Source organism: Primulina tabacum, chromosome 18 (genome assembly GCF_025594145.1).
Source record: "Primulina tabacum isolate GXHZ01 chromosome 18, ASM2559414v2, whole genome shotgun sequence".
NCBI lineage: Eukaryota > Viridiplantae > Streptophyta > Magnoliopsida > Lamiales > Gesneriaceae > Primulina > Primulina tabacum.
Window position 1 is genome coordinate 8079318 of NC_134567.1, and position 72089 is coordinate 8151406.

General features: G+C 38.7%; 3 protein-coding genes across 3 annotated transcripts; all 3 read left to right on the forward strand.

The window, feature by feature from the left end:
* The first annotated feature begins 8876 nt into the window (after positions 1 to 8876).
* LOC142532276 (uncharacterized) lies at positions 8877 to 39025 on the forward strand. The gene is made up of 3 exons (XM_075638597.1): positions 8877 to 9132; positions 14013 to 14093; positions 38922 to 39025. The coding sequence occupies exons 1-3, from the start codon at positions 8877 to 8879 to the stop codon at positions 39023 to 39025; spliced, it is 441 nt and encodes a 146-aa protein (XP_075494712.1).
* A 259-nt stretch (positions 39026 to 39284) lies between these two features.
* On the forward strand, positions 39285 to 40835 carry LOC142532277 (uncharacterized). Its single transcript, XM_075638598.1, has 4 exons — positions 39285 to 39510; positions 39640 to 39803; positions 40196 to 40450; positions 40554 to 40835. Exons 1-4 carry the CDS (start codon positions 39285 to 39287, stop codon positions 40833 to 40835), a joined length of 927 nt encoding a protein of 308 aa, XP_075494713.1.
* Positions 40836 to 42691: 1856 nt separating this feature from the next.
* Positions 42692 to 43192, forward strand: LOC142532278 (uncharacterized). The gene has a single exon (XM_075638599.1). It carries the CDS (start codon positions 42692 to 42694, stop codon positions 43190 to 43192), a length of 501 nt encoding a protein of 166 aa, XP_075494714.1.
* Positions 43193 to 72089: the final 28897 nt, after the last annotated feature.

The window sequence follows — 72089 nt, forward strand, 5'->3', positions numbered from 1 at the left end:
ATAATTAAAAGAATGTTTAATAATTCCTTGCCTTCCATCAACGGTGGTTGCATGATGAACGCTACCCGCGGTCAGCGTCTTGCTCATATTATTGGGAGGTTTGGACGCCGGAAAGCTGTGACTTCCACTGATATATTTGATGTGAACTACGTGAAACTCCCATGACTTTGGCTCATATTATTGTAGGATCTCAAGGCGACCGTCCACTAAGGTTCAACATTGATGGACCGGGCTCGACACGTGAAAAGAAAGGGGATCATATTATTGGACCCTCCTCAAAAATGAGGAAAAATTATGTAAGGGTTGCAAGGAGCTGCAATTGGGCTCTATCTTTTAAAAGTTATGATTGGTTGATATTATTCGGGATCATAATTTGCAATTAGGCCTTGCCTACTCACTAAGAAAATTGGATTTACTATTTGTCATTAGAGGGTGGTGAAAATGTCAAAATAGTGGGAGGCGATTCGTAAAAACAAAATTCCATATTTTACGTCTTACCAATATTTTAAAATAGTCGGTAACGTTTATTCTGTTTCCATATCAGTATATTTATGATTTCATCAAGTAATTCATTTCTTTTATTAAAACAAGCTAACCGAACACTAATTTTCAAGATTGGTTGGGAAAATTGTTCTAAATTCGGATAAAATAGCATGCACACTAATGTCAGTCTTGTTGAACTGACAAAGCATGCAAGATGGTAGGACCATAGGATGCAAGCTTAAGTGTAATATGCTCGCTTCTATGTCAAATGAACTGTAGAGACGGTTTGAGGAAATGTTGAATGATGTTGACATTCGAATACACATGTAAGAGTTGCATAGTGCATGAAACTCGCACAATGATTCATACCACTTTCAAGGAGCTCATGACCACACGTATGCAAGATAGGGCTTTGGCCCATGAGCTTGGTGTACGTATGATTGGGTCTATTGAAAAGCTGGTGGGCCTGAAATTTGACAAAGCTCGATAAGTCAAAACATGTTTGCTTCACTGCAAGAAGTCTGGACAAAAGAAATTATCTAGCCCAGAAATGTTTTGGCAATGATGAGTGAATGTCCAAGTAAAAACGATTTCAACAACAAACAAAACAAAATAAGATAGTCTAAACCAAGCAAAATTGTGGCACGTTAGGCTACGAAATATTTTCCGAAGAAGGATGCACAAGCTAGTGGGAGAGGGCATGTTTGACTCGTAAGACATAAACTCTCTAGAGACATGTGAGTCCTGTATGGAAGGAAAAATTACCACGGCCCCCTTTCCTAGGGAAAGTGGAACATGCACATGATATGTTGGATTTGATCCATACAGATGTGTGGCCCACTAAGTGTTAGCACAAGATTTGGCCATTCCTACTTCATTACCTTTTTCGATGACCACTTGAGGTTTGGGTATGTGTATTTAATGAAATACAAATCCGAAGCCTTTGAAAAGTTCAAAGAATTCAGAGCAGAAGTAGAGAAACATTTAGGAAAGTGTATTAAAAACTACGTTCAGATCGAGGTGGAGAATACTTGAGTACTGAGTTCCAAGACTACCTTAGAGAGAATGAGATTCTCTCATAGTGGACTTCTCTTGCCACATGCAAATTGAATGGTGTGTCAGAACGTCATAATCGAACACTGATAGACATGGTTCGATCTATGATGGATTCACTGAGTTGCAGCCATCCCTTTGGGGATATGCGATTGAAACAGCGGCAAGGTTGTTGAATAAAGTCCATACAAAGGCAGTGGATAAAACTTCATATGAGATATGAATGAGAAAGTCGCCCAAATATTCTAATCTAAGAATATGGGATCCCTTGCTTACGTTAAGTACACAGTGGAAGACAAATTAGATAGTAGAACCAATTTGGGCTACTGTCTGGGATATCTAAATAACTCTGTTGGATACTACTTCTATTTATCCTAATGAAACAAAGGGGTTTGTTTCAAGGAATACCACCTTCCTAGAGGAGTTTCTATTAGATAGAAAAGGCATGATGATAGAACTCGATGAGATTCGAGAACCACCCACTACACAAGTAGTAGAATCCACATCCCAACAGCCAATCAAAGAAACACAAGATCCTAGTAAATCCGAATGGATCCCAAGACCACCTAACAGGTTGAGCCTGCTTCTTGAAGAGGATCAAGATGAGACCATTCCTACATGTGATCCAAGAAATTTCAAGGAAGCATTGTCTGATGCCGATTCATCTAAATGACTTGAAGTCATGTAGTTCGAGATGGACTCGATGTATTCGAACCAAGTATGGTCATTAGTAGATCCACCTAATGGAATTGTTCCCATAGGATGCAAATGGATTTACAAAAGGAAACTTGGAGCGGATGAAAAGGTGGTGACCTTCAAAGCTAGATTGGTATCAAAAGGATATACTCAAAGACAATGTGTTGACTATGAGGAACCTTTTCTCCAGTCGCTATGTTCAGGTAAATTAGGATACTGCTAGCCATAGTAGCATGGTATGACTATGAAATATGGCAGATGGATGTGAAAACAGCTTTCCTTAATGAGGATATTAAGGAATAGATTTACATGGCTCAACCTGAAGGATTCACATCAGTAAGAAGTGAGCATAAAGTATACAGACTTCGGAGATCCATTTATGGACTCAAAAAGGCATCAAGGAGCTGGAACCTCATATTTGACAACACTATCAAAGAGTTTGATTTTGCCAAAAATCCTGAGGAACCTTGTGTATACAAAAAGCTTAGTGGGAGTGCAATGACATTCCTAATACTTTATATTGATGACATACTACTCATTGGGAATGATGTAGGGATGTTGCAATCAAATAAAATATGGTTAGCTGGTAAGTTCTCCATGAAAGATATGGGTGAAGCATCATATGTATTATGAATAAGATCTATAGAGATAGATCAAAGAGGATGTTAGAGCTCACCCATCCACATATATCGATACCCTACTGAGGAGATTCTTTATGGAGGAGTCTAAGAGAGAATATCTCCCAATATCTCACGATGTGAATCTATCCAAGTCTATGTGCCCTAAGACTGATGAGGAGATAGAAACCATGAGCCGCATTCCATATGCATATGCTATAGGCAGTGTTATGTATGGTATGATATCTACTCGACCTGATGTTGCATATGCACTGAGTGTTGCAAGCAGATATCAGTTGAATCCCAGTCCACTGCAATGGAAAGCAGTGAAGGACATTCTTAAGTACTTGAGAAGAACTAAGAATTTGTTCTTTGTATACGGGAGTGGAGAACTAAAATGAGAAGGTTACACTGATTCTAGCTTCTAATAAGATGTGGATGATTCGAAATCAACCTCTGGATTTGTATTCAAGCTCAATGGTGGTGCTGTCTCCTGGAAGAGTTCCAAGCAAGACACCACATCGGATTCAACCACCGAGGCCGAATACATAGTTGCACCGGCTGCAACAAAGGAGGATGTTTGGATGAGGGATTTCATCCAAAATTTGGGTGTCATTCCTCAAACAGTTGATCAAGTCCTGGTCTACTGTTAATGAAATATCCACTACTCGTTTTGCTTAAGAAGTATTAGAATTTTTTTATTTTTTTTACCTTCCATTAATTCGGCCGAATTACTCATATTTATTTATAAAATATTTTGCACCATTTTAAAATTAAATCAACCAACTAAATTTGAAAATCAAAAGAAATAGTTTAAAACATAAAACCATCAACCATTTTATCAATCCTAAAAGCAATATTTAAAAATAAATCCAATACTAACAACCTCTCAAAAACCTCTCAAAAGCATAAATAAAAAGTCGTGAAAATCTTTAATCATAAAGATAAACATAAATGCGGAAAAGATAAGCGCTGGTCCTCGGGTTATGTGCACCTTCAGTCAAGTCAGATAAACCATCAAGACCTCCACTACCATCAACATCAAATTCACCTGCATCGATCACACCTAGTGAGTCTAAAGACTCAATACACCATAATCTTGATAACAACATAATATGTACACAGATCACATGCAACAGTGAAAATACTTGTACTTAAAATAAAATTTTCATAATCATGCTTAACTTAAACATATTTATATCATCATTAACATATTCATATCCATCATAAACATATACATATTCCTTCCGTTGAATTCAGATCGTTGCGATGGATCCATCTACATGTGACCACAGTACTGGAAGGCGGGGACATCAGCAACACTCTCACCCGTCAACTGAGCCTTGGCCTTACGTATTAACATATCATCGTATTCGTATTAGTTACAATCTCTTCACATCCTTCAACATTTCTTATTTCCATCACTTTATAAAATCATGCAAATAAATATCGTTTTTCTTTTAAACTAAGTATGCAACATATCTTTTAATGTCCTTATTAAATCATAAAAGTCCATAAACATTTAAAATAAACATTTTAACATATAAAATATCATTCAGAGCACTGCCATGACGTTTAATATTTTGTAGGTGTAAAATTGTCGTTTTACCCCTAGACGTAAAATTCCTCGAATTTGACTGTTTCTTAATTTCATTGACTCTAGAACATCCCAAATAATTATTTATGCTCAAATTAAATTTACCATAATTTTATTTAACTTAAATTCTAGGCTTTTTAGTTATTCATTAATTATTAATTTTTAATGTGTTTTAATCCAGAATTAAATCAAACTTTAATATAAAATTTTCAAATTTAAAATGTAGGCTTTTTATTACTAATTCATACTCGTGAACCATGACTCGACCCCTATGAGCCACGTTAGAACCCTTTTTGCCCTTAAAATCTAGTGACCGAACCCTAACTCTTTCACATGAGCCATCTTCTGTTTCCCTCGAGCTGCACCCATGCCAGCCCCTTTCTAGACCCTCAATGGACCCTACTGGACCCCTTGGACCGAACCCAACTCGTTGCAGCCCACTGTACAAAGACCACGAGCCGCGCGATCACCCTACAAGCATCGGACTCCTCTCCCTTGACTAGGACTCCTCGCCCAGGCCACCACCCAAGCCCTCACTATTTGGACCAACCCTGGATCCCTCTGTGACCTAGCCTAGGCCAGCTTGCCCTCATCTGAGCCCTCCGTTAAGCCGCCCCATCGCGACCCCACCAAAACGCACGGCAAGAGTCCTAGCGATCAGAGACTCTTCCCTGCGGCCAGCCACTAGGACCCTTCCAGCCCTTCACCCTGGTCCTCACCAAGCCCCAGCCCAGCCATGGCAAAGTCCTCGGTGTAGAGCCCCTTGACCGAACTCTTGTGATCAACAAAACAATAATTTGTTCCATCTTATTCGTTTACGTGTGCTGCGATTTAATTGCATCCTAGAATCCTTTAAAACGTGTAAAAACCACACAAGTTCAACCCCTAATCATGGCAGCCCCTTTATGCATCAATATATCAACCTTTGGAACATAAAACCATGAGTTTAGCACATGTATATGCATAATTACGAAAAAATTAATGAAGAAATCATGTTTTCCATACAAATGTAATTCAAAACAATAATACGATGTGATAAACGAGAAAAAGGAGATGTATGGCGTGCCTTTGCGTAATTACGAACGAAACATTGTAGCGATTCGAGGGACGATGACGTAGAAGATCCTAGGCTCTTTTTCCTTCAAAGACCGTGCCTTTCCTACATGCATACGTGCGTGTGTGTGTGTGTCTTTGAAGGGAGGGGATAGTCCTTGTGTTAGAGGGGAGAGGGGTATGGGTTTTGGTTAGGTTATGGGAGTGTTTAGGCTTATTTATTTGTTAATTAAACATGTAAACAAGCCTAGGCCCATTAACAAGGTTAGTTAGGCCCATTAGCCAATTAGTGCATTAATAAAATTATTTTGCTTAGAAAAGTTTGTGAAATTATTAGCTGGATTGTCAAAACGTTCGTATTTTTGTTGAAAATCATATACCGATGAAAATTACTTCCCGGCATATAAAATCACCTCAAAACTCCTTATTTTCAAAAATAAAAAGCATCACCCTTATTTAAATAATTAAAAACAATTATTTAATAAAATTATTTTCCATTTTTCAGCCCTCGGTCTTCGTTCCTCGATCGCAACTCGAATAACTCTTAAAAATACATTTTAATGCATTCAAGTAGAAAGCTACTAAAACATCATATACACATATCAGCATAATCAATTTAGCAATTAAAATCAATAAATTAACTATTTTCCATATTCCATAGATTTGCATGCAGTTGGATTACGTCGTCTTAATTTTGGACCTTACAGTTACAACATCAGTGCCGTAGCGCAAGTGAAGGAGCCGATGTCTCATCAGCGATCCAAACATATACTGAGGAAGTTTCACATAATTCGGGAGATTGTGGGAAGAGGAGACATTTCGGTAGAGAGAGTCTCCTCCGCAGATAACGTCCCTGATCAACTAACGAATCCCCTGCCAGGACCATTATTTAAAAAGCATCGCGAAGCATGGGTCTGAGATCTATGGGTAGTTGGTTGTAGGGCAAGTGGGAGATTATAGAGTAGGTGACCGGCAAGCCAACTTGTGGCTCAGGCTTTATTGACTCTAATGTAAAACAATCTTTATTTTAATTGTATTTTACGATTTTATTTGATTATGAAATTATACTTTATCTGTATACCAATGCAAGCTGCATAGATAAAGTCCTAGAATATACAATAGGTACCATGAGGTCTGCGTCGCAATGTAAGATCATGGAACTCATTAGGAAGTGTACCATATATTCCAAACATGTTCCTAGTCGAATCAGCCGCCTAAAACAAGAATAAAGGTCGCTTGAGCTCGAGACTAGTATCTGTGATGTAAACACCATGTTTCATTGGCAAGGGCATGGAGATTGTCCATTCACACAGATGGGTGATCATATGATGATGCACTGAACAACCCTCCTTCGGACTATGCAAGTGGTTCCCACTTATCGAGTGGAATAGTCTGCAGTTATGGTCGTACACCATTAGTCCTTTGACCCGGGACAATGTAGGGGCTATACGTACTAGCATGCACTTTGATCCGTTTACCGACTCCATCGAGGGTCATCAGGTGGCGAGGTTGGGTGTAGTTTCGAAGTACGTAGGAACAAATGCATTGTAGTCAAGGATTCACCGTTCGCCTACGGGTGAAGATATCCTATGTGATCTGATGAGTTAATAGTGTAAGGAGTCTCTGGCTAGAGCAAGAAATGTGCTTTAGGGAAAGGTATTTTCTTAGCTGCACATGTCATGCCACTGTAAGCACTCAAAGATAAATTGCATTGTTATCGAATTCATATGCAACTCTTGATATACCAATGTTTGCGTATTCGATCGAGATATATGTGTTGAAGAGACTGTACTATACGCTAACGATGACTAAAGGTTATTGCATGCACTATAAGTGATATATAGGGGATCATGGGACGATGCTACTAGACGCTCATACCATGATCCGATGTGTGCAATCAGAAATGATTTCTGAAATTCTTGATCAAGGAGTTGATGAAAAGAATGGGGTTAACTATGGTAAACCCGAATAAGAATAAATGTTATTCTGAATCACATGAAGATGTAAACCCACAGCTAGCTGTATCCCTGAACCATTAAGGGTCGCACAAGTATCAGATTCAGTGTTCCCGTTGAGATAGTCAAATTTAAAGGAGTTGGAATTTGGCGACTATAGTTTGGATGGAGATCAAACATGAAGCTTATAAATGAGTTTATGAGCTGATTCTATAGGATGGAAGAAATGGAAGTTAGCATGGTTGCTAAATAAAGAAGGAAAGTGAAAACCCTTGTTTTGTGAAGGAGTTCACTAAAACTAGCAGCTGCCAAATATGGTAACTACCATATATGATAAGTTCTAAATTTTGCAAATGAAAATTTTAATCTTCGAACTTTTCAATTTTTCATTATATGAACAAGACATGTATCCTTGATACATCGGCGCTCTCGGATAATCGATCGGGGTTATAATGAGTTCGGAGTCATTTATTTAGTGAATTGAAAATTTACTAATTAATTGATTGTGCTAGTAGTGTGACTACTAACATGCACAAGTTCCCATAAATATTCTAGAGGATTCTAGAATTAAATTAACTAAGGAGTTAGTTTATAAATTAAATAATGGTTATTTAATTTAATATATATACATGTATATATTTTATATGGTGATATAAAATATGTGTATATGATATCATTATATCATATATTATTAAATGTTAATAAATACATTATATATTAATTAAATGAGAGTTTAAATATAACGAAATTATTAGAGTCTTTGTGGGAGAGGGAATCCTAATTAGATTAGGAGTCCGCTCAATATATACAAGATTAGGGCTTATTCTTTAAGGATGAAAGAAAAAAAACCTCTCACTTTTGAAAATAAAAGGCACGGCCATCACCAAAATTTGGGAAGAAAATTTTGCCCAAATAAGCAAATTGGAATTTTCTTAAATTATTTATTAAGAATAAAAAATTATGGGGCGAATTATGGATTAAGGATCAATAATATTTATTTAAAAATCCTCTCCAATTTCTCATTGAAATTCTCGACCACCATGAGTTTCTTGTGAAGAAATTTCAGGCCACCTTGTGTCCTTCCACCGCTATGCCGTCGGACGCTATACCGTCACCGGATTTTGGAAATTCGGAGTGCGCAATCTCAACGCACAAATCCATTGCGATTTATAGTGCAATCCAAGCGAGGAAAACAGTCTTCGATCGTAGGACCTAATTAGGCGATCAAAAGAGAAGAGCCGTTCCTAGGGATATACAAGAAGAGCTATATCCGCCTAAAAACCTTTATAGTTAGGAGTACAGCGTTGGGAACACAAAGGTATAATTCTGTATACCCTATGAAGTTTTTAAACACACGACGCCCAAGAACAAATTTTTTAAACTTCCGCTGCGTCTTGGGTGCGAGAATACGATGTCCCAACAATGAAGACTGCTCAGAGCCGTCAGAAAAGTTATGTGGATAAGCGACACAAAGATCTAGAGTTTGCATTGGGTGACCATGTATTTGTGAAAGTTGAAGCTATGAAGGCCGTAATGAGATTTGGCAAGAAGGGCAAACTCAGTCCTAGGTTCACAGGACAATTTGAGATTCTCGATAGAGTTGGAACACTAGCTTACAAAGTTGCACTTCCACCAAATCTGGCTGGAGTACATAATGTGTTTCATATCTCGATGATGCGTAAGTACGTGTCGAAATCTTCACATGTGCTGAATTATGATCCTTAGCAGTTGACACCGAATATGTCATACGAAGACAAGACTACTCAAATTCAGGATAGACAGGAAAGGAGACTCCGGAACAAAGAAATTTAGATGGTCAAAGTCAATTGGTTAAATCATTCGGAGGAGGAAGCTACTTGGGAGACTGAGACTGAGATGAAGAGTCGCTACCTGGAGTTATTTGGTGAGTTTTAAATTTCGAGGACAAAATTCTAATCAGTGAAGGAGGAATTGTAAGGTTCAAAAATGTTATGACGTAATCTAACTGTATGCAAAGGCAAAATGCCTAATTAAATTATTTTAATTACAATAATGTATGTCTAAAATCATGATTATATGTTTAAGTAGAAAAGTTTAACCTGATTGCTTATTATTGGGCTTTTAGCATTTTTCAATACTCGATCGAGAAACGAAGACCGGGGACTGGTTAAGGAAAATATTTTATTAAATAATTATTTTTAATTATTTAATATATTTATTATGTAATTTTCGAAATTGAGGTGTTTTAGGATATTTTTACGCGTCGAATTATAGTTTAAACCGATAATCGATTTTTGGCAAAATTAAAAACCTTTTGAGGGATCGAGATATTTTTGAAAACTTATCAAAACGAAATATTTTACTACACGTTATCGGACTTGATGGACCTGTTATATTATGATTTTGGGCCAAGGTCACTACCTTTTTTATTTAAAAGTTTAGGCTCAATATCCCATCATATTTTTTTATTATTTTCACTCAAAAACCCTAGTCCCTCCCCCACCCCTCTCAGAGATTCACACACTCACTCACACAATAGGTTTTGTGGCCGATTTTTTCAAGGGAATTCATAAGAAACATCGTCTCGTCCCTCTATTGTTCGTCTCTCGTATCGTTTGCGCAAATATTTGAGCGTTTAGACGCAAAGGCACGCCCTATACCCTCGTTTTCATCATCATTCACATCAATATACGTGTACTTGTGTGTTTGTACATGATTAATGGCCGATCTACTTATCTATGCACATATCGATCGAAATACATGGAAAACCCCTCATTTTTCTTCATTTTATCTCACGTTTTTGGCATGGTTTTTAAGGGCTGCCAGGTCTCGATGGTTAAGGGTTGTTTTACAGTAGGATGAAGGTGTTTAAGATGCAAGGATCGGGTCTGGAACAGGTGGTGTAGGAGGCCGATCGCGATTTCATGGTTTGGGGCGTGATTTTGTCTTGTTCGAGTAAGGGAGAGAGACGCATGTGTACGGGTCAAACCAGTCCATGGTACAGACCCTGGTGGGTCTGAGTCATGGTCCAGGACGGCTCAAGCATGGCTGGTCAAAGCCTAGGGGCCGATCGTGAAGCTATGAGCAAAGGGGGTGTTCGATTGTTGCATGTTTGGTCTAATCTTGCACATACTCGTGCATGGGGCTGTAGCCATGAGCTAGGTCAGTCCAGGATGGTTCAGTCAAGTCTTAGAAGGGTCTGGTTTGGGTCTGGTCTCGACAATTTTGGGATAGGGTCGAAATTTTGAAGCTAAAGTAAGCTAGGGTTTCCAGCCTTAAGTGCAGAATTTTTCCAGCAGAATTTCAGAGGGTTTTTAAAGGTCTTAATTGTTCTGGTCTTGGTTGTTTAATGTATGGTTAGGTGCTATTAAGCCATGGTTAAAATTTAGGAAATTTTGGTTGAGTTTCGGGTTAAAATCGAGACCTCGGTCCGAGTTTTAAAACGAATTATGAAACTTATCCAATGAGCATGGGTTTATGAATAAGAAAAGATTTAGAGTGTGTTTTTAGGTGTTTGGTAAGTGTGGATGGATTCGGGTCGAAGTTCTAAGGTCCAGGGGAAAATTTGTCAAATTAGGGTTTCATGAGCAAAATAGTCATTTTGACCTGAAGTTAAGTTAGCAGTCCTGACAATGTCCTGATAACTGAAAGTTTATGTTTAAAAATGTTTACTTTGACTTAATATGGATTTTTATGTAAAATTTTAATGAATACGTTGTATGCTTGGTTTCACGAAATTGTTTTATGCATGAATTTATAAGTGATGGACATGATAAAATGTTTTGAAGGTGGTGATTTGATTGTGAGGTGTAGAGCACAAAAATCAGTACACGTAAACCCTTGCATTTATTAAATGGTTAAAATTATTTATTTAATTTTAAAATAATTTTTAACCATGCATGATTTACTGATTCGCATTATTTTAAATTGTTACATGTTTATTTGATGCACGTTAAAAATGTTTTCTTGAGTTTTGTGTTTCAGGCGAATATTCGATGCGGGATCGCGAAAAGAGACCGGTGACGATGTAGGCGATTTATGAAAATGTGGTATTTTATTTCAAGTCAAGAAAATTGTTATTTTAAATGATTTTTTGAATTTAAGCACTTTAAAACCTAATTTAATTTATTAGGTGATTTTGAGATTTTTAAGCTTTTCCAAAAAAATTGCTAAGTTGAGTTGTGAGGATTTCAAACCTTTTAAATTAGTTTATAAATCTTTTAGTGGGGTTAAGTAATTAGATTAGTATTATTTTTATTACTAATTATTTACCTAAGTATGTTTAGCCCCTAATTATTTTCCTACACATACACACACTCACGCAAACACACGTTTCAAAAATTTTGGAGGAGAGCTAGGGTTCTAAATTCTCAGCAGCAGCAGCCCCTTTCCCCTTGCAAAATTTCTGAAGATTTCTTTGATTTTTTTAGTAGCAAAATCGGGCCTCAAGTCGCCCGAATCACTTCTCGCACCGCCTCGTTCGGTATTCGCCGTATCGTGAGTTTTAAAGATTAAAGTCATGTATATTCTTTTATTTTTGTATCGATCATGTCGTAGTAAGTATTTCGATGCGTATTGTATGCAAAATCCATGTATATTGTGCAAAAGTTTGTGCAAAAATGATTTGAAACAATTTTGGATCAAAATTTTAGATCTCAAAAACGAGTCTGCTGTCACTTCGAGTACTGTGAATTTTTGGTCGACTTTCTGGAAAAAACTTTCAACATACAAAACGTAGTACTTTTTGATACATTCGATTTGACAGTAAAATCGTAATTTTTGGACAAGATACGAGTGAGTTATGATCATTCTCGTGTGACTGCTCAAACTATGATGTTTAAAAATATGTTATTCATGTTCCTTGAGTTATCTGGTTGCAGGCTTCGTTGGAAATCACCGAGTGGTCATTGCTACGTAGGTTGTGTCATGTGTTGGGATCAGTCATCTTTCGATGTTTCGTTTCGAGTTAGGATGGGTTTGGTTGCATTAGAAGGCATAGGGAAGTAAATGGTAGAAAATGACATTTTGAGGTTTGGTTCGTGCAGCAGCATTGTACTAGGAGTGCTGCAGCTTCGCGTTGTGGCACAGCAGGGTTGCACCTAGGCGCTTGACAGGCGCTGCAGCGCTACTCCTCAGCGCCTAGGCGTTGGTTCAGGGGCTTTTGAGCTTTAAGTTTAGGTGCTATTTCTTCATTTAGGTATTAATACGTCGTTATGTCCAAGATCTATGAGAGTTAGACTAGTTGTTAAGAGTCTTGAATGGGAATCTTTGAGTCATGGTACAAACGCGGTTTGAGTTTTCCATTGTTTGGGAAATTTTTATACTTCACATTAGGATTTGGTTCTGGGTTCGATGTCATGGTTTAGTATGTTGAGTAAACGTGGTCAAGTCCCGAGTGATCTAGAAGGTCATAAGTTATTTAATTACCTTGGTGGTGAGTTTGATTGGTACGATTATGTTATGTAATTTTTAGTTGTTGGAATAATTTATTAGTATGTACGTGCAGCAGTAGCCCAAGCGGAGGTCCAACGAATCCCTCAACGCTAAGCAAGTATGTTTGACGTGGAAAAGAAAATATTTTATGTTTTTGAGGTATTCTAATTGTCTTGTGACCAAATATGAACGGGTTTGAAATTCGGAGAACATGTCCAGGGACCTTTCCACCTCGGTAAAGTATGACCGGGTTTGATCAGGATTGGAAAGTGGAAAAGTATGACCATGGACCAATCCACCCGGTACAGTATGACCATGGATCTTATGTATGTGATAGTGGACATCTCTGTTAGCCCAGTACTGTAGTTTAATCTAATCAGGCGCACTATGTTATGGGTAACATATCTATACGCAAAATGATGATGATGATGCATGTTTAAGTATGTATGATGCAAGTACGTTTATGAAAATGTTTATGAAATGATGGCACGTCTATGCTATGCCAGTATGTTCAAAGTTAAGTTGAGGACGTGTTTGAGGAGGTGAGAGGCGGGGACCAGTGAGTTAGCTCGGACAGTGCGGAGGCCTAACCCGAGGACCGCTGTGGTTTTCAAGGATTTTATTTTATGCATGATAAAATTGTTTACTCGGATTTTAAATAATTACTTTATGTTATTTTAAAACAAGTACTTTTGCAAGCTCGTTACATTCCAAATATTTTGACAACCATTTTATTTGTATTGCATTTTGAAAGATGATTACTTATTTAAGAACATTTTTAATTTTTCGTAAATTTTAATTATGTTTAAAAAGTATTGTACGTTACATGAGGAATACGAATAAGAATACAACGACATGTAAGGCCAAGCTTCAGTTGAGTGGTGAGAGTATTGCTGATGTCTCCTGCCACCTGGTACCATGGTAATACGTAAGATTGATCAATCGACAAACAGCTGATACGAAAGTCACAATTAATGATCTGAAATCGTTTAAGGGGAAAACATATATGTATTTGTGGACAGGAATTGAATATGTTTATGCTTATGAAAGATCTTGAAAATTGTGTTAATTACTGTACTTTCCACTGTTGAATGTTGTGTATATGTATATTTTTTTAATAATGGTTAAGGTTTGTTGACTCTTTAGACTCACTAGGTATGATTGATGCAAGTGAGCAAGAGTTTAAGGAGACAGGAGGTGCAAATGACTTATCTGGCGGAGCTGGAGGTATACGAGAACCCGAGGACCTTGTGTTATTTTCCGCAAATATGATCTTTGAGGATATTTTTAAACTGCATTTTTTAAACGGTTCATGATTTCAATGTGGTTATGATTTTACAGATTGTAGCATCTTACTTGATGCTTTTGTTTTTGCACAGTAGATGCGTAGAGGTGGTTCATTTTTATGATTTTAACCGCAATAATTTATTCGGTAGCTAAATTTATTTTAATAGCATGTTTCAAATTTTCATACGTATGGGCGTATGTATATGCTTCGGCCGTTGGCTAAATTATTTAAAAAAATAATTCAGTAGATGTTTAGGGTTGTTTCACTATCTCCGCTTAAATTCTGAAATAATTTGGTGTCCATCATCTTAGAACGTAAAGGTAGCAACTCTATATGTCATATGCATGAATTTGGATCCACCCAATAATATTTTGAATGTCAAAACTAAAATGTATTCGAAAATTTTAAAATTGTTTGGAGGAACTGGGATAATATCTGAAATATTGATTATGGATGAACTGATGTTATAATTGTACATAACAATACGATTAATGATAAAATAAATTATACTTCATATAATATTTGGAACAATGCATACCGATCTCGCAGAGATAAAGTTAAAAGAAAACAAAACATCTAAAACATGTAATGTGTTACAATTTTCTTAAAATATATTCATTCCCTCTTACAATGCTCCGAGGTTCACTATAGATAATTGTTTCCCGGGATACAACGGTGATACTTGAAACAACTTAGCACAAAGTTTGATATAGGCGAACTGAACAATACTTGAAATTTAAAACGATTTAGAAACAATAGCAGTGACATAATTAAAGAGAAGAAGAAAGTTCAGAGAGAAAGCTCTGAAAGTTCTTTCAAGTTATTCATTTGAAAATGAGGAAGATGTGTGTAAATTGATAAGTGGAAGAATTTCATTTAATTTATATGTTAATCCATTTGAATTATGTTAGTTCCGGACATAATTATGCTTGGTATTTTTGTTTTTGTGTCGTGCAGGAGATAAACCACTTATGGACAAATGATGGCGATTAGGAGCATGTTTTTATTGTGAACTGCGATGGATTAGAGCGACAGAGCCAAGGAACTAGTGCCACAGTGCTAATATCCCACACCAAAGAACAAGCACCTAGGCGCTGTGCCTAGCGCCGCGGCTCAAGAATCACCACAGAGCTAGTGCAACGTACCGTACTTTTAAACATACTTAAAATTTGCGGAAAATAAAAAACAAATTCTTAACTAAGTAATTCTCCTTCAAAATGCCATAAAAATAAATGCTTGAACAAATATTTGAAATGTAAACGAACTTGCAACGAGTATTTGTTTAAGACAACATAAGGTAATTTCATTAAAAATCAGAGTAAACAATTTTATCATGCATAAAACTCTTGAAACTAAAGCGGTCCTTGGGTTAGGCCTCCGCACAGTCCGAGCCAACTCACTGATCTCCGCCTCTCGTCTCCTCATACTCGTCCTCACCTGTATCGATCAAGTCTAGTGAGTCTAAATACTCAACATGTATAAACTGAGAATAACGAGTAATACGTAATAACTCCACATGCATTTTAAAGTAGTTCATACATACTTAAAACCTGAACCTACTTACATAACCATAGACGTGCCAATATTTCATAAACGTGCTTGCAACATACATAATTTAACATACATAGTCATCATCATTTTGCGTAGAGATATGTTTCAAAGAAAGTGACTCATAACATAATACGCCTGATCAGACTAAACCACAGTACTGGGCTGGCAGGGATGTCCACTGCCATATACATAAGATCTCCGGTCATGCTTTACCGGGTGGATTGGTTCCTGGTCATGCTTTACCGCTTCCCAATCCTGATCATAACCCGATCATGCTTTACAGGGGTAGAGATGTCCCCGGATACGTTCTCCAGCTTCCAAACCCGTTCATAATTGGTCACAAGACAAATCGTATACCTCAAAAACATAAAACATTTTCTCTTTGCACGTCGAACATACTTACAAAGCGTTGAGGGCTTCGTTGGATCTCGCTTGGGCTACTGCTGCACATACATACTAATAGATTATTCCAACAACTTAAAATTCCATAACTTAAACGTACCAATCAAAATCACCGCCGAAGTAATTAAATAACTTATGACTTTCTAGACCACTCGGGACTTGACCACGTTTAATCAACATACTAAACCATGACCTCGAACCCCGAAACAATCTTGACATGGAGTATGAACATTTTCCAGGCAATGGAAGACACGGACCTCTTAAACCATAGTTCAACGTTCCCTATTCAAACTTCGTAACGCCTAATCTAACCCTCACTAAGCTTGAACATAACTATGTATTAATACCCAAATAAAGCAATAGCACCTAAACTTGAAGCTCGAAGACCTTTGAACCAGCACCTAGGCACTGAGGTGTAGCGTTGCAGCGCTTGGTCAAGCGCCTAGGCGCTACCAACTAGCCCCTCGGCGCTACACTGAACGAAGCTGCGGCACTGCAATTGCAAGGCTGTGGCGCTAACCCTACGCACACCAAACTCCAAAGATGTCATGTTCTACCCATTCGCTTCCCTACGACTTCTAATGTAACCGAACCCGTACCAACTCGAAACAAAACACCGATTAGTGTTTGACCACAACCAATGACATACCTAAACGCAGCAATGATCACCCGGTGATTCACAAAAAATCATGCAACCAATAAAACTAAAGAAACATGAAGAACATATTTTATAACATCATAGTTTGAGCAGTCACACGAGAATGATCATAACTCACCCGTTCTTGTCCAAAAATTACGAATTTACTATCAAATAAAAGGTACCAAAAAGTACTATGTTTTACATGTTGAAAGGTTTTTCAGAAAACCGACCAAAAATTAGCAGAGAGATCTAAACACTTGTTCAAAATCGTTTCAACCATTTTTACTCAAACTTTACATAACATAAACAAAATTTTACACACAATAAGCATCAAAATACTTACTACGACAAGATCAATGTAGAAAATAAAATAATATACATGCCTTTGCGTTAAAACGCACGAAGATAACGAATATAAACGCGGTGGATTATGAGAGATGACCGGGAGACGCTTGCTACACGATTTCTTGTTAGAAAATGAACGTAAATCCCCAGAAATTTGCAAGGGGAAGGGGTGGCTGCTGCTGAATATTAAGAACCCTAGTTTCCTCTCAAAAAAAAAAAAGAAGAAATAAATCAATGTGTGAGTGTGTGTGCCGATTGTGTATGAAAAACGAGTATCAAATTTATTAAACATAAAACTCAAGAAAACATTTTAACGTGCATCAAATAAACATGTAATAACTTAAAATAATGCAAATCATAAATCATACATCATAAAAAATTTATTTTAAAAATTAAATAAGTAATTTAACAATTAAATAAATGCATGATTTTGGGCTTTGCAATTCCTCCTCCACTTAAATAAATTTCATCATCGAAATTAAATCTTACCAAATAACTCTGGGTAGCGACTTCTCATATCTGCTTCGGCCTTCCATGTGGCCTCTTCCAATGATTGGTCCAGCCACTGGACTTTGACCCACTTGGTCACTTTGTTCCGGAGTCTCCGCTCCTGTCTGTCTAGAATTCGGACAGGTCTTTCTTCATCTGATAGATCTGGAGCAAGCTGCAACAGTTCATAACTCAAAACATGCGAAGGATTTGTCATATACTTCCTCAGCATTGAAACGTGAAACACATTGTGTGCTCCAGCCAGATTCGGCGGTAGAGCTACACGATAAGCAAGTGTCCCAACTCTGTCAAGAATTTCGAATGGCCCAATGAATCTCGGACTCAGCTTGCCTCTCTTCCCAAACCTCATAACCCCCTTCATAGGTGCTATCTTCATGAATACATGATCTCCTACGACAAATTCGAGAGGGAGCCATACCTATAGATGATTGGAAACTGTTGTTGTAGGTGAACTCCACTCGAGGTACCTTCGATTTCCAATTCCCTTGGAAATCGATCACACATGCTCGTAACAAATCTTCCAAAATCGGAATCACTCGCTCAGACTGGCCCTCTGTCTGAGGGTGGAATGCCGTACTAAATAGCAACTTTGTCCCCATGGTTGCGTGTAAACTCTTCCAAAAGGATGATGTGAATCTCAGGTCCCTGTCAGACACAATAGAAACTGGGATCCCGTGCAATCGGACTATCTCTGATGTAGAGCTCTGCATACTGTGTCATGGAGAAAGTCGTCTTCACCGGTAAGAAGTGTGCCGAATTAGTAAGTCGATCCACTATAACCCAAATGGCATTAGATCCCCTGACTGACCTCGGCAAACCGACAACGAAATCCATGGTGATATTCTCTCATTTTCACTCGGGAATAGGGAGCGGCTTAAGCATCCCTGGTGACATCTGATGTTCTGCTTTCACTTGCTGACAAGTGAGGCATTCAGATACAAATCGACAGATATCCCACTTCATTCCTGGCCACCAATACAGCATCTGTAAGTCCTTGTACATCTTGGTACCCCCTGGATGGATAGAATATGGAGATGTATGTGCCTCTGTCAAAATATCCTCTCTGATCGAATCAATGCTAGGCACCTACATCCTTCCTTTGTATCTAACAATCTCATCGGACACTGAGTAGAGTACACTGTCCTTGGCTTCATCCTTTAGTCTCCATTTCTGTAACTGTTCATCTGCAGCCTGGCCTCTACGGATTCGGTCTAGAAAAGAAGACTGGACTGTCAGATTAGACAACTTGGGAGCTCTGCCCTTAGGGTAAACTTCTAGGCCAAAACTCTAAATCTCTAACTGAATAAATCTCTGAGCTGACAGCTGTGCTATGACTGCTACTTTCCTGCTCAAAGCATCTGCCACAACATTAGCTTTCCCGGATGGTAGCTGATTTCGCAATCATAGTCTTTAACTAACTCCAACCACCGTCTTTGTCTCATGTTCAGCTCTTTCTGTGTAAAGAAGTACTTTAGACTCTTGTGATCAGTGAATATATGACATTTCTTGCCATACAAATAGTGTCTCCATATCTTCAATGCAAAGACAACGGCAGCTAACTCGAGGTCATGAGTCGGGTAGTTCTTCTAACGTACTTTCAACTGTCTGGAGGCATATGTCATGTTGCATCGATAATGCGCCTAAACCGAGCTTATAAGCATCTCTGAATAAACTAAATTGCCTTGCCCTGATGGCATGGCTAAAACTCGCGTTGTGATAAGAGCTTGCTTCAAAGTATCGAAGCTCTTCTGACATTCTTCACTCCATACAAATTTAGCATTATTTTTAGTCAATGAAGTGAGTGGCACTGCAATCGAGTAAAACCTCTTAATAAATTTCATGTAGTAGCTTGCCAAGCCTAGGAAACTATGGATCTCTGACGCGCTCTTCGGCTCAACCCATTCTTTTACTGCTGCCACTTTAGCTGGATCCACCTCAATGCCACTGCTAGATATGACATGTCACAAAAATGTTACTTTCTCCAACAAGAATTCACACTTACTGAATTTTGCAAACAACTTGCGACTCTGCAAGACTTGCAAAACTGTACCCAAATACTGACTGTGTTCCTCATGGCTCTTCGAGTAAATAAGAATGTCGTCAGTGAATACTATGACGAACTGATTTAAGTAGAACTGAAATACTCGATTCATTAGGTCCATAAAAATTGCTGGAGCATTCGTCAGTCCAAATGACATCACTAGGAACTCATAGTGTCCATATATAATTCTGAAGGCTGTCTTATGAACATCTGCATCATTTACCTTCAGTTGATGATACTCAACACGTAGATCTATCTTAAAGAACAATGTAGCTCCCTGCAACTGATCAAATAAGTCCTCGATCCTTGGTAATGGGTATTTGTTCTTGATCATTACCTTGTTCAAGTCTCGGTAATCAATACACAACCTCATGCTTACATCTTTCTTCTTTACGAAGAGCATTTGTGGGCCCCAAGGTGAGAAAGTAGAGCGGATGAATTCTGTGTCTAGGAGCTCCTGAATTTGCTGTTTGATCTCTAACATATCTGCTGGAGCCAAATGGTACGATGCCTTAGAGATTGGCACAGTGCCTGGCACAAGGTCAATGGCGAACTCCACCTCTCTCTCTGGTGGAAGGCCTGTGTCGTCGTCTAGGGAAAACATCAGGAAAATCTCTGACAATTGGTACATAAGATATTGACAGGGTGGGTGCATCAAATGTTGATATAATACTGGCCAAAAATGCCTGACACCCCTTATCAATAAGTCTTTGTGCTTGCATGCAAGAGATCATGCGAGGGAAACTTCTCCACCGGTCTAGCTAAAAAAAAAATTGCTCCATGCCCAACAGTCTTACCAACACTGACCTTTTCTGAAAGTCAATTAGAACTATGTTCTTCATCAGCCAGTCCATCACTAAGATAACATAAAACTCTGGCATTGGCAACACAATCAGATTGGCGTAAATTAGGTGGCCCTGTAGTTCAAGATCGATATATCTAAAAACTCTAGTAGCTGATAACTCCTCCCCTGATGGGACTGTCACGGAGTACCTCACGTCGACTCCAATTGACATGACATTCAAATAATTAGCGAACATCTCCGAGATAAAAGAGTGAGTAGCCCCGGAATCTAACAAGGCCTTCGTGGCTACTCTCTTTATGAAGATATTTCCTCAGGGACGTTAACACAAAACATAAACTTATACCCCGAAATACTAATCTTAGCCTCATGCATAGTTGGAAAACTCTATCCAAGGTCTCCAAAATACGAAACAACATGCTAATATCCCCAAGTAAAATTTGAAGCATGCATGACCAAAAATAAATACTGTGCTGAATTAAATAGGCTACCAGTCAGTAGAGTCGTGTCTGGGTTCGCCTCCTCAGCATGCATGACGAACACTCTCCCCTGGGTTGGTTGCCTCCACAGCGGGCAGTCCTTCAGCATATGATCACTGGCACCACACTTGAATAATTTTCCCAAACGCCATAAACATTGCCCAATATGTTGACGGTTTCATTTCAGGCACGGTGGGTACTCACCAGGCTTCTGAGGAGCCTTCTTTTGCGGCGTAGGACCCTTGCCTTTCGGCGGTCCTTGAAACGACCTCTTTCCATACTGTCCCTGAAAAGGCCTCTTGAATTGTTGTTGTTGCTGCTGTGAGTGATGCTGCTGGGGCGCCTGATAGGGCCTCTTGTCCTGCCTGTCATTCTCAATGTCTTTCTAGCCTTGTTCTACCGCCAAGGCTCTTGACATGACAATAGCATAAGTAGTAGGACCAGCCACATGAACATAACGGCGCAAGATCGGCCGTAAACCATCAATGAAATGCCTCAGCTTCTCCCGGACATCATTCGCAATTAGGGGCACGAAGTGACACCCCCTCTCAAACTTCCTTACAAATTCTGCCAAGTTGCTGTCTCCCTGTCTCAAAGTCATAAACTTCCTGGTCAGGCGAGAGTGTACTTCCTCTGTGAAGTACTTGGATTAAAACACTTCCTTGAAACCCTTCCAAGTAAGGGTCTGCAAATTCACTGTCACATACGCGCTCTACCACCACAATCTAGCGTCTCCTGTCAATAGAAAAGTGGCTCACCTAACTCTGTCTGAATCCTGTAGTTCCATAAATGTCAATAACACCTCGATGGACTTGATCCATCCCTCAGCTATCATCGGGCCGGTAGTCCTTTGGGTCCATCCGCTTGAACCTCTCATACACTGCCTCTGGCCTGGGCCTCACCCCCGTATCTACTTCAGCATTGTTCCTGGCAAACTGTGCGAAGAACTGAGTCATCCATGCAAGCATTTTTGCCTGAATATCTGGCGGTGGGCAAGGGGGACTCGCCCTCTCCCCATCCTGAGCCTCTCCATCCACTTCACCAACTCCACGTGTGTGGGGATCCGGACGCTAATTAATTTCTTAATCATCTTTGGGAATGATTAGATCAATTGGATAAACAGGGTCTAATTTTTTTTTTAAAATACCAAATGCGGAAACGTAATGTAATTGATCTGATATACATATCAAAGTAAAGTACATGTCTTGTACTCAATACATTAAAATAAAACTAGGGTTCAACTACTATATATCAAGTGCTTAAGCCTATCTACTTCTGATCCGGATCTCCCCGCTAACTTGTCCTCTCATTCTCTTCGTGACCCTGATCATGTCCCACCTGTTGTCATGCAGACATACAAACAAGACAACAGCCGGATAACTCCGGTGAGAATATAATCCCAGTATAAACAATGAATACATGCAATCATATAACAAATATAAAAGCATGGAACAGATATCAATAGCATGTATCAAATCAGAAAGACATGTATCGATATAAAGCTGTAAATAAACTCCAGACTCATCATCTCCGACTCGACTCATTTCTAATCTAGGGATCCCGGTTTATGGACATTGTCTCATCGAATATCAACGATAGAAGCCGATCTGCTCCTAAGCAAACATCGATATAAACCAAACATCCAGTGTCTTGGCATATCCGCCAAGGACTTGGCATATCCGCCAATGACTAGGCATCTACGCCTATGACTCGGTACACGCTTTGCTATAACTCAATAGACTAAGCATATCAATATCAGGAATTGCAAACATCAATGCAATAAATAAAGTATGTGATTTTTGGGAAACTCGAGTCCAATCTGACTCAAGTCGATCTCCCGATTAACATTGATTTATACTTTTCTCTCTGTCAGGTTTCTGACTCTGTTGAAATCTCGAATTCGAAGCTGTCAATATCAAATCTGAAATGACATATTTGATAGGTACAATATCAATATACCCCTCAATAATTACTAGATACAATCAGAACTCAATCAAATTCTGTTTCAACAGCATAACTGCACAATCTCAATATACCCAGTGATACAAACCAACATATATCAATTCCCACAACTCAGAATCAATAACAATACAAATCTGATATCAAATATCAATCAAATCTATTCAAAAATCATAACAATCCCATACGGTATCTGTTCTTCAATCCAGTTTCGATTATACGATGTCTAACATATCAAGAACACCATATATGAATACGATGTCTAACATATCAAGAACACCATATATGAATCATGTCCGATTCTTTCAATATCATATTTTCAAATCATAAAGAAAATCAATAAAACTTACGATCGGGTGAAGCCGCTAACACGAGGATCACAGAAATATATTCAGATCAAAATTCAGACGGACGGATTTTGCGTAACCTTCAAATTCCTAACATAAAAGGCGTAAGGATTTCTGGAGGATTTTCTCGAGCTTCTTTTTGTTCTTCTCATTTCTTTTACTGAAGGAAATGAATGATTATACATATATATACATCCACTTGCATGCTGAAGAAATGTGTCTCATTCTTCTTTCATTTCAGTCGGTGCTCAGGCGGTCAAAAACTACCGCTCGGGTGCCAAACCTTCTGTCCAAGTACTCGGCTTATCATCCACTGGCGCTCGGGCGGTCAAAAACTACTGCTCGGGCGCCAGACGTTCTGTCCGAATGGTAAACTTATGGTGCACTGGTGCTCGGGCGGTCTTTTCCTACCGCTCGGGCGCCAGATGTTCTGTCCAACATCTTGGCTTATAATGCACCGACGCCCGGCTTCTTCACTTGAATTCCTACAACCTCAATTATGTCAATTAATCAATGTCTGATTACAGTGATTAAATCTCGGGCATTACATTTCTCCCCCCCTAAGATACAATTTCGTCCTCGAAATTACAGGCAGTCAAATCATATCAGAAAGAAATGTATAACAGAAGCTGAATATAAAACTCACATCAATGAAACAACTCTGGAAATCTCTGTCTCATGTCTGATTCAGTTTCCCAGGTAGCTTCTTCAATGCCATGATGACTCCACTGAACTTTCACAAGCGGAATAGTCTTCATCCTGGCTATTTTTCTTTACGATCGAGAATCTGAATCAGCTTTTCAAAGTAACTCAGTGTCTCATCCAGTTCGGCCTCGTCTGGCTGAATAACATGTGAACCATCAGAGATATATTTCCTCAATAATGATACATGAAAGACATAATGTATTCCAGATAAAGAAGGCGGTAAGGCGAGTCGATAGGCACGATCTCCTATCTTCTCGAGAATCTCGTACGGCCCAATATAACGAGGAGACAGCTTCCTTTTCTTGCCAAATCCGACAACTCCTCTGAAAGGTGAAATCTTCAAGAATACTCGGTCTCCCGCCTCAAATACCAACGGTCTACGTCGAACATTGGCATGTTTGGCTTGTCTATCTTGAGCTGCCTTCATCTTTTTCTGAATTAGCTTCACTTTTTCCGTCATATATCTGATCATATCAGGTCCAATCTCAGGAACCTCAGAGATATCATCCCAATACAGAGGGGATCTGCATTTCTTACCATACAACGCTTCAAACGTTGCCATCTCAATACTCATCTGATAGCTGTTGTTGTACGAAAACTCAAAAATGTAGCAATAAATCCTGCCAACTAGTGCTAAAATCAAGCACTACAGCTCTAAGCATATCCTCCAGTGTCTGGATAGTCCGCTCTGACTGTCCGTCGGTCTGAGGATGATATGCAGTACTCAGATGTAACTTCGTACCTAGAGCCTGCTGTAAACTCTGCCAGAAATGCGAAGTAAACTGAGGATCACGGTCTGAAACAATCGATTTCGGCACTCCGTGCAATCTGACCACTTCCCTGAGATAAATCTCTGCCATATGGTCATGTCGGTACGTCATCTTGTACGGAATAAAACATGCTGATTTGGTCAATCTGTCAATCACGACCCAAATCGCATCACAGCCTCGGGAGGATCTCGGTAGCTTCGTTACAAAATCCATGGAAATGTGATCTCATTTCCATTCAGGAATGGACAAACTCTGTAATAATCCTCTTGGTTTATTTCTCTCGGCTTTCACCTATTGGCAATTCAGACAATTTGATACAATCTCAGAAATATCAGCTTTCATCTGTTTCCACCAAAACTGTCTTTTCAAATCATTATATTTCTGCCACCAGGATGAATACTGAATCGACTGTTGTGTACTTCTGACAATATCTGTCGTTTCAAATCCAAAACATCTGGCACAACAAGACGATTATTCACATACAGTACACTGTCACGTACCTGATATTCAGATCGATGTCCTGTTCTGACCATCGATATCGAGTTTTGAACATTCTGATCAACTTTCTGAGCCGCTTTAATTCTAAAAATCAGCTCTGGTTCGACTTGAACAGCATAAAGTCTCAACGGTTTACAATCTGTCTAAAAGACCAATCCAGACAAACAGCAATCTTCAATCAAATTCGAAACACCAATCGTCGATAAGGATAAAGAACATACCTTTCAACTCAGTGCATCAGCTACTGCATTAGATTTCCCTGGATAGTACTTGATTTCACAATCAAAATCTTTAAGCAAATCAAGCCATCTTCGCTGCCTCATATTCAGCTCTGACTGTGAAAACAGATATTTTAAACTTTTATGATCAGAATAGATTTCAAACTTCTCACCGTATAGGTAATGTTGCCATATCTTCAACGCAAAGATGATGATTGTCAATTCAAGATCATGAATTGGGTAACGAGATTCATGTGGCTTCAACTGTCTCGAAGCATAAGCGATAACATGTCCTCGCTGCATCAAAACACAACCCAATCCTCTGTGAGAAGCATCGCAATAAACAACGAAATCACCAGTACCGGATGGAATAGTCAAGATCGGAGCACTGGTCAGTCTCTTCTTTAACTCAAGAAAACTGGACTCACAGTCTTCTGACCAAATAAATTGTCATTCTTCTGAGTCAGCTGAGTAATCGGTTTCGCAATACTCGAGAAATCTTTAATGAATCGTCGGTAATATCCTGCCAAACCCATGAAACTGCGTATCTCTGGTACAGATGTCGGTCTCGGCCAAGTGATCACAGCCTCAACCTTGCTAGGATTAACAGAAATCCCATCTCCAGATATAATGTGACCCAGAAATACAACCTGTCTCAGCCAAAATTCACATTTCGACAGTTTAACATATAATTTCTCAGCCCTCAGAGTTCTCAATACAATCCTCAAATGCTCAGCATGATCAATCATATTCTACGAATATATCAGAATGTCATCAATGAATATAATAACAAAATCATCAAGATATCTCTGGAATACTCGGTTCATCAGACCCATAAATACAGCTGGAGCATTAGTCAACCCAAACGACATGACAATAAACTCATAATGTCCATACCTGGTTCTGAACGCTGTCTTTGAGATATCAGAATCTCTGACTCTAAGCTGATGATATCCAGATCTCAGATCGATCTTGGAATATACAGAAGAACCCTGCAACTGATCAAATAAATCATCAATACGAGGCAAGGGATATTTATTCTTTACCGTAGCCTTGTTCAGTTGCCGATAGTCAATGCAAAGTCTCATAGAACCGTCTTTCTTTCTCACAAACAATACTGGAGCACCCCAAGGAGAAACACTCGATCTGATGTAACCCTTGGCCAGTAAATCCTCTAACTGTTCTTTCAACTCTTTCAATTCAATTGGTGTCATTCTGTACGGATCTCTAGAAATCGGAACTGTACCTAGCATCAACTCAATGCTGAAGTCTATCTCTCGAATCGGAGGCAAACCCGGAATCTCATATGGGAAAACGTCAGCAAACTCACAAACCACTGGCAAATCAGCCAATGATGGGCTCGATTTAGTAAATCAACTGAATAAACAAGGAATACCTCCGCTCCTTTCTGTAATAATCGAGTCATAGACAATACGGATATCAAAGGAATTCTCGATCTAGAACCCTTATCGTAAAATTTCCATTCTTCAGCCATGTCAGGTCTGAATCTCACAATCTTATGGAAACAATCAACGGTGGCTCTGTACTTGGTCAGCATATCAATACCGATAATGCAGTCAAAATCAGACAACCCAAGCACAATACAATCTAAATCAATCTCATGCCCATCATACTGTAGTATACAATGTCTCACAAACTTCACTGATATCAAACCTATCCCCAAAGGAGAAGAGACAGACACTACAGCAGATAAAAACTCAACAGGCAATGCATGACACAATGCAAATTGTTCAGATATGAATGTATGAGAAGCACCCGTATCAATCAATACGTATGCAGGATAACTACATAAAGAACAGTTACCTGCAATAACATCATCTGGTGCTTCCTGGGCCTGCTCCTCTGTCAAAGCAAATACTCTGGCATGTTGTCTCGGAGGCTGGCTCAAAGTCTGGCTTCCTCCTGACCTCTGCTGTGACGGAGTAGTAGTCGGTGCTGGCTGGAAGGAGTGAACAGTAGATGGTTGTCTATCTGTCTGATCCACTGATCCAGATGACTCTGCTCCCTGGGATACCTGGGATCCCTGGGAACTTCTCTGTGGACAGACTCTGGCAAAGTGTCCCTGCTGTCTGCATATACAGCAACTACCAATCACTCCTTTGCATTGCTCGGTTGGATGTCTCCCTCCGCAAGTTCTGCAATACAACCCAGTATAACTCTGTCTCTATCGAGAACCACCGGAGCTAGAAGAACTACTGCCAGACTTCTTAAACTGTTTTCCTCTGGCTTTCAGAAAATATTTCTTTCCACCACTGCTGCTGCCACTCTCAAATCTGGGAGGGGGTTGCTGTGGTCCCAGTGCTGGAGGAACATACGAAGCTCCTTTCTGTCTCATCAAACCTACTTCTGCTCCTTTGGCTCTATTCAGGGCATCAACAAAATTATTCGGTCGCCCGGTGTTCACCAATGTAAATATTTCGGAGTCCAATCCATTGATAAACTGATCGACAACGGCTTCGTCATTCTCAGCCACGTGTGGAGCAAATCTCAACAAGGTCGAGAACTTGGCCACATACTCCTCTATGTTCAATTGACCCTGTCTCAGATTGGCAAACTCTGCCCCCTTGTCTTTCCTGTACGACACTGGGAAAAATCTCTGATAAAACTCAGCTTTAAAGACATTCCAAGTGATATTCGTACCTCAATGCTCCAATGCTCTCTTTGTCGTGATCCACCAGTTCTTTGTAACGTCATGCAACTGGTGTCCAATCAATCAGACTCTGCGCTCATCTGTATAATCCAACAAATCAAACAGCATCTCAATATCATCTAACCAACACTCACAATCAACAGAAGTCTCTGTTTCTTTCAGGGTTGGCGGTTTAAACGACTGAAATCTTTTCAACAGTGTTTCCATCGGAGTTGCTGTTACATCCATCGAATTTGAAGAAGTACTACCCTGTTCTGGTACTCTTCGAGGAGGCATATCTGATTACCAAAAGGGTTAGTAACCAAATACAACAAACCGGTTTCAGTCCTCCTCCGATCATGTTACTGCTAAGCAAGAATCGGTTCTGAATCATTTTCAATAACACATATTTTCAATCAAATCAGATAATCAGGTAAACATGCATTTCAAAGCAGTAAAGCATACTATCATGCTAGCATGCAAGAGCAGGAAAGTAAACTCAATCTACCCCACTCAGTAGCTCCTATCTCAGTATAAGGAACATACTGCTCTGATACTACCTGCTGTGGGGATCCGGACGCTAATTCATTTCTTAATCATCTTTGGGAATGATTAGATCAATTGGATAAACAGGGTCTAATTTTTTTTTCAAATACCAAATGCAGAAACGTAATGTAATTGGTCTGATATACATATCAAAGTAAAGTACATGTCTTGTACTCAATACATTAAAATAAAACTAGGGTTCAACTACTATATATCAGGAGCTGAAGCTTATCTACTTATGATCCGGATCTCCACGCTAACTTGTCCTCTCATTCTCTTCGTGACCCTGATCCTGTCCCACCTGTTGTCATACAGACATACAAACAAGACAACAGCCGGATAACTCCGGTGAGAATATAATCCCAGTATAAACAATAAATACATGCAATCATATAACAAATATAAAAATATGGAACAGATATCAATAGCATATATCAAATCAGAAAGACATGTATCGATATAAAGCTATAAATAAACTCCAGACTCATCATCTCCGACTCGACTCATTTCTAATCTAGGTATCCCGGTTTCTGGACATTGTCTCATATATCGAATCTCAGCGATAGAAGCCGATCTGCTCCTAAGCAAATATCGATATAAACAAAACATCCAGTGTCTTGGCATATCCGCCAAAGACTTGGCATATCTGCCAATGACTAGGCATCTCCGCCTATGACTCGGTACACGCTTTGCTATAACTCAATAGACTAAGCATATCAATATCAGGAATTGCAAACATCAATGCAATAAATAAAGTATGTGGTTTTTGGGAAATTCGAGTCCAATCTGACTCCAGTCGATCTCCTGGTTAACATTAATTTATACCTTTCTCTCTGTCGGGTTTCTGACTCTGTTGAAATCTCAAATTCGAAGCTGTCAATATCAAATCTGAAATGACATATTCGATAGGTACAATATCAATATACCCCTCAATCAATACTGGATACAATCAGAACTCAATCAAATTTTGTTTCAACAGCATAACTACACAATCTCAATATACCCAGTTATACAAATCAACAGTTATCACTTCCCACAACTCAGAATCAATAACAATACAAATCTGATATCAAATATCAATCAAATCTATTCCAAAATCATAACAATCCCATACGGTATCTGTTCTTCAATCCGGTTTCGATTATACGATGTCTAACATATCAAGAACACCATATATGAATCATGTCCGATTCTTTCAATATCATATTTTCAAATCATAAAGAAAATCAATAAAACTTACGTTCGGGTGAAGCCGCTAACACGAGGATCACCGAAATATATTCAGATCGAAATTCAGATGGACGGATTTTGCATAACCTTCAAATTCCTAACATAAAAGGCGTAAGGATTTCTGGAGGATTTTCTCGAGATTCTTTTCGTTCTTCTCGTTTCTTTTACTGAAGGAAATGAATGATTATACATATATATACATCCACTTGCATGCTGAAGAAACGTGTCTCATTCTTCTTTCATTTTAGTCGGTGCACGGGCGGTCAAAAACTACCGCTCGGGCGCCGAACCTTCTATCCAAGTACTCGGCTTATCATCCACTGGCGCTCGAGCGGTCAAAAACTAACTCTCGGGTGCCAGACGTTCTGTCCGAATGATAAACTTATGGTGCACTGGCACTCAGGCGGTCTTTTCCTACCGCTCGGGCGCCAGATATTCTGTCCAACATCTTGGCTTATAATGCACCGATGCCCGGCTTCTTCACTTGAGTTCCTACAACCTCAATTCTGTCAATTAATTAATGTCTGATTACAGTGATTAAATCTCGGGCATTACAACGTGCAATCATACGTCTAGGAGGTATACTGTTCCAATATTTACCCAACACGTAAACCAACATGCAAGAACATAATATACATATCATAAGATGAAAATAAATCGAACTTAAACATGTACATGCTGAAATCATGACTTTGATGTGTACTACATGAAATTTTTTTTAAAACTTAAAGACTTGAGGCGTGACTTCGTGAGCTTCTCGCAACCGGCAGTAGGCATAACCCTTTACAAGAACACCGCTCTGATACTAAAGCGGTCCTCGGGTTAGGCCTCCGCACATTCTGAGCCAACTCACTGATCCCCGCCTCTCTTCTCCACATACTCGTCCTCACCTGCATCGATCAAGTCTAGTGAGTCTAAAGACTTAACATGTATAAACTGAGAATAACGAGTAATACGTAATAAATCCACATGCATTTTAAAGTAGTCCATACATACTTAAATCCTGAACCTACTTACATGACCATAGACATGCCATCATTTCATAAAAATTTCATAAACGTGCTTGCAACATACATACATAAACATACATAGTCATCATCATTTTGTGTAGAGATATGTTTCAAAGCAAGTGACCCATAACATAATGCATCTGATCAGACTAAACCATAGTACTAGGCTTGCAGGGATGTCCACTGCCACATACATAAGATCCCTGGTCATGCTTTATCGGGTGGATTGGTCTCTGATCATGCTTTACTGCTTTCCAATCCTGATCATAACCCGGTCATGCTTTACCGGGGTGGATTGGTCCCCGGACTCGTTCTCCGGCTTCCAAATTCGTTCATAATTGGTCACAAGACAAATCGCATACCTAAAAAACATAAAACATTTTCTCTTTGCACGTCTAACAGACTTACATAGCGTTGATGGTTTCGTTGGATTTCTCTTGGGATACTACTGCATAGATATACTAATACATTATTCCAACAACTTAAAATTCCATAACTTAACCGTACCAAACAAACTCACCGCTAAAGTAATTAAATAACTTATGACTTTCTAGACCACTCGGTACTTGAAGACGTTTAATCAACATATTAAACCATGACCTCGAACCCCGAAAAAAACTTGACATGGAGTATGAACATTTTCCAAGAAATGGAAGACACTGACCTCGCTTAAACCATAGTTCAACGTTCCCTATTCAAACTTCGTAACGTCTAATATAACCCTCACTAAGCTTGGATATAACGATGTATTAATACCTAAATGAAGCAATAACACTAAACTTGAAGCTCGAAGACCCCTGAACCAGCGCCTAGGCACTGAGGTGTAGCGCTACAGCGCTTGGTCAAGCGCCTAGGCGCTTTTAACCAGCGCCGTGGCGCTACCTTGCACAAAGGTGCAGCACTGCAGCGCTCCAATTACAATGCTGCGGCGCTAACCCTGCGCGAACCAAATCCCAAAAATGTCATCTTCTACCCATTCACTTCCCTAAGACTTCTAATGTAACCGAACCCATACGGACTCAAAACAAAACTCCGATTAGCATCAGACCACAACCCGTGACATACATAAACGCATCAATGATCACCCGACGATTCCCAACAAAGCCTGCAACCAATAAAACTCAAGAAACATGAAGAACATATTTTATAACATCACAATTTGAGCAGTCACACGGGAATGATCATAACTCACTCGTTTGATAAAATAAATTTCAAGATTTAAAATCCCCAACTATCCAAGTTATAATTTTTTGAAAAAACTTAAAACCTTGAAATCACGTAATAAATTGAATTATGCTTTAAAATGCTTAAAATTTCGTAAATCATTTAAAATACTAATTTTCTTTACTTGAAATAAAATAACACAATAACAGACATCGCCTAAATCGTCTCCGGTCTCTTTTCCCGATTTCGTATCGAATATTCGCCTGAAACATAAAACTCAAGAAAACATTTTAACGTGCATCAAATAAACATGTAATAATTTAAAATAATGCAAATAATAAATCATGCATCATAAAAAAAATCATTTTAAAAATTAAATAATTAATTTAACAATTAAATAAATGCATGGGTTTACGTGTACTGATTTTGGGCTCTACAGCAAGCGCCTAGGCACTGCTACTCAGCGCCACGGGGCCAGAAGATGCGAACATCAAGTGCCTAGGTGCTGATGCTCAGCGCCGCGGCACCACACCCACAAGAAACAGGCGCCACAGGCGCTACTTACTCAGCGCCACGACGCTAATGGCATCGAAACTCACCAAATGGGCTTTCAACTTACGGCCTGGACGAAGATAATAAAAAAGGGGACCTAAGGTCAGACTAAAGGGGAGCCATTTTGGAGAGAAAAAAGAGAATACAAGAGCAAACATGGAAACAAAGATCTGGAGTGTGAAGATCGATAACGAAGACGAAGAACGACGAATCTGGGGACTGAGACGCCACTTCTGATTTGTCATCTAATCTTTCAATTCTTTATTTTTTAGTGTTGCGATGTCTAAAACTTCAAACATGTTGTCTTTGTTTAGATTTTGTTATGAACTAATTTTCCAGTCTAGAGGATGATGTAGCTTTGTGGACACGATGATTTGACGTGGTTGTTTATATGATTGAATTTTGTTTTGGTTTAATTGTGTTTCTTGTTTTTATTCGATTGCAATTTACTTGCCATAAATTGATGTTGTCTGATTAATTCTACAATTCGGGAGAGGGACTAGGATTATAGATCATTAGAAACACATCGTTGAATGTTTATATCGTTCGGAAGGCGTATAACTTTAGCGAGACCTAGGTAAGAATATTGGTTGCATTTATCATTTAAACTTAGATTTTTATTAGAAATGTTTGAATCGAAGTTTGATTGATACAATCTATTCGTCACTTGGGAAAGAGGGAATAAATAATTAGTGTTCTTGGCCATTAAATAATTAGAATTCATGAGTATAAATTCAACCAGGAATTATTATCATGGAAACTTAGTGAACTCACTCCTCTAGATATTTTTTCTCATTGATTTTCTCTCGATTCAGTGATTATATTAATATTTATTTGCAATTAATTTGTTCAAGCAAACCAAATCATTTATTGATTTTTCTAGATAAATTTGTTACTATTTTAATTACGAGCATTGATATATGTTTACATTCACACTCCTCGTGGGAACGATACTTCACTCACATATATTAAAACTTGACAACCGTGCGCTTGCAAGCGGAAAATACGCAACAAGTTATTGGCGCCGTTGCCGGGGAGTGTCAAATTTGAATTTATATCAGTATTGTTACCAATTAGTCTAAATTTTAATTTAGAGCTTTTTTATTTCATTTTAATATTTACTGATTGTTCATTTTGTCTACTTGACAATGCATGCGAAGATCGTAAAGTCCTGACTTGCTTATCTTTGATCCTGAGATCGAAAGGACTGCATAGAGATTAAGAAAAGCGAGAAGAGAAGAGATCCAAGCAATGGCTAAGAACAGAGAGAATGACAAATATAACATGCTAGAGGTTGTACCTATCAGAGATCACTTCAGATTAGTGATCAACACACATTATTCTGGAATTGCTCGGGGAACCATAAATGCGAAAAACTTCGAGCTAAAGCCTGCTCTGATAAATATGGTTAATCTGAAACATTTTGTTGGAACCACCACTTCAGACCCTCATGTGCACCTATGGAATTTCCTGGAGATCACTGGATACGGTAAAAATTAATAATATTCCTGATGATATTATTAGATTGCGTTTGTTTCCATTTTCTCTCAAGGACCAAGCAAGAGGATGGCTCCAATCGCTTCCATTGGGGAGCATCACAACGTGGCAGGAGTTGGCAACAAAGTTCCTTGCTAAATATTTCCCCCCTGCGAAGTCTGCACAATTAAAGATAGAGATCAGAACTTTCAGGCAGACTGATTTTGTGCAGTTGTATGAGGCATGGGAAAGATACAAGGATTTGTTGAGAAAGTGCCCAAACCATGGTTTTGAAGACTGAGTGCAAATTGAATTATTCTACAACGGTCTAAATGGGCAAACAAGAAGAACAGTGGATGCAGCGGCTGGTGGCACGATCTTTGCCAAATCTCCTGATCAAGCTTATGACTTGCTTGAGCAGATGACTATAAATAGCTACCAGTGGCCGTCTGAGAGGTCAGGAGTAAAGATGACAGCTGGAATTTATGTTGTGGATCCTATCATGTCACTCACTGCCCAAGTATCAGCATTGACCACAGCAAATAGTAGTTATGAATAAGGTGAGCACAGCAGAGAGTGAAGGTGCACCGATTGTTGTTGAAGAACCACATCTTCCTAAAGAAGCCAGTATATCAACAACAAAAATTTTGGTGGATTTGGAGGATATCGAGGTAACCCTCCCCCTAATACTTATCATCCTTGTTTGATAAATCATGAGAATTTTTCATATGCAAATAATAAAAATCATATGAAATATTTGTTGACCCCTACACCGTGGTTCATTACATCAAAGGGGGAAGGAAAGCCTTCGTTTGAGAATTTAGTGGGGACATTTTCTGCTAAGTCTGGAAAAAGGATGGCAAGGACTGAGTCTCATCTTGACATCATGGAGATTCAGATAGGAAATATGGGTGCCACGATGAAATCTTTGATGACACAAATTGGACAGTTGGCTAATGCATTGAAAGATCATAACAGGGGTAAATTTCCTTGTAACACGGAAATTAATCCAAAAGAGTTGTGCAAGCTAGTCACTTTGAGGAGTTGAAAAGAATTGGAGGTACAAAGTTCCAAGGAAAAAGTGGAAACTGAAAAGACAGTCGAAGAGAGTGAGTTCGAGGGTAGAAAGGAGAAGAAAACTGAGGAGTCCAAGGTTGAAGTTGAACGACCTCTTATTTTGAAGCCGACCCTTACATACCCTCGTAGGTTCAAAAAAAAGAATTTGGATGATCAGTTTGCAAAATTCTTAGAGATTTTTAAGAAGATACACATCAACATACCATTTTGCTGATGCTTTGGAGCAAATTCCGAATTATGCAAAATTCATTAAAGATGTGATGTCTAAGAAGAGGAAATTGCAGGATTATGAGATTATGAAACTGACTGAGGAGTGTAGCGTAGCGTCATTCTACAAAAGAAGCTGCCACAAAAATTAAAAAATCCAGGGAGTTTTACTATTCTTTGCTTTATTGGTGGTTCTCAATGTAGTAGAGCTTTATGTGATTTAGGAGCAAGTATTAATCTGATGCCATTTCCTATTTACAGAAAATTGGAGCTTGGAGAGGTCAAACCAACCACTATCACCTTACAGCTTGTAGACAGAAGTCTCACGTAGCCACGTGGAATCGTTGAGGATGTACTGGTAAAAGTGGATAAATTTATTTTTCCTGCTGATTTTGTGATTTGAGATATGGAAGAGGATCCTGTTACCCCATTAATGTTTGGGAGATCTTTCCTGGCGACTGGAAGGGCATTGATAACTGTGCATAAGGGTGAACTCACCTTGAGAGTTAGTGGAGAGGCAGTCATTTTTATATCTATCATGCCATGAAGGGCTCAAATGAAGTAAGTACTTGTAAAAGCATTGATGTTATTGAAACATCGACTTATTTAAAATGCGGAATTTTTTTTTTTTGTAGAAGCTCACAATTTGTAAATATCATTTAAATATTTCGCATGCATGCAATCCTACTGAAAAATATGTCATTTAAAAATAATCGTAAATGTTTACAAACTTAAAAAAGTGCAGTTAAAATGGCCAAACTCGACCAACAGAAAAATGCGTAACGTAAAGAGTAAAAATCCAAAAGGAATGTATAAAATACTCATGTCCTCTCAAAACTCATAAAAACATCATGTGCGGAAGAAATGTGGTCCTCGGGTCGTGCACGCACATCCAGTCCTGCCGACTCAGAGTTCGGCACCTCCAGTCCCCTCATAAACATGCTCACTTACATCACACACGTCTAGTGAGTCTAGCTAAAGACTCAACACACCTGTACTAAAATAAAAAGTACATATACATAGCACACAATAATGAAAATATATCGTAATCAACATACCTTACATGAACTTTAAAAGCGTAAATGAAGACGTGTCATATGAAATCATTACATGTCAAAACAGCTCATCGTTATCATCATTCATCATTATACATAATTTCCTTTGGTGGATTCAATTCATTAAATGTGACTTTTGTATCAGCTTTATTCGATGGATCCATCTACGTATAACCACGGTACTGGACGGCGGGGACTATCAGCGACACTCTCACCCGTCAACTGAGCTTTGGCCTAACATATCATCATATCATGTCAATGGAAATACGATCGTCGGGCTTCCTCTGGGGCCTTCTCCAGTAAACGGTCTCCCTCTAGGGTCTTTTCTCTCACGATATCTCCAATCATATCATCGTATTCTTATATCGTCAGTCACAACCGACTCCCATCCTTCAAAAACATCATCATTTTCATCACTTATCAAAATCATGCATATACGTAAATTTTCTTTAAAATCAAGCATGCAACGTATTTTTCATAATTCCATAAACATGGTGTACATGATGCATAAACAATTAAAATCGTGATAAATTTGTGATCATGGCGCTGCCAGGACAAAAATCTCGGCTCGGATGCAAAATGACCATTTTGCCCCTGGAAACCCAAAAGGACCATTTTACCCCTGGACCTCAACATTTCGACCAGAAGTTTACAAAACACCTTAAAACATCCCAAAACATATTAAAAAGAATTTCTTAGACGTAAACTCGAGCTCGTTCCAAAACTTAACCGATTTGTTTTAAAACTTGGACCGGAGTCCCAGTTTTAGCCCGAATCAACCCGAAATTTAACCAAATATTTTCCCAACTTAAACTGTGATTTAAACCTAGATAACCAGACTATAAACAACCCATTCCAGACCACTTCTAACCCACAAAACATGCCCAAAGATTGCTGGAAATATCCAGCACATGCACACAAATTTCAGAACTTAAGCGATTTTACGATAAAAATCATTTCTCTCATTTCTTATCAGAAAATTACGAATTTTCTATCTAATCGAATATAACACAGAGTGCTACAAATCATATGTTGAACACATTTCCAGAAAACTAACCTATAAGTCTTAGAATTCAAAATAACTGAGGATGACGGGTTTTGATGACACACAAATTTCACAACTTGAACAGTTTTATGATAAAATTCATATCTCACTCATTTTTCTTCAGAAAATTACGAATATTCTATCGAATCTAAGATAACACAGAGTGCTACAAATCATATGTAGAACACATTTCCATAAAACCAACCTATAACTCGCAAAATTCAAAATAACCGAGAGTGACGGGTTTTGGTGACACAGAAATTTCACAGCATGCGCGGCTTTACAATAAAAATCATTTCTCCCTCGTTTCTTATCAGAAAATTACGGGTTTTCTATCTAATCGAAGTTAACACAGAGTGCTACAAATCATATATTGAACACATTTCCAGAAAACCAACCTATAAGTCGTAGAATTCAAAATAACCAAGGGTGACGGGTTTTGGTGTCACATTTCAACAAAAACAAAAACGATTGACCCTCGACTTAACCCATTTAACCATCAACACCAGCCTACTGAAACCCTCTCACTATTGTGTACATCCCTTAGAAACACAAAAACTGGCAGCCCCTTGCACATATACAAGAACACGTGAGTTTTTAAAAAAGAAATGCACATTCATGTCAATTCTTGCATAAAACCGAAGCTTCAACTAGACAAAATAAATCATCATGCATTCATATATATATCAGCAACAATATTGGCATGAATGAAGATAAAACTGAGATACAAGCATGCCTTGATGATTATATGCTAGAAAGATTGAAGGACTGCGCGTGAGGGAGGCACCGGAGAAGCGGGAATGATATTTTCTTGAAGGAAAAAGGGGTGGCAGATGGTTGCTGCTACAATTCTCCTTGAAAGTGACGAGGGAAGCTGCTGAAAATGGGGGTGTCGGCTGCTGGTGTTTAGGGGGTGATTAGGGTTAATTAAAATAGGCTTAGGTTAGGATAATGACACCTTAATGGGCCTCTAATCAAATTTTAAAAGAATTAAAATATTTTGAGCCCATTTAACAATAGAACAACCCCAACAAGCTCAAACACACTCTCGAAAAATATTTCGTTCAGGTATATTTTTGAAAATATTGCCCGAGCCCTCAAAAAGTCCACTGACTCGCGAAAATTCGCGTACCAGTTAAAAATATAACCCTACGGGTAAAAATATCCAACCAAGGCTCATTTTCAAAAATCATACTTAAAAACACCTCATATTAAATAATTAAAAATAATTATTCAATAAAAATATTTTTCCTGAATATCCCCGGTCTCCGTTCCTCGTTCGAGCGCAAAATGCAACTTAAAATCCTAATGCATGAAACTTTAAATAAACCATGAGTTAAAACACAAATTCATGAAATAAACATGCATTTAATGCATTAAACAATTTAATAAAATACAAAATAAATTTAATAACTTGCATGCATGTGGTTTACATGGACCTTCGAGACGTTACAGTTATAGACTAATGTGTATCTCTTGATTGTGCAGGAACTAGGGATCCTTTGGAGAGTTGTTTGATAGGTGCTGCAGGAACTGCTAATGAAGATGATTGGGAAGTGAAAAAGCAACTCGTGGCTCTTGATGGATTGTAGAAAGAAAGAAAAAAAGATGCACCGCTTGAGGAGTTGAGCATAGATGAAAAAACTAAGGTAATATCATCTTTCCCTGACTTGAAGGAACTGCCAAGCCACCTTTGCTATGCATTTTAGGTGATAAGTTGACATATCCGGTAATCATCTCTTCCTCCCTTACTTGTGATGAAAAAGATAAATTATTTAGAGTATTGAGGAAATTTAAAACTGCATTAGGATGATCGATTTCTGATATTAGGGAATTAGCCCCACTATATGAATGCATAAAATTTTGATGGAGGAGTCGTATACTCCTTATGTTGATCTTAGAGGGAAGTTGAACCCAGCGATGAAAGAAGTTGTAAAAAATGAGGTTCTGAAATTATTAAATGCTGGTGTGATTTATGCTATTTCTGACAGTATTTGGGTGTCTCCTATGCAAGTTATAGCTAAAAAGGGTGTAATAACAGTTGTTAGAAATGAAAATGATGAACTAATATCTATTCGTACTTGCTGGCAAGTATGTGTTGATTATAGAAAGTTGAACAATGCCACACGTAAAGATCATTTTCCACTGCCTATTATTGATCAAATGCTTAATAGACTTACTGGTTATTGTCATTATTGCTTTTTAGATGGTTATTCTGGTTATAACAAGATTTCTATAGTGCCAGAGGATCAGGAGAAGACTACTTTCACATGTCCTTATGGCACGTTCGCTTTTAGGAGGATGCCTTTTGGGCTATGTAATGCGCCTGCCACTTTTCAGAGGTGCATGATGGCCATATTTGTAGACATGGTAGAGGAAATCATGGAAGTCTTCATGGACGACTTCTCGGTATTTGGCTCTTCATTTGATCATTGTTTACATAACCTATCTCTTGTTTTGCAGAGATGTGAAGAAAAATCTTGTTCTTAATTGGGAGAAATGTCACTTTATGGTCCAAGAGGACATTGTTCTTGGACATAAAGTGTCTTCTAAGGGATTACAGGTAGACAGAGCTAAAGTGGTTGCAATCGAAAAACTTCCTCCACAAAGGAACATTAAGGAAATAAGGAGCTTTCTAGGACATGGCCGGTTTTATCGTAGATTTATTAAATATTTTTCTAAGATCACTAAACCCCTATATAATTTGCTTGAAAAAGTCTGCTTTTATATTTGATGATGATTGTTTGCAGGCATTTGAGAAGATCAAGAAGGCATTGGTGACTGCACCGATTATGATAGTGTCAGATTGGAAAGAGCCCTTTGAGCTAATGTGTGATGCGAGTGATTATGCAGTGGGCGCTGTCTTGGGCCAAATAAGGGAAAAGATATTTAGGGCGATCTACTATGCAAACCGCACAATGAATGCCGCACAACAAAATTACACTACGAATGAGAAGGAGATGCTTACGGTAGTATTTGCCTTCGACAAACTCAGGCCCTATTTGATTGGCACAAAGGTAGTTGTTTGACCATGCAGCTATTCGCTAACTATTCGCCAAGAAGGATGCAAAATCATGATTGATAAGGTGGATTTTGCTACTACAATAATTTGACTTCGAGATCAAAGATAAGAAAGGAAGTGAGAATCAAGTGATAGACCACTTGTCGAGACTTGAGCTGGAGGAGAAGAAAGAAGAGGGAGCTATACAGGAAACATTTTCGGATGAACAACTCTTCGAGGTGAACTCTGTACTTCCTTGTTTTGCAGATATTGCGAATTTTTTGACTTGTGGTACACTTTCTCCAGATTTGAGCCATCATCAGAAAAATAAGTTTTCCATGATATCAATTTCTACATGTGGGATGATCCATTTTTATACAAGAGGTGTGCTGATCAAGTGATTAGGAGATGCGTGGATGGTGTAGAAGCACATCAAATTCTGGAGCAATGTCATTCTTCACCGTATGGTGGACATTTTGGAGCGTCACGAACAACAGCTATGGTATTACTCTGTGGTTTTTATTGGCTCAGTTTGTTCAAAGATAGCTTTACCCTAGTGAAATCATGTGATAGATACCAAATGTTAGGAAACATCTCTAGGCGTCACGAATTAACACTGACAAATATTTTGGAAGTGAAAATTTTTGACATCTGGGGCATAGGTTTCATGCACTGCAAGAAATTCCACATTCAACCACACTCAAAAGACAACGGTTTTATCAGAAACCGTTGTCTTTTTTCTTTTAACAACAGTTTTAACAAAAACCGTTGTCTTTGTGAATTTTTTCCTTGTCAAAGACAATAATTTTTTAAAAATCGTTGTCTTTTATGGGTCAATGACAACGGTTTTAGCAAACCGTTGTCTATGGACGTGCTTTTTGGTTGCTAAGACAATGGTTTTCAAAACCGTTGTCTTAGTGGTGGTTTTTTATTTAGCTAAGACAACGATTTTGTTAAAACCATCGTCTTTTATGGGTTACGACAACGGTTTTTATACCGTTGTCTATGAGCGAGGTTTTTTTAGTAGCTACAACAACGATTATTAATACTGTTGTCTAGGAGCACGTTTTTATGTAGCTAAAACAACGATTTTTAAAACCGTTGTCTTTTAACGTTAGTGAAAGACAATGGTTTCATTTAATAGCTACGACAACGGTTTATAAAATCGTTGTCTATGTACATTTTTAGGGCATAAGACAACGGTTTAATAAAAACGTTGTCGTATTACTATAAGAAACAACCAAACTGTTTATTTAGCGACGGTTTTTCTTCGACCATCGCTAAATATAACCGTCGCATTTTTAAAGTAGCAACGGTTGAATATAGCGACGGTTTCATAAAACCGTCACATTTTTAAATTAACGACGATTTTAACAAAAACCGTCGCTATTATATAGCGACGGTTTTAACAAAACCGGCGCAATTTTAAATTAGCGACCATAAAAACCGTCGATATATTCAGCGACGGCTTTAGATTAACCGTTGCTAATAACGACAGTTTAATAAGAGCCGTCTCTAATAGCAACAGTTTAAGACAAAACCGTCGCTTTTAAACCGTCGCAATTTTTCTATAAATATCCACGTCCTCGGTCCATTTTCTTCCCACAATAAATTTTTCTCTCTTCCATGATTTTAATTTCGCTTCAATTCTTGATAAATTTTAAGTGTTAGTTAAGATTATAAATATTATTAGTTTAGTAACATTGAAAGTTTTTTTGTTAGACGTCTACGACAAAGGTTTTTCCTCGTCGTCTTTAGATGTCTACGACAACGGTTTTTTACCGTTGTATTCGAGCGCACTCTTTAACCACAGGGCCTTTAACAAAGGTTTTACAAGACCTACGACAACGGTTTTTCACCGTCGTCTTTAGACGTCTACGACAACAATTTTTCACCATTGTCTTTGATCGCACCCTTTACCCCAGGGTCTTTAACAACGGTTTTACAAGACCTACAACAATGGTTTTTCACCGTTGTCTTTAGCATTTTTTTAATTGATAGGACCCTTTCCCTCTTCTTTTGGTCATTCTTATATTTTATTAGCTGTGGACTATGTTTCGAAATGGGTGGAAGCAATCGCCACTAGTACTAATGATGCTCATGTTGTAGCTAAATTTGTGCATAAGAACATCTTCACAAGATTTGGAACACCGAGGGCCATCATAAGTGATGAAGGTACGTAATAAAATTTTCAACTCACTTTTGGCTAAATACAGTGTGAAGCACAAAGTAGCATTATCATATGATCCCCAGTAGAATGGACAAGATGGAATATCCAACCGGGAAATTAAACAAATACTCGAGAAGACTATCAACACTAACAAGAAGGATTTGGGCCATTAAGTTGGATGATGCGTTGTGGGCTTATCGGACTGCATTCAAGATTCCTATTGGGATGTCTCCTTATAGGCTGGTGTTTGGTAAAGCATGCCACTTTTTGCTAGAATTGGAACACCGAGCATTCTGGGCAGTTAAGAAGTTGAACTTTGACTTGAAAGCTTCTGGCGATGTCAGAAAATTGCAGCTAAAGGAAATGGAGGAATTTTGCACTGATGCATATGAAAATGCCAAGATCTACAAAGAGCATACCAAGAAGTGTCATGACAGACACATTGTAGGAAGGGAGCTCAAACCGAGACAACAAGTACAATTATTCAATTCTCGTCTGAAGTTGTTTCATGGTAAGCTGAAATCGTGTTGGTCGGGGCCATTTGTTGTGGAGACAGTATATCCTCATGTGGCTATCGAGCTAAGGTGAAGTGATGCAAGAACCTTCAAGGTGAACGGACAGCGGGTTAAGCCTTACTATGGGACCAAAGTAAGGAATATCGACATTGTTAGTTTGAGCGAGCCGAACTGAGCAGACTGGTGATAGTCAGGCTGAAGACGTTAAACCAAGCGCTTATTAGGATGCAACCCAATCAGTATCTTTTATTGCTTTTGTTTTCTTTATTTTTGTAGTATTTTATTTTCAGTAATATAGTTATTTTTGTGATTTTATTTTAGTAAATTTTTCATGTTTAGATTTGACATTGATATATATGTTATTATGCAGGTAAAAGTTGAAATGAAGTGTGCAAAGAGTTCGAATATTCTTAATCTCGGACCTACAAGCACCTAGGCGCCACCAATCAGTGCCGTGGCGCCAATTGATGAGAAGAAACAGTGCTTAGGCACCACAAATCGAGTGCCGCAGCGCCCAATTATTCGAAGGACTAGCTCTGCGACGCTTCAGGGGCCGAAGAAGCAGCGCCGCGGCGCTACTTATTCAGCGTCGCGTCGCTAATTCGTGATATATGAAAAAAATGGGGCCGTTAGATTCATTCTATCTAAAGGCTAGAACAGCGCCGCCTCTTCCCTTCCTCCTCCACGACCGAAAATCGCCCCCAACTCCACAATTTTCTTTTTTGAAACACCACAAGACACCACACAAATCACTCCCAAGCGGAATTTACCTTCACATCTCATTCCTAGTCTCCTTGGGATCAAGATTTTCAACGAGATTTCTTCAACGAGCAGACACCAAACGAATTGCAATCATGTTTTGGATACCCTATCGTAAGGTAATCATCTTAGGCATCGTGAGTCTCAATTTTCTTGTTTGGATTTGATTGAATAGGATTTTTGAAGTTGTGCTCACAAGGTGTTCGATATACTCCTTGAGTGAGGTCGTTGTTGAAAATTGTTGGATTAGAGCATTGTATGTTATATGGTACTACTGTTTTATTGATTGTGTTGATATTGTGGGTGATATATTGTTGGAATTTTCATTGTTTGATTCGTTGTTGTTGAGGACAAGTGCTATCATTTAGAGTTGGTATTTGAATTGAATTATGCCTCCGAAGAAGAAGAGCAAGCAGGTTCAGTCTGGGGATGGTGAGTCGTCTGCTACGGGTTTAGATAGACGACAGTTCTAGGATGCAGTAGCCGCTGAGAATTATAATAAGTTGCTAGAAAAGAATATGCAGTGGGAGAGGGGTATGGATCAGAGCCACCCAGATTGTAGTACATTGGCTCGTGCTCGAGTGATATATTGGGATGAATTTGTGAATCCACCGGCAGATGCTGTGATGTCCCTTGTTAGGGAATTCTATGCTAATCTAAAGGTGAAACACGAGGACTATCAAGTGAAGATAAGGGGCCGGATGGTTGCCTTCAACAGTGAGACTCTCAATTCGTTGTACTCGATGCTGAACTATGACACTGACGAGTACAGGATGTTTATTAGAGATGCATATCCCTATGAGGCAATAATAACCACACTCTATGGGCCGGGCACGGTTTGGAAACTAAATAATCAACGAGCCCTGTCACATTTCCAGTGACATCGATGAAGAGGGAGACATATAATTGGTACCATTTTGTAGCCTCGCAGTTGATGTCATCTGGGCACGTGTTGGATGTAACGAAGACAAAGGAAGCTTTGGTTTACTGTATCTTCACTGGCCGCATTATGGATGCCGGTCGGGTGATCATGACTTCGATCTTGCAGGCTGCTCAGGGCACCTCCACAGTTATCATGCCCCACTCGTTAACCATCACGGATCTCTGTCACATAGCAGGGGTTACATGGGATGATAGTGAGGGATTGTTGCAGACGAAAGGCGATATATCACTGGTTGAGCCCCTCCCGAGGGATAAGAGACGGAGACAGATTATTAGTGGTCTGGGAGAGGCTTCAGGGAGTTGAGCACAGCCATAGCCCGCCCCACAGGCATCACATGCACGACAGGCGGAGACCGGTAGCAGACAGACCGCCCACGAGCGTCTCGATGACTTAGAGCGTATGATGAGGAGATAGTGGCGGATCACACATGAGCACATGGATTATATGCACGAATTTAGTCGTGTGCTTGCACAGCGCTTCCCTGCGACCGGTCCATCTGATGAACCATTCCCACCACCGCCAGCATTTTCACACCGACCTATTGAGGATGATGCCGAGTATGATGATGAGGAGTAGGTAAGATCTGTTAGGCGAGGACATCGAGTCCTGATTCTTGCTGTTTGAGGTACGTGATCCTCTGTTTCTCTTTATTTATTACTATACATTGGGGACAATACACGTACTTAAGTTTGGGGGGTTTTTAATTCTGCTTTACTTTGCTTTGTTTAGCACATTTGAGTTTCAGTTGTTCATTCGATTTCAGTAACTGCATGCTTAGTTATTTCCTGCACATTGGAATCTGGTCAAGTCTTTTGGTTTATAAAAAAAACCTTCATTTTGATTTATTGCATGTTAGAGTCGTTAGAAAGAGTCGTGGATAAGTCATTGTGTGGCGGATGATGAGAATGAAGTGCAGTTCTGAATACATTTGTTTATGATAACTTGGGAGTCACATTTTTATTCACTGTCATGTTTATTGATACTATCATTGCTTAGAGACAATTTATATACCTGTGATGCTAAATAGACAATGTAGATCTGATTTTTAGTAATTCTCGCATGACATTGACTGACACTTTTACAAACACATAGATGACCTAGGAAAATTTATCCAATATCTTTGGGCCTGTTTTCGTTGTTTATTACTAGTTGTTAACCCATTGAGCCTCGAGTTGATTGAGATGCTTGGAAATTTTTTGTATGCCTACCTCAGTTATCATTTTGATTGAATAGTGCAAGTGATTGATTTGTAAGAGATAACTAATGGATTGACGATAATCTAGAACTTTCTTGAAACCCTTTCGAAGCGAAATACGTATAATATGTGACATAGGAATGATTTAGGCAATCTTTGGAACCGTTTGAGCCTTCGAGCATACCAAATGAACATGAAATATCCTAGTGTCCCATTTTGAGCCTACTAAAAAATCAAGTGGTGTGTGTCGATGACATGCAATTAGCCCCAACTTGTATCTATTTTATATCTCACAACAACTACCAAATGAAGCTTATACACTTATTATCATACCTAATTTTGATAGAAATAAGTTCATTGGTGTTGAAATGATTCAAATACTCCTTGAAACGAAAAAAGAAAAATAAATGTGTATAAAAGGAGTTGAAAAAGAAACGAAACAAAAAGAAGAAAAATTATGAAGGTAATGAATCAAAAGTGGTGAAGAAAAAAATATATGGGAAAGGAAGGATATGAATGATGAGAAAAACAATAAGTGGATGGTGAATGAAATGAGTGAAGATGAGAAAAATTCAAATATTTATCTCAAATTTTGATTTCATACCTTTTATTGTAGCCATGAGCTGTAGCCTAACGTTACAAGCCTACAAAACCTATTAATCTTGTCACATCTATCCAATATACTAGTGGAGAAAAAAATGTTCAAGTCAAGCTTATGGATACCTGAGAAACATGGTTATCAAGTATGAATTTTAATCATTTGCATGTCAGCATCTCATTGTGTGACATCAGTTTTGTGTGTAATCGTGTTGAATATCTTATAAACCAAATAATCACCCATAAATTCCTTTGTGATCTGTGTAAGTGAATTTGTATTTTAATAAAGTGTGAGTTGAACTGAAATGAAGAGTTCTTGAGTTTATAAGCCGAGTGGGTATTGTAAATTTATTTGGGCATCTGGTTGGGTAAATGAACATTAACATATCACACACACATGTGACTCGTGAGCAATCATAAATTACATGAAAATGGATGAGTCGGAGGCCAATGTCAATGCTTGCATATCCATGACTTTTAGTTGTTAGAATTAAAATTTTGCCGAGTTCTTACTTTTATTTTGCTCGGGACTAGCAAAAGTTCAAGTTTTGGGGGTTTATATAAGTGCAAGAATTACACTTCATTTTATATGTTAATCCATTAGAATTATGTTAGTTTCGGACAGAATTTGTAACGCCCCAGATTTGACGATTGTCCTCACTGTACCAAAACGGGTCTTTCCAGCATGCTTATGTCCTCATTCACACGCAACCTAAGAAGCTTCCCAGGGGATCACTCATCTCAAAATTACCTCAAGTCAAGCACGCTTAACTTTGAAGTTCTTATGTGATAAGCTACCGAAAAGAAGATGCACATTCTTATAAAACCACATGCATTTTAAAGTTGTACATACGTAACTTAACTTTGAACATGCTTACATAACCATAGACGTGACATCGATTCAGAAACATATTCATAAACGTACTTGCATCATACATACTTAAACATGCATAGTAATCATCATTTTGCGTAGAGATATGTTGCAAAACAAGTGACCCACAACATAGTGCGCCTGATCAGACTAAACCACAGTACTGGACTGGCAGGTATGTCCACTACCACATACATAAGATCCCCACTCATACTTTACCCAGTGGATTGGTCCCTGGTCATACTTTACCGCTTTCCAATCCTAATAAAAACCCGGTCATACTTTACTGGGGCTGGAGAGGTCCCCGGACACGTTCTCCGGCTTTCAAACTCATTCATATTTGGTCACAAGATAATTAGCACACCTCAAAAACATAAAATATTTTATTTTGCACGTCGAAAATACTTACATAGCGTTGAGGGATTCTTTGGATCTCACTTGGGCTACTGCTGCACATGCTAACACAATTTTCAAGCAACTCAAATTTCATAACATAATCACACCTATCAACTCACCACCGAAGTAAATAAATAATTTATAAATTTCTAGACCACTCGGGACTTGACCATGTTAAACATCATACTAAACCATGACATCGAACCCCGAACGAAATCCTGATGTGAAATATGAACATTTCCCAAGCAATGGAAAACGCAAACCCCGTTTAAACTGTGACTCAACGATTCCCATTCAAGACTCATAACACCTAGTCTAACCCTCATCAAGCTGGACATAACGACATATCAATACCCAAATGAAGCAATAACATCTAAACTTGAAGCTCAAAGGTACCAGAACCAGCGCGTAGGCGCTAAGGAGTAGTGCTGCAGCGCTAGTCTAGCGCCTAGACGCCACCCTCCAGCAATGAGGCGCTGCCCTCCACGAACCTGCAGCGCTGCGGCGCTCCAAATGCAGTGATGTGGCGCTAACTCTGCTTGAACCAAGCCCCAAAAATGTCATCTTCTACCCATTTGCTTCCCTATAACTTTTAATGCAACAATACCCATACCGACTCGAAACAAAACACCAAAAGACGTCTCATCACGACACATGACATATCCTAACGCAGCAATGACGACTCGGTGATTCCCAACGAAGCTAGCAACCACATAAACTCAAGAAACCTGAAAAAATATTTTTTAAAAACGTCACAGTTTGAGAATTTGCACGAAAATGATCATAATTCACTCGTTTCTTATCAGAAAATTATGAATTTATTGTCAAATCGAAGGTATCAAAAAGTATACGTTTTATATGTTGAAAATTTTTCCAGAAAGTCGACCTAAAATTCACAGTACTCGAAATGATAGCAGACTCGTTTTGAGATCTAAAATTTTGATCCAAAATCGTTTCAAAACATTTTTGTTCAAACTTTTGCACAACATACATGAATTTTGCATACAATACGTATTAAAATACTTACTACGACAATATCGATGCAAAAATAAAAGAATATACATGTCTTTGCGTCTAAACGCTCGAAGATAACGAATACCGACGCGGTGGATCGCAGGATGACCGGGAGACGATTGCTGCACGTTTTCTTGCTCGAAAATGAGTGAAAATCTTCAGAAGTTTGCAATGAAGGGATGGCTGCTGAAATAACCTAAGAACCCTAGGTTTTCTCCTCCATGCATGATTTATGATCTTTGTTTTATTTTAAATTATTATATGTTTAATTGATACACGTTAAAATGGTTTCTTGAGTTGTATGTTTCAGGCGAATATTCGATGTGGGATCGGGAAAAGAGACTGACGACTGATTTAGGCGATTTATGAAAATGTGGAATTTTATCTCATGCCAAGAAAATTGGTATTTTAAAAGATTTGTGAAATTTTAAGCATTTTAAAGTGTAATTTAATTTATTAGGTGATTTTAAGATTTTTAAACTTTTAAAATTTATCACTTGTGTATTTCATTTTTTTAATTAGGGGATTTATTAAAGTGAGTATTGGGTTACTATTTTAATTAGCATTTTAACTAATTTATTAAGCAATATTTACCCTAATTAACCACACACACACTAGGAATTTAATTAGCCCAACTGGTACCAACACTTTAGGAATCTAGGTACTTAAGCCTGGAGGTCGTGGGTTCAAGTGTTGGGGAAGGCGAAAGAAACTACTTTCTAGTAGTGGGATATTATATGAGTGACAGTGCATGGGCATGGGCCAAGGCATATGCTGAACCATCCTAATGACCCATGATCAGTAGTGGTACATGGGTATGGGCCGAGGCCCATGTTGGTTCAGCCTAATGACCCATGACCGTTACAGAATTACGCTTGGTATTTGTTGTTTTTGTGTCTTGCAGGAGATAAACCACTTTGAGATGAATGATGGCGATTAGGAGCATGTTTCGATTGTGAACTGCGATGGATTAGAGCAACAGCGCCAAGGAACTAGTGCCGCATCGCTAATATCCCACACCAAAGAACAAGCGCCTAGGCGCTGTGCCCAGCGCCGCGGCTCCAGAATCACTGAATAGCTAGCGCCTAGGTGCTGCTACTCAGTGACGTGGCGCCAGAAGATACGATCATCAAGCTCCTAGGAGCTGATGCTCAGCACCGCGGCACCACACCCTTGAGAAATAGGAGAGATATTTTGGAGAGAAAAGTCACCAAATGGACTTTCAACTTGCGGCTCGGACGAAGATAATAAAAAATGGGACCCATATCAGACTAAAGGAGAGCTATTTTGGAGAGAAAACAGAGAATAGAACAATAGCAAACACGGAGACAAAGATCTGGAGTTCGAAGATTGATCACGAAGACGAAGAACGATGAATCTGGGGACAGAGACGCCACTTCTGATTTGTCATCTAATCTTTCAATTCTTTATTTTTTAGTGTTGCGATGTCTAAAACTTCAAACGTGTTTTGTCTTTGTTTAGATTTCATTATGAACTAATTTTCCAGTCTAGAGGATGATGTAGCTTTGTGGACATGATGATTTGACGTGGTTGTTTATATGATTGAATTCTGTTTTGGTTTAATTGTGTTTCTTGTTTTTATTCGATTGCAATTTACTGGCCATAAATTGTTGTTGTCTGATTAATTCTACAACTTTGGAGAGGTACTAGGATTATACATTATTAGAAACACATCGTTGAATGTTTATATCGTTCGGAAGGCGTATAACTTTAGTGAGGCCTAGGTAAAAATATTGGTTGCATTTATCATTTAAAATTAGATTTTTATTAGGAATGTTTGAATCGAAGATCTATTGATACAATTTATTCGTCAATTGGGAAAAGGAAAATAAAATAATTAAGTATTCTTGGCCATTAAATAATTGAATTCATGAGTATAAATTCAACCAGAAATAATTATTTTGGAAACTTAGTGAACTCGCTCTTCTAGATATTTTTTCTCATTGATTTTCTCTCGATTAGGTGATTATATTAATATTTATTTGCAATTAATTTGTTCAAGCAAACCAAACCGTTCATTGATTTTTCTAGAGAAAGTCATGACTATTTTAATTACAAGAATTGATATATTTTTACATTCATACTCCTCGTAGGAACGATACTTCACTCACATATATTAAAACTTGATAACCGTGCGCTTGCAAGCGGTTGAATGTATAAAATATACTTTCTACACAAATGCATGTAAACTGTTTTTTTAAAGGTTATTCGAGATGGAATCGAGGAACGAAGATCGATGTATGAAAAAGGGGAAATATTTTTTGTGGCACCCGGTTTAGAAATTCATAATTATTCCCTTACTAAGTGCCACATTTTTTTTCTTTCTTTATTGAACTTATATTTTTATTTTTATCATATTATTATTAGAAGGATATTGTAGATAAAAATTTAAATATAATTTAAAGATTATCTACAAATATTTACATTCTTATTTCAAATATGTACAATTATTTTACAGCTGAAGTTTAACATTCATATGTACAATTATGTTACAGCGGAAGTTTAACATTCATTTATAAACAGATCATCCCAACTTTCAAATGCTCTTATTTCAGCTTCAGTTATTTTCCTCTTGTTCCAATTCGGGGGTTCCTGTGTCTGAAAATTACAATAGACGAAAAGAAACAGAGGGTTAAGTCTTTGAGGACTCAGTGATTTTAAATTAGTATATGGCTTTTAAATAACACTTCATCATAGTTACGCATGAAATAATAGGCATAACAATTTAGATATTATGAATGATATGCAATGAAATAATAGATAAATGAAAATTCCATAAATTAACATTGGTGGCTCTAATTGAGCACCTTTTACGAGCCGGGTGAACCATTCTCCGGACCGAAATATTCGGTGCACGTTGTTCAGATGAACCATATACCCGGGACTTTTGACCCGTTGTTCATTGGACTCATTTTCCGGGCCGAAGCCACGTTGTCCAGTGGACTCAATTTCCGGACCGAAATCCGTTGTCCATGACTCCATTCATTAATGGTATATCAATACATTCATAGATATGCAAGAAAATATATCAGTAATTGAAATGAACTGTGGATGATATTTAAACATTAAATAAATGCTATTAAAATTTCCAGGCCAAATGCCAAATGCTTTAATAGAAGAATGAATAGTAATTTCCTCACCTGATAACTTACAGTTTATGCTTGATTAATAATCCGAGTTTCTGGAGCAAGTCCTAAAAATATATTATGAATGATATTTATATGTTAGAGTTTTTAAGTAACTAGCTGATCATTTCCAGATTATTTTTTGTTCAAAATTTAATCCGGTTGATTTTACTTAAGTTTCCAAAATTCATATTAATTAGAAGGTATATCCAAACATTACGAAAGTTGGCCAAAAAGTCGGAAATATCCTCAGGAACGTTCGGCCGCCGGAAAATCGCCGATCCGGTGACGCGTGCATTACACGCGCCGACGGTGCCGGCGCGTGAGTGGCCTTCCGGCGGTCACGCGCGGCCGGTTTTTTTCCAGCATATGTAACTTTTGAAGATCTTTAATTCTTCCGTTGAAATTTTTGTCAAATTCCTACCCGATCAACACCAGAAATAAATATCATCGTATGGTTAACTAAGATACTCCAGCATTCCGAAAATGTTAGTTCCGGCAATATTTTGGGACGACGGCCGGTATGTACCTCATCTATGCAACAAGAGGTACAACTTCTATATTCAAACCGACCTCTAGTTTGGTGTGTAACTATAAGAAAAATGAGCGAAAAGTACCTAGCTTGAATACTGGATACCGTTGTCGTTTTGCGGAATGTCTTTGTTTGATTTTCTGGTTTTTGAGCGATCTTTTTGCGTCACCTCCAGTGCTATATTGCTTTACGATATGAGGTGAGTAGTTGGTGATTTATTGGGATTTTTCGAAAAAGGGTATAGCTTTTTCTCTCTATTTTTTCTTCCTCTCCTCTTCCTTCCTTCTCTCTCGGTTTCTTTCTTCGTTCTCTCGGTTGTTTGGTTAGTTGTGGAATGAAAAGTGTTCAGTATTTATAGCGAAATTCCGAGCTTATCCTTAATAATTTATTATTATTATTTATTTATTTATTTATTAAATGAAAAAATGTTATGTTTATTCAAACTTAATACTATCATATTCGTGTATCTAATTATTAAACCTAATTATCTTATATTGAATTTAATAATTATTGTAATTAATTACTTAACATATATGTTGAGTTTAATTATATTATTTTATTATATTTTGGGTATTTGATTTTGGAATGGGAACCTTAAAGTGCTTGATGAATTTTTAAGTGTATTGTGATGTATTTTAATGTATTTCTAGATACTTTGGACAAATAAAATTTGTACCGAAAAATAATGTGATAAAATTTTAAAAGTGAAAATAATAAAATTTATACTAATAAAAATGCATTTATGCACCTTTGTTTTTTGGGTGTCACATTTTTATTAAATAATTATTTTTAATTATTTAAAATAAGGTTGATACTTTAGGATATTTTTAAGAATAAGGAGCTTTGAGATGATTTTTTGCGCTGAGTCATAATTTTTAACAGGTCTTCGATTTTCGACTAAAATCTGAACTTTTAGAGAACTCGGCTAATATTTTCATGAACTTTTCTAAACAAAATATTTTAAAAATGTACTAATGGGCTTATTGGACCTATTGTACCATACTAATGGGCCTAGGCTTGCACTAGGAGTTGTATAACAAATAAATAAGCCTAAACTCTACCCCAAAACCCTTACAAACTCACGCCTCACACACCTTACACGCAAGGACTCTCCCCTTCCCCTCAAACACAGCTGATGGATCGGGAAAATCCTCTAAAAACATGATGAGCTACAATAGCTCGTGTTATAAGAAAGATGGCACCAATGAATTATATCGAGTTTGGAGTTAAAACCAAGCGGAAAATACTCGAAGTAATCCTTCGTTAAGAAAACTGACCGGTTAAAACTTTTAATCTTGTGTGACTAATTAACTGAAGATAAGGGGGATTAGTTTTCGAATGTATCAGTTCAGTTATGATGAGAACTAAACTGATAGATACTCGAACTGATCAAGTCAGTTTAAAGCAAGGGGTTAACAGTTAAAGTACACAAGATATGTTTATGGATGTTCGGAGATTTCTACTGCTCCTTCGTCACCCCTTCTACTACCTCGGGTAGGATCCACTAGAAGACTTTGATTAATTACAACAAGTGTAATAACCCACCCAGCTTAGGACTTACCCACTGCCTAAGTGAACTCCTAGTCTAGACTGAAGGCATCAACTTCCAGCCAACACTTTAACGTCTACGTGAGAAAGACTATATACACAAGTTTTACGTCATTGTGCAAGAAGGAATTTGAGTGGTGGTGCGTGTGTGTGTGTGAGAGAACTGATCTTTGAAAACTACTCGAAATTGTTCTCATACACTGACGGAAATAAGCTTCTAAAACTAAGCTGATATAACTTTGGAGTGTTCCCTCAACTGGGCGGTTGCTTCTTTGTAAGCTGATACGCGATATGAGTGCCCTCTCTGTATTTTATCTTTTCACTCGTCAACTCTCATCGTCACTCATCATCGTCTTCACTGAGCTTCAGCTTCTATTTATAGGCGTTTGGCTGAACGTATAGTGAGACTCAGTGAATGAATCCGTTGCAGTTTGAATTTGTTCCCCCAAATAGATATATGAAACATTTTACTTTAAACACTGCTGCAACGTCTCTTATTGTATTGATAGTACAATAGCTTTTGTACCTTTGTGCACAGCTGGATTAAGCTTGTCGTATCTAAAAACTGGTTTGCTCCTAACTGATGTTCTGTACTGGTCAGTTGAACTGATCTTGAACTGGTGAGATGAAATCAGTTGACTCGTCAGCTGAACTGATTTCACTAATTCAGTTGAACTGATCAGTTGGGCTCTTCATCAGTTGAACACTTCATCAGCTGGCCGGGCTTCTGAAGGTCTTCTGCTGAACCACCAATCAACTGGATAATCAGTTGAACTGCTCTTGATACTTCAGTCGTACTAGTTTAGTTCGATAAATCAGTTGGTACCTTCAGTTTGCGTCTCGATAGCTTTAGTTTAAGCTTGGTAACTGATCAGTTCGAACCTTGATCAGTTTCAGTTTCTGCATGCTTAGGTAAACTCATTAGAAACAAAAAAACAAGTTTTTTTAACATCAAAATCAAGATTACGAACATGAAATATTCCAACAACAGCACACAAGAAAATTTCTTCAAGGGAAAACATCGGTTTTCTTAAGGATTTTAGCCTAGGAGTTCTTCGTCGCCGCTCTTTGCATCGTCGATTCATTTTCGTGCGTAATATATGCAAAGGCACACCATAAATCTCTTTTCTCATCTATCACACCCTATTACGTGTTTTATTATCGTTTGCATGAAAAACATGATTTCCTTATGAATATTTTCGTTTTTATGCTTGTTGTGTTATTAAAGTATGATTTCATGTTCCAAAAACTGATCTTATGATTGCATGAAGGGGATGCCATGTTAGGGGATCTTGGAGGGACGTTTTTCCACGAGCTTAAGGGTCATATGAAGCACGATTAAGGTTGAACACGAACTAGAATAGGCTGGAACAAAAATTTATTGCATGTTGGGTTCTAAGGTTCGGGCAAGGATGAACTATCTCATGGCACGTATCAGGGCTTGACCAGGGCTGCGCTTGGATATGGTTGGGTGTGAGCATGAGTCCTAGCCATGCTAGGGCTCAAGCACGGCGGCTAGCAAAGAGTCCAAGCGAGCTAGGACTCTTCCCAAGCCAACCGAGAACAACAGCGGGCACAGGGTGGATCGCGGCTTGGTCTGAGATCCAGGCTAGGTCTGTCAATGTCTAGTAAGGGTCCAAAGGGTGAGGGCTCAGTGGTGGCTCGAGGGTAGGAGTCCTAGCCGAGTTTCGAAGAGTACTAGTTTGTGTGCTAGGATCGCGCGGCTTCTGTGCATTGCGCCTGGGGTTGCAGCGGGTTAGGTCAAGTCCAGGGGGTTCAAGAGGTTTCCTAGAGGGGCAGGGCAGAGGTTGGCTCAAGATGGCTCGGGCGTGGCTCGATAAAACAGTGAGATGGCTCAAGGGTTAAACCTAGGGTTCGGTTTTGGTGTTTTAATGGCTAAGGTTTCAAACCATGGTCCACGAGGGTCGAATCATTGTTCATGAGGGTAGTTTAGATATAAAAATTCTATGTTTAAAATTTGGGAATTTAATAATAAAGTTCGAATTAATTCGGGAATTAAACGCTCTACAAATTTATAATTATGAAATAAATAGAAAGCCTCGAATTTAAGCTAAATAAAAATATAAAAAATTTAATTTTAGCTTAAATAATTATTTAGGATGGTCTAGAGTCAATGAAAGCAAGAAAAAATCAAAATCGAGAAATTTTATGTATAGTGGTAAAACAATCATTTTATACTGAAAAATGGTTAGACGTGGCAGTGCCCCGAATACTGTAATATATGTTAAATTTTTTTATTTTAAATGTTTAAGGAATTTTATGATGAAACGTTAATACTAAAAGATATGTTGCTTGCTTGGTTTAAAAGAAAAAATGATTTATGCATGCTTTAATTTTTATAAAGTGATGAAAATATGAAATGTTGAAGGAAGCGAAGTAATTGTGACTAAATGATGATACGATGATTATGAAGATACGATAATATATAAGACCAATGCTCAGTTGACGGGTGAGAGTGTCGCCGATGTCCCCGCCGCCCAGTACTGTGCTAATACGTAGATGGATCCATCGATCTTCAGCTAATACTAAAGTCACAATTAACGATATCTAATGTATTATTTGTTGTTATGGTTTGCTGAGTAAAAAACTCACTAGGTGTGATTGATGCAGGTGAGCATTATGTTGATGTTGTTGAGGGACTTGATGGTTGATCTTAATGAACTGAAGGTGCACACAACTTGAGGATCAGCGCTAATTTTTCCACATTTATGATTTAAAGTTTATGATAAAGATTTTTACGACTTTTATGATGCTTTTCGAGTTGTTTTTGAGAGGTTGTTAGAGTTAGATTTATTTTGAAATATTGCTAAGTTTAGGTTTGGTAAAACGAATGACGATTTTATGTTTTGAATTTTTTCCTTTGAATTTTCAAATTTAGTTGATATATTTTATTTAAAATGATGTCAAAATATTTTACCTATATGTATATATATGTTTCGGTCGAATTTAGGAAAAAAAATTGTACTTTTTAATAAAAACGAGTAGTGGACGTTTCAGATATAGTCCAAAATCCACTAAATGAGATATTTAATTTTTCATTTACTATATAAAAAAAATTCAACAAAACTTCAACTGCGTCTTGGTGACGAAAAAATAGTACTCCAAAAGTTAGTACACTAACTTTGGGAACTTTACGATTTCCAATATATGAATTAAACATATTGGTTTCAATTCAATATGGTTGCTTTCAACGAGTCAAGAAAAATGGCTGGGTAAGCCAAAGTCATATATTGTATATGAAATGTCTACTGATTTTAAAATGCTACTGAAACATTTTTTAAAAAAAGCTATGGCGGAAAATACACCCGCTCAAAAACATTTAAATAAGCTAATCAGGTGTTTTAAAAGGTTATCCAACCTCTGGATAAAAATAACTACAGTTAAAAACAATTTAACATCCTCAAAACCCTAGAATGTTGTTTAAAAGAATTCAAGCGTACCCTTTCAAATCATGCTAAATCATTAATGTAGTAAAAGATGAAAATGTATAAAACAAACAATGATCATCCACGACCCATATACATATAGTGCGGAAGAAATGCAAGGTCCTCAGGTTTTCACGTACGCCCCCAACTCAGCCTACTCAGTCTTCACCGCCTCCAGTCTCCACATCAACGAGCTCACCTGCATAAAACACACCTAGTGAGTCTAAAGACTCAACACACTTGAACCACTATAACAAATACATATACATATCATGCAGCAGTAAAAATTACAATAATTAAAATACATTTCGTGATCTTAAAATCATGAACTTAAACATATCGTGTCAAATAATATGTCCAAAACATTTCTCAACATATCAGCATATACGTACTCATTTTCTTTATTTGAATTCCGTTCATTAGTTGTGACTTTCATATCATCGTATTAGTCGATGGATCCATCTACATATAACCGCGGTACCCGATGACGATGACATCAACGACAATATTTGTAACGGCCGAAAATTTGTTATTGTAATCTGAAATGATTTGTTGATAATTGATGTGATTATAGACGGAAAGGATCGGACCGGAAAAGACGAAAGAAGAATTGAAGTATGTGCGAGGAATGAGCCTCGCGCATATGCGCAACCCAGTCGGGCGCATATGCGTTGCGCATATGCGTTGCGCATATGCGCGAGGTAGGCAGAGAACCTCGTGCATATGCGCGACCAGGACCCGCGCATATGCGCGAGTATGGCAGAGAACCTCGCACATATGCGCGCAGCGCATATGCGCGAGCTGTGGAAGGAAAAATGCCGAGACCAGTAGGCCTCGCGCATATGCGCCGAGGAAGGTCGCGCATATGCGCGAGACGTGCTGCACCAAGAGGAAGCCACCTATCCTTGACATGCGTTGTATATATATCAAAAACAATTTTATTCCCTCAGAATTTAAGGAGAAAGAAACCGAGGCAGAGAGAATCTTCAAGCTTTTAATCAGAGACTTGTGATTTACACAAAATTCCGTCCGTCCGATTTTCAATCCGACTTCGGTACCGTGTTTCTATTGACGAGAGCTTCAACTGGACTGTAAGTTTTATTATGTTTTGATATGATTTGAAAATCTGATATGAGAGGAATCATGATATGACTGTTATTATGTGTTCCTGAGATTGTTGTCATTGTATAATCGAAACCAGATCGAAGAACGGATACCGTATGAAATTGTTATCAGATTATGTTTGTCGATCGATTATGAGTTGTTGAGATTGATATTTGTGTATTTGTATTGCTGGGTATATCGAGATTGTACCGTTATGCCAGTTGAAACAGAATTAGATTGAGTTCTGATTATATCCAGTATTGATTTGATTGATATATTGATATTGTAGTTCTCGATATTGTCATTGCCAGATTGAGTTTTGACAGATTTGAATTCAAGACTTTGACTTCGTCAGATTGACAAGAGAAAGGTATAAATCAATGTCGAACTGGGGAGATATGACTCGAGTTTTATTTGACTTGAGTTTCCCAAAACCACATACTTTACTTTATTGCATTGATATTTGCAATTCATGAGATTATATTCTTAGTCTATTAGTTTATAGCCAAGCATGTATTGAGTCATTGGCGGAGGTGCCAAGTCTTTGGCGGAAGTGCCAAGACACTGGATGTTTGGTTTATATCGATGTTCCTTAGGAGCGGATCAGCTTCTATTGTGGAGATTTGGTATATTGTGCCAATGTCCAGGAATCGGGATCCCTAGATTAGAAATGAGTCGAATCTGAGATGATGAGTCCCGAGTTTATTTACAGCTTTATATCGGTTCATGTCTTTAAGATTTTGATACATGTTATTGATATCTGTTTCATGCTTTTATATCTATTTATATGATTGCATGTATACGTTGTTTATACTGGGATGTATTTCTTACCGGAGTTATCCAGCTGTTGTTGTGTTTGTATGTGTGCATGACAACAGGTGGGACATGATCATGGTCAAGAAGAGGATGAGAAATTCAAGATTAGCGTGGATATCCGGACTTAGAAGTAGATTTTGTTTTCAGCACTTGATATAATTGTTGAACCTTAGTTTGAGATGAATGTATGTTGTACAAGACTTGTACTTTACTTCTGATGTTTATATCAGACTGATTATTATATGTTCCGCATTTATGTATTTTAAAAAAAAAATTAGATCCAGATTAATTAATTGATCCTAATGATGATTAAGAAGACGAATTAGGTTCGGGTCGCCACAGCAGGTGGTATCAGAGCAGTAGGTTCCTTAGACTGGAATAGAAGATAATGAGTGGGGCTGATTAAGTTTTCTTTCCTGCTTTCACTATTCTAGCATGTTTTACTGCTATGAAATACATGTTTACCTGAATATCTGATTTGATTGGAAACATGTGTTAGGAAGAATGAATCAGAACCGATTCTTGATCAGCAGTAAGATGATCAGAGAAGGACTAAAATAGGTTTGTTGTATTTGGTTACTAATCCTTTTGATAATCAGATATGCCTCCTCGAAGAATCCCAGAACAGGGTAGTACCTCGACAAATCCAATGGATGTTATAGCAACACCGATGGAAACCCTACTAAAGAGATTTCAGTCGTTCAAACCGCCGACTTTGAAGGGCACAGAGAATTCTGTTGAGTGTGAGAGTTGGCTAGATAATATAGAGATGTTGTTTGATTCATTGGATTATACAGATGAGCGACGAGTCAGACTGATTGGGCACCAGTTGCATGATGTTGCGAAGAATTGGTGGCTCACGACGAAGAGGGCTTTGGAGCATCGAGGTACAGTCATTACTTGAAAAATCTTTAAGACTGGATTTTATCAAAGATTTTTCCCAGTATCATACAGGAAGGACAAGGGTGCAGAGTTTGCTAATTTGAGACATGGTCAACTGAATATTGAAGAGTATGTGGCCAAATTCTCTACCTTGTTGCGTTTTGCTCCACATGTTGCTGAGAATGATGAAGCTTTTGCATGATCAGTTTATCAATGGGCTGAATCCTGAGATATTTACATTGGTAAACACTGGGAGACCGAATAACTTTGATGATGCCCTGAACAGAGCAAAAGGAGCTGAAGCTGGCCTGATTAGGCAGAAAGGAGTTTCGTATGTTCCTCTAGAACCGAGACAGCAACAAACTTCTACTCCATCCCAGCAACCCCCTCCCAGATTTGAGAGTGGCAGTAACAGTAGTGGGAAGAAAGATTACTTGAAAGCCCGAGGAAAACAGTTCAAGAAGTCAGGGAGTAGTTCATCCAGCTCCGGTAGTTCTCGACAGAGCCAGAGTAGTACATGGGTTTTTGCAGGACTTGTGGAGGGAGACATCCCACAGAGCAATGCCAATGAGTACTTGGTAATTGCTGTATTTGCAGACAGCAGGGACATTTTGCTAGAGTTTGTTCACAGAGAGGTTCCCAAGGATCCCAGGGAGCAGAATCAGCTGGATCAGTGGCTCAGACTGACAGACGATCATCAGCTGTTCACTCTTTCCAGCCACCACCGACTACTCCTCAGTCACAACAGAGGCCAGGAGGAAGCCAGACTGTGAGCCAGCCTCCTAGACAGCAGGCCAAAGTATTTGCTTTGACTGAAGAACAGGTTTAGGAAGCACCAGATGATATTGTGGTAGGTAACTGTTCTTTATGTGGTTATCCTGCTTACGTATTGATTGATACGGGTGCATCCCACACTTTTATTTCTGAGCGATTTGCATTGATTCATGCATTGCCTGTTGAGTCATTATCTGCTGTAATATTTGTCTCTTCATCCTTTGAGGAGAGGTCTTGTATCAGTGATGTCTGTTAGACATTTTATGCTATAGTATGACGGGCATGAGATTGAGTCAGATTGTATTGTACTTGGGTTGTCTGATTTTGACTGCATTACATTATTGGTATTGATATGCTGACCAAGTACAGAGCTACCGTAGATTGTTTCCAGAAAACTGTGAGATTCAGGACTGATATGGCTGATGAATGGAAATTTTACGGTAAGGGTTCTAGATCCAGAATTCCTTTTATATCTGCGATATCTATGACTCGATTGTTACAGAAAGGAGCAGAGAGATTCCTTGTGTATTCAGTTGACGTACTGAAATCGAGCCCATCATTGGCTGATTTTCCAGTGGTATGTGAATTTGCTGATGTCTTCCCAGATGAGATTCCGGGTTTGCCTCAAGTCAGAGAGATAGACTTCAGCATTGAATTGGTACCAGGTACAGTTCCAATTTCTAGAGCTCCGTACAGAATGGCACCGATTGAATTGAAAGAACTGAAAGATCAGTTAGAAGATTTACTGGCCAAGGGTTACATCACACCGAGTGTTTCTCCTTGGGGTGCTCCAGTACGGTTTGTGAGAAAGAAGAACGGTTCAATGAGACTCTGCATTGACTACCGGCAACTGAACAAAGCTACGATAAAGAACAAATATCATTTGCCTCGTATCGATGATTTATTTGATCAGTTGCAGGGTTTTTCTAGTGTAATCCAAGATTGATCTGAGATCTGGATATCATCAGTTGAGAGTCAGAGATTCTGATATTTCGAAGACAGCTTTCAGAACCAGGTATGTCCATTATGAGTTTATTCTCATGCCATTTGGTTTAACGAATGCTCCAGCTGTGTTTATGGGTTTGATGAACCGTGTATTTCAGAAGTATCTCGTTGATTTCGCGATTATTTTTATTGATGATATTCTGATATATTCGAAGAATATGATTGATCATGCTGAGCATTTGAGAATTGTGTTGAGAATTCTGAGATAAGAGAAATTGTATGTAAAACTGTCGAAATGTGAGTTTTGGTTGAGACAGGTTGTATTTCTGGGGCATATTATATCTGAAACGGTATTTCTGTTGATCCCAGCAAATTTGAGGTCGTAATCAGTGGGCCTAGACCGACATCTGTGCCAGAGATACGCAGTTTTATGGGTTTAGCAGGCTATTACCGTCGATTCATTAAAGGATTCTCTAGTATTGCTAAGCCTATTACTCAGTTGACTCAGAAGAATGCACCATTTGTTTGGTCTGAAGAGTGTGAGTCCAGCTTTCTCGAATTGAAGAAAAGATTGACCAGTGCTCCGATCTTGACTATTCCATCAGGTACTGGTGATTTTATTGTTTATTGTGATACTTCTCACAGAGGATTGAGTTGTGTTTTGATGCAGCGAGGACATGTTATTGCCTATGTGTAGAACCCGAAAAATCAGATTGCGTATAGACCATGCATAATTGCTATTATTTAAATTAACAATGATTTTTTTATTTGCATTCATGGAGTGTTTAATTCATTTCAAAGTTTGTTAAGTTATTATTATTTATTTTTAATCGCAAGAGTTTAGTTTTATCTTTTCGGATCAATACGCGAGGCCGGACTGGAGTTGGAGTATTGAGATAAAATTTAATAATAAGAAATATTTCTAAATTTAATTTAAGCCAAGGAATAATTTATTTTAATGAGAAAATAGGTTTTTAAGATTTATTAAGTTAATTGGAGTTAAGTTAGTAAATAAGTTCTTTCATGTCCAATAATTAAATAAAGCTTAAATTAAAATGTATTGCCAATTGGAATAAATTAATCTAGGCCTAATATATCCAAGAAATTAAAACCTAACATTTTAATAGTAAATTGTTAGACCAAGCCATGCCATGCAAGTAATTGTATCCTAATTCAATTTATTAAATTACTAAAATACATAATGGATATCTAAGACTTTAAGAATTCAAAATACAAGATTAAGCAATATTTTTACCTTACCTTAGACACTAAATCTCGGCCATCACTCCCCTAATTCCCCTCAATCCAATGATCTAGCACATCATTTCCATATCTCTCAAGCAACAAGGATAGAAGGAATGAATTTGCCTAATCCAACTCCTCATTTAATTGATAACCTTCACCTTCATTACCTAGACTTTCTCCCCCACCCTACCTTCGAAATTTCAGAGCAAACCAGCAGCAAATAATCGTGTGTTAGCAGCAAGGAACAAGAGAGAAAAGAAAACTATGTCTCCGCCGCGCAGTGTTCGTCGTATCGGTTTGTGTGTTTCAAATCAGATTTTCAGGCATGTTTATATTGTTCATTTCTCTTCAATCAAGTCCTATAAATATTTTAAAACATCATATGTTCATGATTTAAGAAGCACAAAACCGATATGACAGAAACTTTGAGAAATTCTGCACAGCCCCTTCTCGGCCTTGGCTTTATGCTTCACGGTTTGAATTGTTTTTGTGATTTTAGGAGGTTGGCTCGGTTCCAGGCGCTCAAGGCTGCATCAAAGCATGTACTAGGGTGTGTTAAGGTCATGTTGGTTCAGTGGTTTCATCCCATGCACGCAAGAGGAAGGCTTGACAGCAACTCTTCTATAGTTGCAATTTTGAGCCTCGGTTTTTGATCGTTGGTTGTCTAAGGAGAGTGTTCGGATCATGGTTGGTCTATGGCCTGTAACCATGGTTAGAACCCTCCCTTAGCATGTTTAGGACGTGACCAAGATGGCCTTTCAAGACTTGGCACACGGATACATCAAAATTTTTAAACAATAACACAAGTATCCCTCGGTTTCATTTTTTTTTCTGGTGTGTGAGTGAAGCTTCGTCTTCTTGAGGTTTGGGTGGATCTTGGTTGGCTTCTAGCCCTTAACCATGGTTCACACAATACCTCATGATGTCTAGTTCAAGCCATGATCAATCATATGGCCACAGGAATGATATATGACAGCAAGATAAAGCAACACCGACCACGGTACAACACATGGTGTCTCGGGTGAAGCTTTGGATTGTCATAAGTGTTTGCTTGGACTGTGGTTGGATTTTACCCCTTAGCCATGGTTCACGCCACACCTTAGGATGTTGGTAAGAGACTCTGGTCGGTGGTTCAAGCCCCAATGGCCATTAGCCTCGTAAAAGAAGCATAGCAAGCGCAGCTGCTGCCATCGCGCAATTGACAGCAGCAAGGCTTTCGGTGCAGGGGTCTCGTTCGAGTTCTGGTTGGCTTTTAGCCTATGGCCTTGGACTGGACAGTACCTTAATGAGTTGGGAAGGTCATGTTTTTGTCCGTTTCATGATTCGGTTAAGTTTAGAGGTTGTACGATAATTTTCGGTGCAATGTGCCAAAGTGACTCTCGAAAGAGCGTTTCAAGATTTTGGCCTCCATTCACTAATTTTCGTGGATTACAATTCTTAAGGTTATTATTTCATCATTTTAAGTGTATTTTAATCATGACTAAACGATGGTTTGCATGTTGGTTTGGGTTGGTACCGAGTCATGGTTAGAAATTTAGTTGTTGGTCTCGTTGGCCCCATTTTTGGTTCGATTACAAAGTTGTTCTCAAGATAAAAATATTTGCATGTGTCTCATATTAGAATTAGGTCGCAGCAAGCCTGGGAACGATCCAACTCATTCGGTAAAATCAGGGTTATAATTATATTACGTGCATAAAATATAAAATGTTTATTTTGAGATATATGTGATATGTCTTGTGGCCACCTCATGCTTATGGGATCTCCACCCGGTGACTTACGACCGGTTTATGTTTATGTATGGGTACGGACATCCAGTCCAATGGCTGTGGTGATCTATACCGCCCAGTATACTGTGATTTAGTCTGATCAGACGTTCATGTTATGTTACGGGCCACATGCGTTGAAACATTATCTCTACCAGAAAAATCTCATTATGATATTTTATGACAAGGTTCTATCGAGCAAATCTTTTACGTATAATTTTTAGTTATGCACGTATTTATAATTACTCATGACACAATTTTCACCTTACGCTTTACGATCCGATATTTTTACGATTACACGAAATTTTATGATATATATACTTGTTATTCACGGTATATGCATGTTGAGTCTTTAGAATCACTAGACTTGATTGTTGTAGGTACTGATGAGATCGAGACCGAGGGCGGGGACCAGTGAGCTAGCTTGGGTCAGCAGTAGTAGGAACTCGAGGATCTCATGTTTCAGTTTATTCACCTTTTTATGTTCAAACTCAGTTTTATTATGTTGAATTATTTTTAAGTTGTTGAGTTGAAAAACTGTATTTACTTCCGCTGTTATTTAAAAAAAAAATTAATCCATTTGCCAGTTTATTCAATGAATGATGCATGTTATTAATTTAAAGAGAAAAATTTTAAATAATTCCGTAAAATTACGAATACAAAATACAGGCCTCAACAGTTGGTATCAGAGCCTAGGTTCTTGTAAAGGGTTGTACTACTACTGACCTCGAGAAGCTCATGAAGTCACGCCTACGGTCTGTAATTTTTACGTTTACGCGTTTCGTTTAAAGCATGAAATATTTTAACAGCATGTTTTCATGAAATATTTTATGCTCAGATTATGATTATGCAATGTTTATTTAAATTTAAAGAAATAATAGAATTATGCATGTTGGTTATGTGTGGGTTATGCATGGAATAGTATGCCTCCTAGACGCATTAATGATCGCACAAGAGATGAGGAGCATCGTCATGAGGACGGTGAGGATCATAGGCAGGAGAGAGATCTACCGCCACCCCTTCCGCCGGACATGAACGCCCAGATGTTAGCCGGAATGACACAGTTCTTCGTACAGTTTGCGGGGAACAATGCTGGGGTAGCCAGGCAGACGGGGCCTGAGGCTACCTATGAACGGTTCATGAAGATGAGACCGAAGGAGTTCTTAGGGACGACCGATCCTATGATTGCCGAGGGCTGGATTAAGTCCCTAGAGGTTATCTTCGAATTCATGGAGCTTGGATATGAGGATAGGGTTCGTTGTGCAACCTATTTGTTTGGAGGAGACGCTCGCTTGTGGTGGTAAGGAGCATCTGTAGCCCTGAATTTGGCCACTCTGAGCTGGACGCGTTTTACAGAGGTATTCTACTCTAAATATTTTACTGACGAGGTGCGTTCCAGGTTGACCAGGGAATTTATGACCTCGAGGCAGGGAGACATGACTGTTACGGAGTTTATCCGTAAGTTTGAGATGGGTTGCCATTTCGTACCACTGATTGCAAACGATGCTGGAGCCAAGTTGAGGCAATTTATGGATGATCTGCGGCCGATCTTGCGCCATGATGTTAGGGTGGCTGGCCCTACTACCTATGATGTCGCTGTCTCAAGAGCTCTAGCTGCAGAACAAGATCAGAATGATATTTAGAGAGATCGCCAGGGCAAGCGACCCGTCCAAGCGCCGCCCCTGCCCTCCTCATCAGCAGCATCAGAGTAAGAAGCCTTTCCACGGCCCATTCAGGAACAGAGGATAGCAGCAGCATGGACGGTTAGTCCCGAGGACCTCGGAGTACCCAGTCTGTGCCAAGTGCTCACGCCGCCATACTGGAGTTTGTAGGTATGGTTCCGGGATATGCTACAAGTGTGGTAGTCCTGACCACTTACTGAAGAATTGCCCTCAGGGGAGTCTGCCTACCCAAGGCAGAGTTTTTGCTCTCCATGCAGCAGAGACAAACCCGGAAACGATGCTCTTGACAGGTATATTAAAACTTTAAGTTTATATTTGAGATGTAATGTTTTGGGAGTCTGGGTTAAGATCTTGAACATAGAATTGGTGATAGGATTGCATGTTCTAATCAGTGTTACTTTCGGGAATTTAGAGTAGAAGAACTTTGACCTTCGCATGACTATAACTTTCAAAATTATTGGTTTAGCATGATGTTCCAACCTTTCAGGGAGAATTTTTATAGCTGGTTCAGCTACAAATGCCTTGATAGATTTAGGGGCTACTCATTCGTTCATTTCGGAGACCTTTGTGAATTTCCTCAAGGTCAAGACCATTGGGTTAGATATAGCGTATTCAGTAGTACTGCCTTCTGGAGAGGAGATGACAGCTACTAATGTGATCCGGGACATAGACCTCGAACTACATGGTAATCTTGTTTATGCGGATCTTATCGTATTGCCGATGCCAGAATTTGATATCATTTTGGGTATGGACTGGCTATTAAGGAACATGGTTTTGATTGACTTCCAGCGGAGATCTGTTCTAGTCCGACCGCTTGGGAGAGAGCAGTTCTTATTCGAACCAACAGGTACTTTCATTTACCGCGTATAATATCTTGTGTCCAGGATAGGAAGCTCATGCATAGAGGATGTCGAGCATTTTTAGCGACTTTTGTATCTGTTCCCGAGACACCCAGTCAGTCAGCCTCCGATGTCCCAATTGTCAGGGACTTTCTAGACGTTTTTCCTGATGACGTCTCTGGTATGCCACCTGTGCGAGAGGTGGAGTTTTCTATTGAGCTTATGCCAGGTACCGCACCGATCTCAAAAGCACCGTACCGATTGGCACCGGCAGAGATAGCAGAACTCAAGAAGCAGATTCAAGAACTTCTTGACAAGGAATTCATTCGTCCGAGTTGTTTTTCCATGGGGCGCGCCAGTCTTATTTGTGAAAAGAAGGATGGTTCGATGAGACTCTGCATTGATTACCGGGAATTGAACAGAGTTACAGTGAAGAACAAATACCCACTTCCGAGGATTGAGGATTTATTTGATCAGTTGCAGGGAGCTTCAGTATTCTCAAAGATTGATCTGCGTTCTGGTTATCACCAATTGAGGGTGAAAGACGCCGATGTTCTCAAGACTGCTTTTAGGACTCGTTATGGCTACTTCGAGTTCCTTGTAATGCCGTTCGGTTTGACGAATGTGCCAGCAATCTTCATGGATCTCATGAATCGCGTATTTCAGCCGTATCTTGATCAATTCGTGATAGTATTCATAGACGACATTCTCGTCTACTCAAAGGATCAAGAGGACCACAGCAGACATCTGACCGCAGTATTGCAGACCTTGCAAAAGCACAAGTTATTCGCAAAGTTCAGTAAGTGCGAGTTCTGGTTAGAGAATGTGGCGTTCTTAGGCCACGTCATATCTAGCAGCGGTATTGAGGTAGACCCAGCGAAAGTTGCAGCAGTCAGAGATTGGGTTGTGCCACTGAATGCATCAGAGATCCGAAGTTTCCTTGGGCTAGCAGGATATTATCGGAAGTTTATTCAGGGATTCTCCTCTATCGCAGTTCCACTCACGTCGTTGACAAAGAAGAATGCTAAGTATGTGTGGAGAGATGAGTGTCAGAAGAGCTTCGATACTTTGAAGCAAGCTCTTATTTCAGCACCGTTATTGGCCATGCCTTCAGGACCCGGAGATTTTGTTTTGTATACCGATGCTTTGAAACTCGGTTTAGGCGCAGTGTTGATGCAGCATGGGAAGGTGATAGCATATGCTTCTCGTCAGTTGAAGATCCATGAGAAGAATTACCCTACCCACGATCTAGAGTTGGCCGCCGTAGTATTTGCCTTGAAGATTTGGAGGCATTATTTATACGGAGAAAAGTGCAAGATCTTTACCGACCATAAGAGCCTCAAGTACTTCTTTACTGCAGAAAGAGTTGAATATGCGTCAGAGGCGTTGGTTGGAGCTAGTGAAGGACTATGACTGTGACATTAGCTACCACCCTGGCAAGGCTAATGTAGTTGCGGATGCGTTGAGCAGGAAAGTCGCAGTGATGGCTCATATGGCGATTCCGAGACCTCTTCAGTTTGAGATGCATAGGTTTGATCTAGAGACATATCCTCGAGTTAGAGTTCTCCGTCTATCTACTTTGACGATTCAGTCTTCTCTTCTAGACCGTATTCGTAGTGGACAGTCAGCAGATGAGCAGTTGGCGAAGTGGAGGCAGAGAGATGAGGCCAAGCGCAGTATTTTGTATACAGTTAGCGACGGTATTGTGAGATATCGAGACAGAATGTGGGTTCCTAGCAGCGGTTCCATTCGAGCGGATATTTTATCTGAGGCCCATATGTCGCCGTACTCTATTCATCCTAGGAGTACAAAGATGTACAAAGATCTGCAGTTGTTGTATTGGTGGCCCGGGATGAAGAAGGATATCAGACGTTTTGTATCCGAGTGTCCGACGTGTCAGCTAGTGAAAGCGGAACATCAGAGACCAGCAGGTATACTCAAGCCTCTTCCTATTCCCGAGTGGAAGTAGGAGAACGTTACCATGGACTTCGTTGTCGGTTTGCCGAAGTCAGTCAGAGGGTCAAATGCTATTTGGGTGATTGTTGATCGTCTCACCAAATCAGCGCACTTCTTGCCTATTAAGACGACCTTCAACATGATTCAGTATGCAGAGTTGTATATCCAGGAGATAGTCCGACTTCATGGTATCCCCGTTTCTATAGTGTCTGACCGAGATCCTAGATTCACTTCATCATTTTGGAAGAGTTTGCATTCAGCTATGGGTACGAAGTTGTTGTTTAGCACAGCTTTCCACCCTCAGACAGATGGTCAGTCAGAGAGAGTTATCCAGATTTTGGAGGACCTTCTCCGTGCATGTGTCATCGATTTCTCAGGGAGTTGGGAGTCGAAGTTGTCATTGGTGGAATTTACCTATAGCAAAAGTTTTCAATCGTCTATAGGTATGGCTCCATATGAAGCACTGTACGGTCGTAATTGTAGATCGCTTATTCATTTGGATGAAGTAGGGGAAAGATCAGAATTTGGTCCATAGATTATTCAGCAGACTGCCGACGTAGTAGTCAAGATTCGTGATAGAATGAGGACTGCTCAGAGTCGACAGAAGAGTTATGCGGATCAGAGGAGGAGAGATCTAGAGTTTGCCGTTGGCGACCATGTTTTCGTGAAGATAGCACCTATGAAAGGCGTCATGCGTTTCGGAAAGAAAGGAAAGCTTAGTCCGAGATTCATCGGACCATTTGAGATCCTCGATAGAGTTGGGATGTTAGCTTATCGTGTTGCTCTTCCGCCGAATGTGGCCGGAGTACACAACGTGTTCCACGTATTTATGCTGAGGAAGTATATGGCGAATCCTTCACATGTCTTGAACTTCGAATCCGTTGCAGCTCACTCCGAACCTGTCTTATGAAGAAAGACAGTGCAAATCTTAGACAGACAGGAGAAAAAACTTTGGAACAAACTGGTTAAGCTAGTGAAGGTCAAATGGCTTAATCATTCGGAGGAGGAAGCTACGTGGGAATCTGAGCCAGAGATGAAGAGTCGTTACCCCGAGTTATTCGGTAAGTTTTAATTTCGAGGACTGAAATTTCTTTTAAGGGGGGGAGAGTTGTAGAACCCGAAAAATTAGATTACGTATAAGCCATGCATAATTGCTATTATTTAAATTAAAAATGATTTTTTTATTTGCATTCATGAAGTGTTTAATTCATTTCAAAGTTTGTTAAGTTATGATTATTTATTTTTAATCGCAAGAGTTTAGTTTTATCTTTTCGGATCAATACGCGAGGCGGACTGGAGTTGGAGTATTGAGATAAAATTTAATAATAAGAAAAAATCCTTAAATTTAATTTAAGCCAAGGAATAATTTATTTTAATGAGAAAGTAGGTTTTTAAGATTTATTAAGTTAATTGGAGTTAAGTTAGTAAATAAGTTCTTTCATGTCCAATAATTAAATAAAGCTTAAATTAAAATGTATTGCCAATTGGAATAAATTAATCTAGGCCTAATATATCCAAGAAATTAAAACCTAACATTTTAATAGTAAATTGTTAGACCAAGCCATGCCATGCAAGTAATTGTATCCTAATTCAATTTATTAAATTACTAAAATACATAATGGATATCTAAGACTTTAAGAATTCAAAATACAAGATTAAGCAATATTTTTACCTTACCTTAGACACTAATCTCGGCCATCACTCCCCTAATTCCCCTCAATCCAATGATCTAGCACATCATTTCCATATCTCTCAAGCAACAAGGATAGAAGGAATGAATTTGCCTAATCCAACTCCTCATTTAATTGGTAATCTTTACCTTCATTACCTAGCCTTTCTCCTCCACCCTACCTTCAAAATTTCAGAGAAAACCAGCAGCAAATAATCGTGTGTTAGCAGCAAGGAACAAGAGAGAAAAGAAAACTCTGTCTCCGCCGTGCCGTGTTCGTCGTATCGGTTTGTGAGTTTCAAATCAGATTTCCACGCATGTTTATATTGTTCATTTCTCTTCAATCAAGTCCTATAAATATTTTAAAACATCTTATGTTCATGATTTAAGAAACACAAAACCGATTTGACAGCAACTTTGAGAAATTATGCACAGCCCCTTCTCGGCCTTGGCTTTATGCTTCACGGTTTGAATTGTTTTTGTGATTTCAGGAGGTTGGCTTGGTTCCAAGCGCTTTAGGCTGCATCTAGGCATGTACTAGGGTGTGTTAGGGTCATTTTGGTTCAGTGGTTTCAGCCCATGAACGCAAGAGGAAGGCTTGACAGCAACTCTTCTATAGTTGCAATTTTGAGCCTCGGTTTTTGATTGTTGGTTGTCTAAGGGGAGAGTGTTCGGATCATGGTTGGTCTAAGGCCTATAACCATGGTTAGAACCCTCCCTTAGCATGTTTAGGACGTGACCAAGATGGCCTTTCAAGACTTGGTATTTGGATACATCAAAATTTTTAAACAATAACACAAGTGTCCCTTGGTTTCGTTTTTTTTCTGGTGTGTGAGTGAAGCTTCGGC

What these genes read in the sequence shown, in the direction of transcription:
- LOC142532276 (XM_075638597.1), top strand. Translation starts at nt 8,877, where the DNA reads ATGAAGACTGCTCAGAGCCGTCAGAAAAGTTATGTGGATAAGCGACAC. An exon ending in GTTTCATATCTCGATGATGC is followed by an intron (nt 9,133 to 14,012) that starts GTAAGTACGTGT and finishes TTGACTCTTTAG; the next exon opens with ACTCACTAGGTATGATTGAT. An exon ending in CTTATCTGGCGGAGCTGGAG is followed by an intron (nt 14,094 to 38,921) that starts GTATACGAGAAC and finishes TTGATTGTGCAG; the next exon opens with GAACTAGGGATCCTTTGGAG.
- LOC142532277 (XM_075638598.1), top strand. Translation starts at nt 39,285, where the DNA reads ATGCATAAAATTTTGATGGAGGAGTCGTATACTCCTTATGTTGATCTT. An exon ending in TGATGAACTAATATCTATTC is followed by an intron (nt 39,511 to 39,639) that starts GTACTTGCTGGC and finishes ATTGCTTTTTAG; the next exon opens with ATGGTTATTCTGGTTATAAC. An exon ending in TGGCCATATTTGTAGACATG is followed by an intron (nt 39,804 to 40,195) that starts GTAGAGGAAATC and finishes GCATTTGAGAAG; the next exon opens with ATCAAGAAGGCATTGGTGAC.
- LOC142532278 (XM_075638599.1), top strand. Translation starts at nt 42,692, where the DNA reads ATGGACAAGATGGAATATCCAACCGGGAAATTAAACAAATACTCGAGA.